Source organism: Tursiops truncatus, chromosome 3 (assembly GCF_011762595.2).
Source record: "Tursiops truncatus isolate mTurTru1 chromosome 3, mTurTru1.mat.Y, whole genome shotgun sequence".
NCBI classification, from domain to species: domain Eukaryota; kingdom Metazoa; phylum Chordata; class Mammalia; order Artiodactyla; family Delphinidae; genus Tursiops; species Tursiops truncatus.
Genome location: NC_047036.1, coordinates 41,962,036 through 42,034,124, shown reverse-complemented (window position 1 = coordinate 42,034,124; position 72,089 = coordinate 41,962,036). Strand labels below are relative to the sequence as shown.

The 72,089-nt window shown below is 40.5% G+C and overlaps 1 protein-coding gene across 1 annotated transcript; it reads left to right on the top strand.

Annotated features, from left to right (window-relative positions):
* The first annotated feature begins 18,309 nt into the window (after positions 1–18,309).
* Positions 18,310–27,328, top strand: ESM1 (endothelial cell specific molecule 1). The gene is made up of 3 exons (XM_004318070.4): positions 18,310–18,885; positions 22,019–22,171; positions 25,797–27,328. Exons 1-3 carry the CDS (start codon positions 18,585–18,587, stop codon positions 25,895–25,897), a joined length of 555 nt encoding a protein of 184 aa, XP_004318118.1. The 5' UTR covers positions 18,310–18,584; the 3' UTR covers positions 25,898–27,328.
* Positions 27,329–72,089: the final 44,761 nt, after the last annotated feature.

Genomic DNA, 72,089 nt, shown 5'->3' with positions numbered 1-72,089 from the left:
CGGTGCTCTGAGCAGGACCGGTTCACAGGTCAGGGGCCTTGAGGTTCTCCTTTGCTGTGTTGTGTTCAGCTGTCCCTATTAGCTGTTCTTGGCGATGCTGATTTTGAGCTCCGGGTTTTTGTTTTCCTTCATCCCTACTCTCTCTCGACCCTTCTGTGTTTCAAGAGACCCATACAGAGCAGTTGTCTGGAAGCTCCAAAGGCCACATGTGGTTCTCTCCTTTGGGCTTCCATCACATTCATTAGCCACGCCCTCTAAAGCCTTGTCACTCAAAGGATGGCTACCAGACCTGTTTCCGGTGTGTGACCTGTTTATTACCCATCTAGGGCAAGATGAGGACAGAAGTTGAGAGACAGAGTTTAGAGGCTGTTACAGTCATTTATCATGACTCTGTACTAATTTACTTTATTTAATGAAATGTAATTTAATGTCTGTCCAACCTAATCATATAATAAGGCATGCATTTTGTATGCCTTTTAAAATTTTCAATTTAATTTTCCTACTCATCTGTGTTTTATTGTATAAAAGTATCAGTCCACAATGAATTGAAACAAAAACCAAACAAATGAACAAACAAACAAAATTTCAAAACATACCTGGTCTACCCCATGGGTAGTTTGAGTACTGCTCTGTAGACACAAATGCAAAGCATGTCTATTTCAAGCCCTTCCCATTTCTTCCCTTTTGACCTCCTTTGGAAAGTTTTCCAACACCAAGGTTTCCAAGACTCCCATGGCTGTCCTGCACCAGGCACTTGAGATCAAGATTTGGCAGAATTCTACTGGGTCCTTCCTTTATGACCACCACCCTCTGGGCCTTGGTTTCTGTCCAGTAATGACTTAGCTAAACGCATCTGCTAAGAATTATGATGAAACTATGGCAGTTTTGAAAATTGGAGTAGGGAGGGTTATTGGGGTGCTGTATGATGACATTATGTCCAAAGGTGCCCAGAAGACAAATCCTACTTCAGATTACAGCCATTCCTTCCATGAGATTCCACCAAATGGATGAGCTTGAGAACAGCCGCAAGGGAAAGCGAAGTATCCCTTGACTCATACCTGAAGCTTTGGACTTAATGTCAGTGTAGAGAAACTGGGTAAGCTGCGTTGGAGCGTAAGGAGCCCTGTCTTTTCCTAAGCTACTTCATTGTAAATACTTCAGAGAACTGCTCCATGATCTCCCTTTGGTGGAATGATGATGGTGATTAAAGTAGGATGGAGGGAAATTTGTTTTATATTTCTCTGCCTTTTAATCAGAACATATTTTGCGTATTGATCATCTTCCTTTATTAAATATGAGTATGTTTCCTACTCACCACTATTGAGTTAAGTAACACAATAGTCCTTTAACCTCCTCCTCCTTTACTCCTCTCCAAGTCAACTATGAAATAACTGCAGTGGATGAGAGGTACAATGGGTAAGTACGGACGGTATCTTGGCATAAGGAATAACCACACGAAAACAGCTTGATAATCTGGCAGATGGGGATTTTCCAGTATACCTGGAGCTGGCTGCCTGGCCAGATACTGTCCTAATCTCAGCTTTTTCTCCAGGCCTCAAGCTGCCCTTTTGTGACACCTCTTCTTTTTCTTTTCTTCTTCAGGGTGGCTTTTGATGTTCATTTTCACTGAGTTGAAATGTTAAGGGAGGGAAAGTCCCACATGGTGTGGTCCTGTGATGTCACTGGACATAATCACTCACACTGTCTGCAGTGTTTGTCCTAAAAGATTTACACATGTGAAAATCCTTTCAACAGGGATGACTGCCAAAGGAAGGTTTGTAGCCCTGATCTCTCTCCCAGCAGCAGACTTGTAGGGCCACTGGCCTTGCACAGAGGAATTGAGGACTTGCATGAACCTGGTGGGGCTTTGGGAAGAAAACTGGGGTCCATATGTAGTCAAGGGAAAGATGTCAGGGAAAGAACTTGGTGATAGAAACCAGAAGAAATGTGGAAGCAGGAAGGGAAAGGAAGGAAATAAATATTGCAGAGGAAAGAAGAAAACAATCAATGGAGGATGGGAGGCCTTACAATGAAACACTTCCATTTATAGTTGAACATCTCAGATACTGTGATGTGTCCCAAGCCAAATATATCATCTTTTTTTACAATAGAAACACATCTGTTAAAAGGAATAATCTTATCGCATTGAAAGCAATTAAGCTGTTTAAATGAATCAGATTGGTTTCATAAAATAAAGCAGGAAAACTAGTAGTTGTTTCAGAGAGGATGGTCAGATTCATTCATAAGGGAAACACAGTAAATGCTGTAGCCAAGCTGGAACTCAATAAATCAATTGATTCAGTATTCCTTAATTTTTCACTTACAATGAATTCAAGTAGAAATTGTCACACAGTTCTAAGTGTGATAGAAATACTTTTCCCAAAGGCGAATGATTAACCAAACAACACACACACACACATACACATACACACATTTGCACATTCCCCTGCCCCACACCCACTGATACCTAAATCCCTAGCGTACTCTTTATCACAAATAAATTCCAGGTGGATCAAAGATTTTCTATGAAAAAAGTGAAACCATTATAAACATTAAATGAAATTGTAAGTTAAAAGCAATGTTTGAGAGAGGAAGGCATAAAGGAAACCAATACATAAGAGTATATAAAACTTTGACTTTTGTAAGGCAAAAAACACCAGAGGCAATATCCAAAGACATATGATAAAACATTCCCCCCAAAGATAATATCTTTAGTATGTGAAGAGCTCTTACAACTACATCAAAGAAAATAGGAGTAATAATAAATGAGCTTGATAATGAACAAATCAGTATAAGTATAAACAAAATAATGCTTTAGTTAAATTTCCTTTTAAGGAACCTAGCATATACATAATATTTTTTAAAAATATTGATGATTTTAGGATAGAAAATAAAGCACATTTCACATTTTTGCAAGTCTTAGTAAGTAAAAGTTTGATGCACTAATGGCAAAACTATAGCAAGTGCTGATAAAAAGACCACCAAGCTGAGAAGATATAAATCAACCAAAGTATAATCTACTACATTCACATTGTTGGTTGACAAGTCAGTGAATGGGTTTTGGCAACAATGTAATGATCGTGCTTTTTTCTTTTAGATCTTGAACTCTGTAAATCCTCTTTCCTTTCACAACTTCCTTAATTCATCTCTACTTCTCTCCAAAATCCAAAGCACATATTTTCTCTTCTCACCAGAATTTCAGATCATTGGCCTTCTTGCAATTTACCCATGTCCACTAGCTTTCTTCTGGACGCATCTGACCTCTTTTCAGTCTGAACAAGATGGTCATGTTAACAAGGCCCACCTATCTGGAATTCCCTGGCGGTCCAGTGGTTAGGACTCTGTACTTCCACTGCAGGGGTTTGATCCCTGGTTGCAGAACTAAGATCCCGCATGCCTCAGGGCATGACCAAAACAAACAAACAAACAAAAAAACCCAAACAAGGCCCACCTATCAACTCCAGGTATCATGCCTCCTTAACCTTCTACTGTGGAACTGCCCAACCATACATCTCCCTTCCCGTTTGCTTTCTCAGATTCTAGGTTAAAGAATTCTGCTGCAGAAAATCACAGTACCCTAGTGGGCTAGCCCACCAGCTCAAGAGTAGAGAGTTCACTGTACTCTAGAAATCCTCTCACTTATCTCCTTCATTCTCTAGATCACTGGCCACAATAGCCTTTCCAGACTCTATCTTTCCCAAGCCCCCCTTTCCCTCCATCACTTCACCTTCTACTTCAGACATTGAAGGTGAACACTCTCTTTTTATTTAACTACTCATCTTTTCTTCCTGGCCAAGCGAACACCTTCATAGAGGGACACCTCTATTCTCCTCATCTCCCAGGTCTTTATTTCTTTATAAAGCAACTTAAATTTCTACATCTCCACTAGCTCAATCCTTCAATATCCATCCATCCATCCATCCATCCATCCATCCATCCATCTATCCATCCATCCATCCATCTCTACATTAATTTTGTATGCAAGCACACAGACCTATCTATTCATGAAAGATATTCACTTGAACATGTTTGATCCTCAGTTTATCCTTCCTTTCCTTTCCTAATCAGAGTTTTTTCTTTCATAATCAATTTCTTGCTCTCTTGTCATCCCAACAAATTGTTTTCATTTCTCACTGCTAAAACACGCTATCAGTGAAACTTGTGGGCTGTTCTCAATACTCATTCTTGTTGATTTATCTGCATCTTTTCTTTCTGCTGACGAGTTTTTCCTTGAAGCATCCTCTGCCCCTGACTCCTGTCATACTCTCTGTTCTGACATTTTTTACCGCTTCAATCACTATTTGTCTCTTTACTGCCACATCCTCTTTCTGTTCTCCAAATTCTCTCTATGAATCTCTTCTATTCTCTTAAGCCCAGCCTGTCCCAAAGCAATTAAACAAAGTTAAATGTAGCTCTAGTCTTCAGGACTTCTCAGAGCCTTTAAATGCTAATGTGTATTGTTAATATCCCAGAGGATACGTAGGGATATAGTATGCTCAGTGTCTCAGACTTGTTGGACTAAAGAACATTTATTTTCACAGAGCATATCAAGGGACATGGATTCCTTAGACCTCATGGTGGGAAACCTGTGTACAGTTTCCGATTTTCCACCTTGACCTCTCTTCATAATATTGCTCCAACAACTTTTTCTTCTACTCTCTAGCCTCCTTACTCTCAAGAGGGAATAGATTATTTTCTATTCACCACCTCTAGGCCATCCAAGCACTTACCTTATTATTCAAGTGCTATAGGGGGTGCCACCTTCTCCATGAAGTATCTCCTAATCATTGCAGGTGGAGGTGCTTGTTCCCTCTTCCCAAAGCAAGAGGAACCCTTAGAAGTAATAGTTAACACCTTCATACATGTTATTATGGTGTTTATTTTATTCAGTCTATTCATCTCCGAGATTGTCAACTTCTTGAGGACTGTGTTTATGCACTTTGTACCTGCAAGGAATGCTTTCAGCTGTGAGTAATAGAAAACTCAACCCAGAGGGATTTAAACAACAAGGACATTCACTTTCTCATGTGACAAGAAGCTCAGGGGTAGCGGGGCACCAGGGCTGATGAATCCAGTGGCTCAGTGTTACTATCAGGACTCAGGTGTGCATCCTCGGTCCTCATGTTCACTAACCTCATGGTCCCAGGTGTCACATGTGGCTTCTACAAGGTTAAAGGACACAGCTCTTCCTGTAAGTGTATTTTACGATCTCACATCTTTTCTAGAAGTATGATGACACCTCTCCACTCCCACATGTATTTAGACAGAACAAGATCACATGCCTTCCTCAAACCAAGGGACTTTCCATCGGACTGGCTTAGACACATCTCCTAAGCTGGGATTTGGATCATCTTTGATGAAGAATAGAGACTTGAAAAAATAGGGGTTCCATTAGCAAGGTGGGAATGGGCAGAAGTAAATTTCTACCTTAATATCCTGTTCAGTTCCCCACAGATTGCACTGCACATTCTGTAGATTTGCTGAGTGAGTAAAAGGATGGACAGTGGGGTATGCCAAATAATGTGTTTAGTCAAGATTTTAGACCTCATTACCCATCTTCTACCTTTCCTGACTCTCTAGGAGGAAGATTCAAAATTTGATTTATAAGGAGGAATATTCATAGGTGAACACTTATAGTTGTTAATTCTATATTTGAAATATTAAAGCTTTTGCACCCTCCTCCCACCTCCCGTACTCTTCACACCAGTAGTATCAGGAAAAAGGAATATAATAGAACCATTTTGAGTAAATGTCTCCAAGGGAATTCACAATGATAAAATCAAAACGTAAACATAAAATAGATTTTAAATTAAGATTTTCATTGTCTCCATCAACAAAATTATAATGTTGGGAAGCTTCTCTTTCTTTTTCCTCATATTCAAGATAGCAACCATATTTCATTGTAAGTGATATGATGCCAGTAGTTGAATCAGTCTGTCTTTTAATTTAGTATTTCCTCCAGACATTCTTTGAACATGTGTCAACAGGAAAGAACATGTTTCAAAATCCTCTTCTGCTCATTTCTCCCTTAATAAACAAAATGAAGTTTGAAAATGTGTCTTTTGGTTCTCTCTATGCTTTCTAAAATTTGGCAAAAACCAGAATTATCAGAACTGGTCAAGACCACACTCTGAAGCAGGTAAAACTGACCGTGGGGACTCTTTCATCTCCACTCTCAGAATTCCTACTTCTCTTAACAGTCCTCATCTGCAAGCATTTATTGTCAGCAAATACCCACCAACATCTCATAGCTCAAGAATATTTTAAGGTGTTGCTACTTTACAGTGTATTCTCATTTTATTTAATGTTTCTTAAATAATTTTTTAAAAACCTCTAAATATTCAGAAGAAGCATCTCTAATGATGAACTGTCAGGTATGGATTCAGGGATGGAGACAGTTTGGGTAGAGAATATTCCTTGTTCCGATTAAGTCACATCACATAGGCATCACCTACTCTGGGTACATAACAGGCTGGCTCCAGGAATGACTTTTTTTTTTTTTTTTTTTTTTTTTTTTTTTGCATATTGTTGGGTAATTGAAAAGCCAGAAGTTCCTGAACTGCTGCTGCCAGGGGGATGTTTAAAACAGTCACACTACAAATGCTAAGGCACATGTATTTCTGCCCATGTGGGTAAGTGGGAAGAGAAATATTCGTGTGGGAAGTGGCAAGAGAAATATTTTAAAGTTTGGACTTCAATCAGAGAGTGCTTTACTCACTTAAATATCCCTATGAAGGAGCAAAGAACACAAAGGGTGAGGGCTCCAGGAACAGCGTGGGCTTCTGGTTCACAGATGGCACCAACACACACACATACACACACACACACACACACACACACACACACACACACACACACAAGCCATTTCCAGGTCCTATGTACCAAGGGTATAGGAAGCTGGGCAGTGGGGTAGCCTGGTGTTAGGAAAGAAGGTCCTTCTCTAAGTGGTGCTTCCCTTGTGTTACTCTCAGACACCTGCTGTAAGAACAAAGTCTCATACATTCAGAAGTCTTAGAAAAGTGACAGGATCCAAGCCAGCAGGTTGCAGCCCCAGCTGACAGCATGCAAAGAAACCAACCCAAACCAAAGTCAAGGATGCTTGTTGTGGGATCTAAATCAAAGTGCAAGGTGTTCTATATGATGAGGAGACTTTTAATAATTCATAGTTCAGGGAAGAAGGAAAACTCTCCTAGTAGACCTACCAGCTTTCCATCCCAGACATCAAGAACACTGTTCACTGTTCATTCTTCAGGCTTTTATTCTCACATTGTTGTTCTGTGAAAGTGTCAGAAGAGATACAGAGAGAGAAGAGACGGGTGATGAGAAAGATTGTGTGCATCCAAGTGGCCAGTCCTCTTGGGGAAAATGGTCAGGAAAATTGATGTAACATCTCTGGGTCAAAAACCAACATATGGTAAACCTGTATTTTATTTAAAAATCATTTCCTGGGTAAAGTCTCTTCATTCTCAAGTTTTAAAGTAGTAATAATAACCATTGGCAATAGTTGGCATCTTGAGCTATATTTTAAGCTTATTAAATAAAGGTTACTCTTCCGATGGGAAAACAAGGAATAAAAGAAGTAGGCAGCCAGCATTTTGCCAAGTGTGTCAGAGCGAAGCCAAGACTCCATAGCAATTTAGCAGTGAAGGATTAGTCCCTGCTGAAATTCGCTTTACAGACCGCGAACCAAGCCCTGGACGCAAAACAAAATCAACATGGAACGTACACACAAGGGTCATCAGAATGCGGACAGTGCAAGTAAGAGACAAGGGACAATTCAGACAAGTCTCCAACAGGGATTATTCTGTTTTATCCAGTTCATTAGCAAACACAAAGTTTTTACCTGAACTCTTACCAGTAATACTATTTTAGTATGTATATATATGTTCATATATATATATATATATATATATATATATATATATTATATATGCTTTTAAAGGTAACTGTTTAGTAAACTTGATATAATGAGATACATCCTTTTATAGCCTGAAGTCTAAAGGTAAAGAAATAGCCAGGTAGGGTTACTTACTCATGGGGCAGAACAAAACCCACCTGAGTTGCAAGTCATAATTCTGATGCCCACAATGTACTTCTTTCAGGATGTTGTTTCAACAAAGCGTCTGCTTGGGCTACAAGTGTTAGAATCACAGGATATTATTGCTGAAAGATACCTGTTTCAATCAGGTTCTGTCAGGGAATAGAATCTGACCCAAGTGATTCAAATGAAGAGACTTTAATGAAAGGACGACTCACAGAGGTGCGGGCAAGGTAAAGGGCCCCAGAGAAATGCAAGCTCAGGAGCCATTGCTGCTGAGTATATTTTGAGAGCTCACTACTTACCATGCGCTGGCTGGGTGTGTCAGTTTAACCCTAGGAAGTAGGTATTCTCATGTGTGTTTGCATCTGGGGAAATCAAGACTTAGAGATTTCAAATGTGCTCAGTTTGCTCTGTTAAAAAGTTGTGGACTCAGGATTCAAATTCAAGTGATCTGACCCCAAATCATACTTTTTTAGGCACTGCTCTATATAGCGAAATAAATCTGCTGCTTCTACCTCCCTTTAATTCCTAACAGTGGAGCTAGGAGTCACGGGGAGTGGTAGGCGTGCAGCAGGAGGGGTTGGTGGGGGCAGAAAGGAAAGTGATCTGATAAACTCTTTCTCACTACTGTGCTCGTGATGTAATGCTGGAGCTGTTTCTAGCGTTTTAACTTCAGAAGAGGGTGAAGTGAAAAGAGCATGCCTGCAACCACGGCTGCCTGAGAACTCGGCAGGGTGGGAGGATGCTGGGGGCTGGGGACGGCTGTCTCAGTCACTGTTACGTGAGGGTTGGAATTTGTGAGGCTGTCCCTGAAGTTTGCTTATTTCTTTTTAGAGCCTATGCCATTTCTCGAGCCCCTTGGATGTTCAGGACCTGAGGGAAGCATCGTGAAGATCACAATGATCATAAAATGGTTCCTGCTCACCGGAACTAGAGGGCCCCCTGCACGTCAAGAATTGTGTTCGGAGTGCCGAGATGCGATGTTGGGTGAGGGGTCCATTCTGGCCTGGAGGAGCTCAGCGGGGGCATCATACAAACCCTGACATTTCTGCCTTGAGGGGCGAAGTGTTTTGATGGATGGAGAAAAGAGGGGGAGCAGACTCAGCCCAGGTCACATTTGTCATCAACTGTGGACGCATCTGCCTACAATCTGGTCATTTTTTTTTTTTTTTTTTTTTTTTTTTTGTGGTACGCGGGCCTCTCACTGTTGTGGCCTCTCCCGTTGCGGAGCACAGGCTCCGGACGCGCAGGCTCAGCGGCCATGGCTCACGGGCCCAGCCGCTCCGCGGCATGTGGGATCCTCCCAGACCGGGGCACGAACCCGTGTCCCCTGCATCGGCAGGCAGACTCTCAACCACTGCGCCACCAGGGAAGCCCCAATTTGGTCATTTTTGTTTTCAATGACGAGAAATACTTACTCAACTGTAAATACTAGTGTTGTATAATTACAACAGGTCAAGATTAAAAACAGAAGTTTAAAAAAATATTTAGTTAAAAATAAAGTATAAAACCCCAAGTTATTAACTGTTTCTTAACTCTGACTTCTTTGGCAGTTGAATAAACAACTTACCTGGAAACACTTCTTAATTCAGACTTTCTCTAGCTCTAAGTTCTGGTGTATTTAGGTCTTGAGACACTTTCTGGGGTCACATTTATTGCTTCAACCCCTTTCTCCTCTTTTCAGGTACTAAAGGTCTTTGATTACCTGTTTATTCTAGTTGCCCTGGCAGTGGGACTGTATGTGGAGGGAAGCTGTACTTTGCGTTTTGAGGTTTTGAACGCTCCTAACTGAATGTGAAGCACTCTGATGATGTATCCACCCCTCAAAGGAGAAGCCTGTCTTCCTACAGCAGGTTTCTGTGGCTTTCCAATTGCAGGTGAACAGTTTTGAAAGCTCACCACGTAGGATTGTTTGACAGAGTGAACCCCTAACTGTTTTTGTTGCTGCTGCTGTTGCGTTTATGAGGTGTGTGTGCGCGCATGTGTGTCTGTGTGCTTGTGTTTTAACCAACTAGGAAGAGCTTATCAAGGCAAGCGTGCAACATGTGTTTTCCCTTTCTCAACAGTTTTACTAACTGGTTCCTCTCAGGTCCCTTCAACAGTGCCTGCCAGATATTCCCTGGTAGGATCAGGTACCCTACATTTTCTTGCTTTCAGTATAAGCTCTTGTCTGGATGTGGGATGCTTAAAAGGTGATCATTCGTGACCTTATTTGAAGTCCCATTATTTAAATTTATAAAATGAAGGCATTAATGCTAAAAAAAACCCAGCGTGGGTCAATGCTCCAAAATTATCCATTTGTTATACTCTTGGTCCTTCCTAGACTAGACCACATGAAGGTTGAAATTTTGATCTTGAGAACACTTTGAATGCTGAAAGCCCAAAGTACATTGGATTCCTTTCATTCTTGGAGACATTGTTTGGTGTTTTATTCAGTGACGACTTCCTAAATATATTTACAAAGGAGACAGGCTCAGCGTGCTGTCTGGAAGTGGTGATGTGTACACAGGCTCATGATCCACTGTTAGAAATGTAAGCTGTGTGTGTGTGTGTGTGTGTGTGTGTGTGTGTGTGTGTGTGTGTGCGTGCGCATGCGCACACGCGTGCACTTTTGAACTGAGAGTGGGATATTAAACTTGGGCTTTACAGCACATATATCGAACCCTGAAATACCTGATCAGGTTAGGATGATGTTTATCAGGCAGCTTGCAAGAGCTGGGTCTTCGATTTCATCATATAAGGTTCTAGTGGAAGATTAAAGACTGATGAAACACTTCATTCTGCTGCTAAGTAAACTATTGATGGTGGATCAATAAAAATAAAAGCAGGTCTATTTTTATTTAGACAAATACTGTATTTTATTAAATCTAAAATTTTATCAGTATATTATGTGCCATTATTTTATATACCATTGAGAAAGAAAAAAATTCTTCCAATTAGAAGAATTCGTGAAATTCTTCCAGTACTTTTTTATCACTAGTATTTTTATTTATACTTATTGAAAGTACTCTTGTAGGCTTTTTTGGACATAGATTTCTATCATTTAGAACTTTTGAACATTCATAGGAGGAAAAAATATAAATTCAGTAAATTGGTTAGAATATTCCTAAATGACTCCACATTCATATCTGGTCCTTCTGAATCACAAGTCAATGTCATATCTTTTTGATAGATTATAGGCCCCTGGGCCACAGAGATGATTAGTAATGCAGCATTTCTGAACAACTAGCTCCACTATTTGTCTTTGAGATTCTTTTCCAAGTGACTGGCACTCATCCTGCACGTTCTGATGTGCATATGTAAGCAATGATAATTACATCGTAATGGCTGTATCCCAACTTCAATCATTTTAATGTGTGAAGATGTATGTCTTAGAATCAGTAAAATATGCTAAAAAATTTGAAGTGCATAATATAGTTAAAAATTCTAGGTCAATCCCTCAAAGATGGGCTTTTCCTTTCAGAAATCTCCAGAGTAAATATCATGTACTAATTCTGCTAATGTGAAGAGATGTGATTGAGAGAAACCAGTAGTTTAGAAGTTTCTCAAATTTTTGAGTTTGTCAGAATCAAGTGGCTTACTTGTTAAAAATGTTGATTCCTAGGCCCACCCCTGACCCATCAAACTGGACTCCCTGGTAGTGGCATTTTGACTAGCTCCCCTGAACATTCGGATGCTGGTGGTCTGGGGAACAGTGCCTTGAAGCACGTTGCACCAAGCCCTGCCTGAGGCACCATTGGTGTACATTAAGCTCTCAGATTGTAAGCTTGGAAACTTCATGAACTCCATGGCAGCCAAAAGAAAGCACTTAAAACAAGATCACAATGTGGCCTTTCATTGAGAACATCCTAGGAATAAAGGAGCCAACATATTTCAACACCAGATTAGAGAGTGTGTCTGAAATTGCTATTTCCTTAAAAAGTTCTAAATAAGAGGCTTGGAAGGTATGCTTCATGTTTCTCCCCGTCTAGTGCTTACCTTTATATTTTTTCAAAAACAATAGATCATTTATTCAACCCGCATATCATGTAAAGGCTAAGGCTCTTCATCACTAGACAAACTGATGAGTCTGGTGAGGGTGGTCCTGATTAATATTTTATTACATTATAAAAGGGGTCAGTTTAAGGTTAGGCAAAGGAAGTGCCACGTTATTTGAGAAACAAAGTAGCAGAATCATTTCCTATGATCTTGTGTTAATCAGAACCCCTAGTCTTTCCAAAATTCCTAGTGAAAATGCCAAGTGGCTTAGCAATAACTTCCAACATGACTTTTTAAACCTATGTTCTCTCATGTCAGATAGTTCTAATGTCTAAATGACTTCCAATGCCTAAGCTAATTCTTCAGTCATTTAGAAACTAGTAATTAAAAACAACTCTTTGGGCCCACAAGAGCAGTTTGTGGGCTGTTAATCATCTCACTCCAGATGGGGCGAGGCTGCAGGGAGAGGTGGTGGAGTCCTCTTAAGCCAGAATATGGACGTTTAGCCATCATTCTGTGAGCTGAGTGAATGAAAAATTGCACCTTGAAGAAGGTGAGGGGAATGAGGCCTGGTATGTAATTTGTCTTATAGAATAAGTAACAGTGTTTCACACCTGGTAACTTAGAGATGACAACATGTTTTCACATTTACCTTATCTTTGATCTTCACAACATCTCTTTAAGAAAGGGCTGACAGTGTTTCTATCCCTTTATTTTGCTGGAAAAAAAAATGACATCATGTTAATCAGGAAAGCGGGCTGGTGTCTTGTACCAAGACCGATGGTGGAGCTGGGCTCAAACTCAGGTCTCCTGTTTCCAAGTTCAGAGCTGCTTTTGGTACTCAACATTGCCTCTCGTCTGGTATCCAGGAAGTGCCCAGTGCTTCTGGATGTGGGTTCATATTTGGAGGCAGAAGAACACTGTATGACATCTTGCAGATAGGTTCATAGACTCAGAACCCTGATTTGAGAAAGAGCTAGCTGTTAGCAAAACTCGCCTGACTCCTCACATTAGCACCTGCCGGGACTCGGGGTAAAGAGGAGACGCAGGCAGCCGGGAAGTGAGAGCTCCTCACATGTCCCCAAGTCTAGACTTTCTCACTCTAAAAGAGTTCCTGCCAGTCTGAGCCCACGGTGGAAGTTTCTAGATTTGGCCAGGGTTACAAAAACAACCTGATTCTGTGGCTGCTTTCTCAGGGGACTCCATTGGAATCAGAGCTATGGATATGGTGTTCAAGTTCTTTGGGGGCTGCCCAGAGATTCAGGGTCAAGGTTTGTCAGAGATGCTGTGGGTGTCCTGTGCTTATCTTCTCAGACTTTGCCACACTCACGGTTCTTGCAGGGCTGTTTGCTGCGAGCAACTGTGGTTGTCCCCCACCTGCCTACAGCCTTGACCTTCTCGTTAAGACAAATCAGAGAACCCCATGCAGGCAAGAAGCCCAATTTAAAAAGTCCACTTCTCTGTACTCTTCTAAGCAGGTGTAGTTTTTGAAAATTTCCTGTGACATCAAATCCCTCTCTGCTATTAGAATTGTCTTCACTAAGAACTGAAACTTAGAGAACTGGAGAGATATTTCTTTTGGGAAAATGTTTACTCCAAGACATAAGATCATTTTTAAGGAATGAAGCAAAGCTTTAGAAATTTAGACTCTTCATAATGATAGTCATGATGCCCCTTTTGGTCTTCTTAAATCATTACTGAGGTAGAGAGGAGAGATGAGGGGTTTAAGGTGACTTTCTTAAGGTCACATAGCTTGGTAGTGGCAGGGTTGTTTCTAGAACTCCTGCAAGCTATTTCCAGGGCCTGTGACAGCTGACCTGTGACTGCTGTAAAAGTTGGTTTGGCAGAGATATATTTCATCAGGGTCTATCGGCCATGAGGAGCTCCATGAACTCCTTCTCAGGGTGGATGTGGTGCTGCCACACCCAAGGCTGGAAGGTCAAGAGGACAAAGCTGGTTAGCTGTGCAGGAGCTGACATGATGGGACCAATGTCTCTGTTCAGACCCCACTCCACCCTCAGCTGCTTCTGTTGTCTCTGAAACTTCTACCTCATTCCAACCCGTCCAAGAACCTGGGTCTCGCTTTGCTTGCCCTGGGGAACACAGTGGTGCCCGCTGTAACTCACTATTCCCTGAAAATGGTTCTGGGAAACAGTTGATTATGCTTACATATTTATTAAGTATAAGCTCTTATTATATGCCAAACCTTGCCCTGGACCCATGCAAAATTGCCATCAGCTGGTGTCAAACAGGAAGACTTTCAGATGGTGCCAAAAGCAAAAACTAAAACTAAACTAAAAACAATGTCTCATACACCTAAACCTCTCTGCTTGTCCCTTGGAAATTTTCACCTTCAAGGCTGCCTTCGTAATTCAATTGAAATCAAACCTATCTGGTAAAGAAATTTCTGAGGAAGGCACAATACGCATGGTACCATTTGAATTGACCGTGAGGGTTTGGAACCTTCTCAGAGCCTTTCCCATTTTCCCTATCTGGAAAAGAGGCTTGATATTTGGTTACAAGCAATTATAATGTGCACAATGAAATACAAAATACCAGTGCACATTACCTAGGCTTATTTTCTTGCTTGGCACAATATCAGGTTTAAGAAAAAAAATTACAATGATATTTTAAATGTGCAAGGTATACTGGGTTGAATTGTTATGTGGTTTTATCGTGTCTCTGGCCCCCGCTGCAGGAGGCCACGTGTTGTCCTTTGGATCCTGGGATGGTCTGTTTGACCCACCATAGCTTGAACTTGCATTTGCAGAGCTGTGAAAGCTTATGTGATTCCCCCTGGCCTCACTGACAACCGATGTACAGAACAGGTTAGAGATTTGTCAGTCCCAGCTCAAAGCAAGCCCGCCAAGGGGGACCTCAAGTTCTCATCATCACCAGCTCTGCCTTCACATCATTTTTTTTCTGTGCAGATTAAAGTTGGCTGCTTGTTTACTCATGCTCTGATTTCCTAACTCCTTGTGGTCATAGCTAGCTTTCTTCATAAGATAGGTTGATCTAAGCTCAAAGTTGGGAAAGATAAAAATACAACTAGACAAGAATCCATTAGGGACTGTGTGGGGACCAAGTCTTTGTTGGGTCTTGGAAGGAATTGAAGGAGTCCCCAGAATGAGCTGTTAGGTACTATGTATTGAGATAGTTCCACCATTTATGAGCTCTGCTGAGCATAGTTTCTTCACCCCTCTGTGTACTGTGTTTTGGTTTACTATTACTGTGGATTTGGTATCCTCAACTTATATCTTCTCTCTATGTCATTGTCATTTACCAGAGGTATTATCAATTTTGAGAAATGCAGAAGATGGTGCCCACAAGCTCCTCTTCTTCTTCCCCTTAACACTTGGGATTTTGACATTCAAAGGGCTTTATTAGGGGCTTCCCTGGTGGCACAGTGGTTGGGAGTCCTCCTGCCGACGTAGGGGACACAGGTTCGTGCCCCGGTCTGGGAAGATCCCACATGCCACGGAGTGGCTGGGCCCGTGAGCCATGACCGCTGAGCCTGTGCGTCCGGAGCCTGTGCTCTGCAACGGGAGAGGCCACAACAGTGAGAGGCCCGCGTACCGCAAAAAAAAAAAAAAAAAAAAAAAAAAAAAAAGGCCTTTATTGTTTCTTCCTTAAATTCCTTTAAAAATCAGAAGGTTCTTACTTTTTATTATTTTTCTTTATTCATTGCCAATTCTAAGGTGACTATATTTTTAAAATGAAGAATAGCCATCATTTATTGAATGCATATTGCTTGACACTTCCCATCCCGTATCTTAACAATAACCCTATTAAGAAGGTATTATTGGCCCCATTGTACACCACGAGGAAATGGAGGCTTAGAGACATTAAACTAAGTTCCCTTAGGGAGTAAGTGGCAGAGCGGAGATCAGATCCAGCTCTGACAGAATCCAAAATTTATAGCAAGTCCAAACTAGTGTGCAGACTGGATCCAGTCTAAAACAAATGAAGGCACAGATAATGTTTTCTAATTTGAATGAAATGCTGGTCAACATTTAAAAATTAGGAGATTACTTTCAAAAGTCTGGATTCTAACTTCTCTTTGAAGAAATTAGAAGATTGGGCACAGTGTGCTCATATTCCTGTATGGTAGCAGTCAGCCAGCCCTACGGAGTGGCTACTTCCCTTAGAGAAGGCGTGTACTCTCAGGTGGACAAAATCCTCTCCTTCCTATTGCATGACACCTTGTGTAGCTCACCACCTCACCCAACTGGGTCACCTGCATGCCTTTGATTTTGCAGTCCTTATTCTAGTCTCTGGAGGTGGTCTGTCTTTGGGTTGGAGTCCTGGCTTTATCATTTGCTAACTCTGTGACCTTGGACAAGTTGCTTAACTCCTTTAGTCCTCAGTTTTCTCATCTCTAAGATGGGGATAAGAACAGTACCTAGCTCTTGAGGTTGTTTTGAAAGTATGGTAATCCACATAAAGTGCTTAGCATTGTGTCTAGTACCTCATAAGCTTTCTATAATAGTTAGGTGTTATTATTGACCACTATTCCAATTAACCACTCTCCTCAGAAAGTGGGGTTCAGCAAAGTTTGAACAAGAAACCTTTCCCAGGGTCGGCCTAAATTGTGAACTAGGCCATCAGAGCATTGGCCATGGAAGCATGATTATGTTGTAATAGGCAATAGAGAGTGTGGCTTTGACACAAGACTGACATGGTTCAAGTTTATCCTCTGACATTTTGGGGATCTTGGACAAATTATTTAACCTCTTTCTGACACATTTTCCTCATTCGTAAAATGGGTATGAGAATAATGCCTACTTCATAAGGTTGGGTGAGGATCAAGTGAGTTAATACATGTAAAATGCTTTGGAACAGTGCTTGGTACATACCATGCACTCAGTGGATGTTACCTACTATTGAAAACAATTAATCAGAGTGTGCTGTTTGCTTCTGGGGAGATGAAGATAGAATATTTTAAATTGGATTGTCATGAAAAATTTGGGAAATTTGGAGGCTAAGTTGCTGGCCTTCACTTCCCATCTCCTTAGTTCCCTGCAGTTCGGTTTCCATTCCCTCCATCCTCCTAAAATTGCATATTTGAAGGCTAATCATCAAGTCACATCCAATGAACTCGACCTCATCTTCTAGAAGGGACAAGAACTTTAGAGATCAGCTAGCCTAATACTGTCAGTTCTCCAAAGGGAAGCAGAGGCTGAGAGAAGCCCTGTGGCTTGCCCATCACTAACTTGTGACTGACCAAGAGCGATCGACTTCGTTGGTTGTATATTTACTAGATGACAGTGGGAATATGTCTATTTTCATAGGTGGTGGGGCTTGGACTCCAACATGTAGCTAGTGTAAGAACTCTCTTCTCTCTTTCAAACTTGCTCTTTCTGCCCCACAAACCTTGCTTAATGAGGCCGAGATCCAGTTAATATATTAAGAGGACTGCTCTGTCTTCCCCAGTGGGACCTAGGCCCTGTGACCCTCCATAGCTTGAAGACCTTGTTTCCTGATGGGTAATGTTTTCCCTTCCCTGTGACTTGCCTCTCTGGGCCACGGTCTGATTTGCCTGCTGGCTCATTTGTTTCCTTGGGCTGCCTGCCTTGTTTGGCGGTTTTTAGTGAGCGTTCCGATCGATGCCAGGAGGTGAGGGGAAGGGCTCTGAATGGGCTCAATCATTGGACAAGCAGACTTGGTGATGGATGAGTCTTCTCCCCAGTGAGTTTTGGGTCAGGACAAGTCCAACTGATAAGTTTTTCCAGAACTGAGTAAGCCAGAAACAGTGTCAGCAGCATCGTACCACTTTTGTGGGTTTTGTATTGATTTTAAAGGAAATTCTCAGCGGCCGTTCCACATCTTACTAGAAATATAGCTACATCCCTGATAAACTTAGATATATGCCATGTGAATTGTTTTAGAAATAACATTGGATGAGGGGTGAGAGGAAGGAAGAGAGGGTCTTTAAAAAAATCCCTTTCAAAATATTTTCTTTCTTCTAAGTATTGAAAAGGCCCACCATAACCCTTTCTTCTTCCAAATGATCTCATAGCTATTTATTGAAAGGAAATACCAAATGTTTATTTATTTTTTTAAAAGGAGCTTCTTCGGTCCTGATGATTCATGTCGATATAATTTTCCTCATGACTGCAGAGGTTCGTAGACAAAGCTATGCCTCAACTGATGTGCTGGTGTCCGAACAATTCCTGTCCTGGAGGAGGGTGTGCAGCCTTCTTTATTCCCCTTTCACAGACGTCCTTGAGCCCTTGAGACGGATGTGAGCGAGTGTTTTAGTCCTCATGCAAAACAACCATCTAAACATAACAGATGACATCAGCTCGGGCTTTTCAATTCCTGGATGGCAGCAGCATGTTAATCCAGCCTTCATCCTGGATTTCATAAACTAAAACAAGAGAGCCTGGCAGGAGGACAGCGCTGCTGCTGGGTTGAGGAAATTGATGACGGGGAAGCATGCGGGCAACCCAGTGTATAAAACTCATAAACGTGTAGGCAGAGGCTCAGCTACCACTTTGGACGGCTTCTTCCCGCCAGCAAAGACCCCGCCGCGGGAAGCGGAGCCCGAGCCGCCGCGGGAAACATGAAGAGCCTCCTGCTGCTGGCCACGCTCCTGGTCCCCGCGCACCTGGCGGCGGCCTGGAGCACCAAGTACGCGGTCGATTGCCCGGAGCGCTGTGACACTAACGAGTGCAAAAGCAGCCTGCGCTGTAAGAGGACGGTGCTGGACGACTGTGGCTGCTGCCGGGTGTGCGCCGCTGGTCCGGGAGAAACTTGCTACCGCACGGTCTCAGGCATGGATGGCGTGAAGTGTGGCCCCGGGCTGAGGTGTCAGTTTTACAGTGAGGAGGATGATTTTGGTGACGAGTTTGGTATCTGCAAAGGTAAAGAGTGACCCCTTTCTTCTCCCCGCCCAGGGCACACTGAGGGCTTTTAGCCAGCGCGAGAGATGAGGAGCCTTTTCTCAAAATGCAAAGAGGGAAAATGCAGGTGGGTTAGGGACCAGGTCCCACACTGATGCTGTCATAGAGAGAGAGAAAGATAACTCTGCAGATTGCAACTGAACCCAGTGTGCAAGAAAGCCCAGAAAGGAATACAGCATTTCACTCATTATGCCTGGGAGATTTTTTTTTCAAGTTCCCATTGAAGACTGTGTTTGCCTCCTTTTCTGGAAAACTTCAGGAACTTGACAGGTAATCTGTTATGGATGGTTTAGGTGTTCTCTCTTCTGCAGTCAGTGATTACAGAGGTCTGCACTGGATAACCTCTTGGAGTGGTGGCTAGCCCTGCGGTTTAGTGATTCTTTGATCTTAAAAGGGTCCACGGGATGGAGGGCACCTCTCAAGATCAAATATTTCTGATGAACACTAATGCACTTTGTGAAATAGGGCAGCTTAAGTCATCTAGCAAAATGACTCACATTCCTGGAGGAAGATACCCTGAAGTATAAAACAAACCTCATTCCACTCTATAAAAGGTTTTGGTCATCTAGAAAAATGAGTGTAAGACCAGGAAAAATAACACCTAAAGAAAAACTAAAATTGGAACTCTGTAAAGAAAGAGGTTAGCACTCTTACAGACTTAAAGAAAAACTTTATTAGGTTGAAATTATAGTTAAACAATGTAGTTAAACATTTGTAAAATTTATTTCAAACTTAGTGACTGTAGTTTACAATGTTTAACATGTTTAGAAACGAAAGAACGGTGATTTTAAAATACTCTGTGTATGGATACCTCATGATCTCATGTTAAGAACTATTATTAAGATTCAACACATATGTTATAGCCCCATTCATCAGTTTTACAGTACAAAGAAGCTTTTATTTTTATTTTTTATACATCTTTATTGGAGTATAATTACTTTACAATGCTGTGTTAGTTACTGCTGTACAGTAAAGTGAATCAGCTATAAAGAAGCTTTTAAAATTAAAGGGACTGAGAAGTTTCTAAATCATTCTTATTTTATGTGTTTAATACAACTGTAAGCTTTTATGAATGGTAATCATCCAGTATTGAGCTAATCCCATTAATTCTTTTAGAAAAATATTTTATAAATCAATTACCTTTTAGGCCACAAAACATACTAAAGGTTAGGAAATAAATGCTTGAACTTTTAGGAGAATTTTATTTTTTGCTTAGCTTATTTTTGTTTATAACCAATAAAAAGTAGAATAGTGAGGAAACATTTTCTCTGGTGGACATTCACATACATTTCTTTCAGCTGAGTAGGATCTCTATTTTCTGTAAATTATAGGGCTTATCAGCCAAGAAAAAAGTACTTCACACAGGGAAATTAGGGAGGAAGTGGTTAACACAATCATACTTGTGATATAACAAGTATACGCCGTGGATTGCTTTTTCTCTTGGCATAAAAATTGACTCTGTATGTGTGATTGTAAATGTCCAATTACATATGGGTAAAGAAACAAGCTGTAAGGCATCTGGAGTCTTTAGCACTCCAATATTCACTGAATGATTGAGGTAGCTGTTAATAAGATACATTTTTAAAAGCTGTTTAGGATAGCTCTTGGACATCCTTCAGATTGCAAGTGAGTCTGGTTTCGAACATTTACTCTCTGCTGGAAATAGTGAGGCTGTGTGAACCTCAGCAGTTAGATACATTATATTTTGCTATAGGCAAACTCTCTACTTTAGCTTTTTTTTTAAAAGAACACCCCTATGAAAACTGTATACTTTAGCTGCATATCTGGATGTTTTTTAAATATTCAGATGTTTGGTGTCGCGTTGCCCAGATAACAATATTTATTGAACACCTACTATCTGCCCAGCATTTTTCAGTACATTGAGGGATACAATAGAAGCATAACTGAGAATCTGGCTAAAGTTTTAGTTTTCAATATCACTGGAGACACAGTCAGATCCCAATGCTGTGTGCTTTTCTGCCAGATACTTTTTTCAGGACCCCTTTTAAGAACTATTCTTCCCAACAGAGAGGCCAATGTTAAAAACCAGGTGCTTCTCTAATCTGTAGGATGCAGAGTACAGCAGTCCTAAATCTCTTTAAAAAATATAGTTCATTAATATCTCTCTTGATCATTCTGTGGAATATTAGATTGCTAAAGACTTAGATGCCTCACAACTTGTTTCTTCACCCATGTGGGATTGTACATTTACAAGGATATTCTTATGCCATGAGAATAAATATTCTGCTTGGCTGTTCAAGCCTGGCTAGTCTATTGAGATGCTATTTACATCATAAAACCCATGCATTTTTACTAAATGAGTTTGTTCTCTTTTGCTCAATATAGTATGTTTTAGTCTAAGTATGAAAACATTGAAGCTCTAAAAGCTTCCAGATTTGGTTAGGTATACGAATACATTCTCAGCTTCCTTTTCATTTAGCATATTGGATCTTAGCTCTGCAGAGGGTTTTAGTAGTGAATCCTCTTAACATCTGGAGGAGTTAGGTACATTTGTACCACCATTTTGATAGATAAGGAAGTTGATAAGAGTTGGAGCAGATTGAGGTTTAGCCACTTCGTGAAGAGCTAGGATGATCGCCCTCTTAGCCCCTGGTTAGTTTAAGCCCTTTCCTGTACCTTTACAACAGTAAATTGTCTGTGATTACAGGGAATTCAAATACAGCATCATATCTCTTAAGCTCTGTGAGGAGCTGATGCACATGTCTATTCAATTGCCCACCTTCACTGAGCTGTCACAGAGGTAGCCCATGAGACCTTGTCTTTTGGTATCTAAGCAGAAAGTAGACAGAATTAAGACTGGTTCAAGGATATTGGTTACGTGTATCTGTCTTCAGTTAAACTTCACAGCAAGACACTACAAGTGAGGCATCCACTATCTGGTCTTAGTGTGTGATTTCACATTTGTGACAAGGTTTCAATTTTCAAAGCCTGGGATTTTTGGAGAATTGGGTTTTATCTGATAGTCAATATTCATGAGATTTGTCCAATTCCTGAGGCTGTGCACACGGGCTGTGAGGATGGACGCTTATGTACAACAAGCAGCTCCCTCTCTCAACCTTCCCTTTATCCTTAGACTGTCCGTATGGCACCTTCGGGATGGAATGCAAGCAGACCTGCAGCTGTCAGTCGGGCATATGTGACAGGGTGACCGGCAAATGTCTGAAGTTTCCCTTCTTCCAATATTCAGTAGCCAAGGCTGCCAACCAGAGATTTGTTTCTCACACAGGTAAGAATTGATTCCTGTATAAACATTGAAACATAGCCTCATTTTCAGTTTGAATAAGAAAAAATATGGATGAGTAGAATAAGACGTTGGTTTAAATGATTTAGTTTCTTTTATTTAATTTAAAGGAAAGGTGGGAGGTTGTTGAAATTTGTTGCTTTTTTTTCAAAGAAACCTCATTAATAATTTTGAAGATTATATAATTTTTGTAAAGTTTATCCAGTTTATATGGAGGATAAATATTGATTACAGAAAAAACCTGTAATAAAAAATAACTGAGATATACAAAGTTATTTAAATTCTTCAGTGATCTGTTTTACATACATACTAGACAAAGCTGCTTCTCTCCCAACTTCACATAGAAAGAGTACTCTGAGGAATTTATTGGATAAGACTTAAGAGCCAACATAGAAAATAGAAAACATTTCTTTTTTTAAACCAAATGGAAGTGTTTAAATGGAATAATTCCAAGCATGCCTTTTTGTGGCTTTTGGAGAGAATAAGAGATAGTATCTGTGATTAAAATTTGGGAATCATCTCTAAACCTTTGAATGAAAGTGTGTAATGTTCACATACTGCTTGTTAGTGCTTCTGTATTTCTTACACAGGTTGTTAGAATGTGAGAAATACAGCCTATAAGACTATACTATTAACCTATTTGGTTATCTTGTTGAATAAATTGTTAGTACAGTAAAGCTTTATTAAATTGGAAGTAGCTACATGTTTAAAATAACATGTAGCCAGAGTAACTGCTAGTATCAACAAACTGTATACTTTTCCCCCTCAGATACAAATAGTTGACAGTCCAAATCTATTTCAGTTTTTGTTTCTGGTTCTTTGCACTTCAAATTAAATAAGATTTGAAATATTGACAAATGTGCTTATTTCCCAGCTTTACCTCCTTCTTACATGTGGGTTCAGTTAAGTACATCAAGATAAAGGGGAAATACTGTGTTTTTCAGTGAATTATTATTTTTAAGTGTGGCTATGCCCTTAAACATTAATTTAAATTGAAAACCTGTTTTTAACCTATTAGGTGAATATCTACGTGAATACTTGATCTGGATATTGAGATCAGTATTAACATTATAAATACTTATGACTTGTCCCTATAGTTCTTGAAAAGCAAAATAGAAGAAAATTGAATTTTAAGTTTGGAAAAATTTTTTTGTTGAGGTGAAATTCACCTAACATAAAATTAACCTTTTTCAAGTGAACAATTCAGTGGCATTTGGTACATTCACAGTGTTGGGAAGCCACCACCTCTATCTAGTTCCAGAACACTTTTCTCAGCTCCAAATAAAACCAGTACCCATCAAGCGGTTACTCCCACTCTTCAACCCCTAGCAACCACCAATCTACTTTCGGAAATGAGGAATTTTTTTGTTTGTTTGTTTGTTTTGCGGTACGCGGGCCTCTCACTGTTGTGGCCTCTCCCGTTGCGGAGCACAGACTCCGGACGCGTAGGCTCAGCGGCCATGGCTCACGGGCCCAGCTGCTCCGCAGCATGTGGGATTTTCCCGGACGGGGGCACGAACTCGTGTTCCCTGCATCGGCAGGCAGACTCTCAACCACTGCGCCACCAGGGAAGCCCTGACACGAGGAATGTTTTGAATGGTTTGATTGTCTTTAGTGCAGGGAAACCTATTACCTCAGCACAGCTAGCTGCCTCAAACACTTGTAGCTCCTTTTGTCTTATTTTGCTTTCTTAAAACCGTAGGCTACAAAGAACATTGAAGGAGCACCTTTAGAATCCCTCTTCACTCGTTTAAGATTGCACCTGAATCTTTCCCACCAAGAGGGAGTTAAATCCCTGGTGAATCTTTGTTGCTGTTTGGGATGAAGGTCTGGGGGGCTCTCGAGCGCCTCTGGAATATTCCTCAGTGATGGAACTCTGTTGTCTCACCTCCATCCTTCCTGCTGCACACACAGGAGCACATCCTCTGCTCCTCTGGACCCTTGTGCAGTCTCTTTCCCTCGGGCCTGTCACCCTCTCTTGTTTGCTTGCAGATTCTGCAAAAATCTTGACCACTGTATAGATGCCTTGGAAACAGATACACTTGACCCTTGAACAACATGGATTTGAACTGTGTGGATCCACGTATATGCACATTTTTTCCCCAATAAACATAGCATCTGTATTGTCATGTTACAGATCTTTAGATTAACTAAGTGTGGGGAACAGTTTGTTTTCGATTAGAGATCACAATCCGTGGAGTCAAAGAACTAGGGTTTGAGTCCTGATTCTATCCAAACCGTTTCAGCTTCCCGCCCTTGGGTGAGTCATTTACCAATTCCTTTGTTTGGGGGCAGGTATAACAATAGGTGGGTTTTCTACTGCATGGGGGTTGGCATCCCTAACACCAGCGTTGTTCAAGGTCAACTGTATTTTGCTGGATGAAAGTTACATTAAGGGTTACACAAAAAATATTTCTGTGCCCAGATTAGGTATCAAGATTCTTATTAGAAATTTATGGAAAAAGCATTTTCTGACCTAAGGTGTTGCCTTTCCTGAGCTAAAGGAGCAACTAAGGATGACTATTAGTGTGACCTCGGTTATCCTTAGTCAGGTTGAGGATGGAGCACAGAATATCCTAAAGACCTCATGGGAAGGCTGCCCGGGAGCCCTTCCGTTCAGTTTTGTTTTGTCCACTTCCTGGGCTTCAGGTGCTACTGCTTACAGGAGGGGGCTTGGGGCCTCTGTCCTGTCTTGGGCTTCATATCACCTCTGCAAAGCCTTTGTAAATGGCACCAAGGTTCCTCAGCACAGGGACCTTGGAGGTGCCTTTCATACCTTGATTGCATGAGGTTGTCTTCTCTAACTTTCTACCTGTTGGTCACAACATTCTTGGCAAATGGACTTCCTGGTTTCCCTTCTTCATTTGTTGTTGTTGTTGCTGTTTAGTAGTGAGCTCTCCACCTTTCTAAGATTGGGAATTCACAAGCAGCTTTTTTTTAGGGGGGGCGGGTACGGGGTAGTGGTAAGATTTATTGAGTTTCATGAATTTACATACATTCATTTAACTACTGGGCCATGCTAATCTTCATATAGCAGAATGTGCACTGCTAAAGCAAACACACCTCATTTTTCTTAGAAGCTGAGAACTTCATTTAAAAAATTCTAAATATTACAAATTTTTATGTAGAGCAAGAACTATCTTTATAAAAGTTCTGCCCTTTGGTCTGCCTTCTGCATTCTGGAGTCACATCGATAAGCTAATTCCTTTTCCATATCAGATAGTATAAGAATCTTACTTAGAGATCTATACTTACAACATTTGCTCATTCCGAAAGTATTTATTAAGTGCCTACTATGTTCCAGGCACTGTTGCAACAGTGAACAAAACAAAGTCCCTGCCTTCATGGAGCTGATACTCTAGTGGTGGAGTGAGATAATACAGGGAACAAAAGACAAATGCATATATAGAATAATGTCAGGTGATAATAGGAGAATGAAGAGAAATAACTCAAGGAGGTGCTAATTGATAGCAGGTGAACACAGCATAGACTCTTGGAATCTATTAAAGATTTCATTGTAAATCCATTGTAATACAAAAATAAGACAAAACCGTACTTGATCTTGAAGTTACAAACATTTGGACATGATTTGTATTCCTTCTACTTTCAGAGCATGACATGGCGTCTGGAGATGGCAATGCTGTGAGAGAAGAACTCGTGAAGGAGAATGCTGCCCGGTCTCCTGTAATGAAGTGGTTAAATCCACGCTGATCCTGGGTGGGATTTCCAAGAGAAGACTCTATTTTAATGATCATTCAACACACAGCCAACACTTTAGGAATTGTCTGTATTATAGCATATGGACACGTAACTTTTGGAGAATAAGTGTGATTCAGGGTGGGTCTAGAAAAAAAAAGTAGGCTATTAACAATCCATAAAATGCATATGACTGGAGACTCTTAGATATTTGTTAAATATTTGAATGCGTATAGATTTGTTTAATATGTGTTTATAGTAATAGTGAAGAACTAAAAATGCAACTTAGATCATCTTAACCTGGAGGGAGATCAGCCAAAGGGAAAGCTAGCCAAACCTGAAGACCACAGCGAGTCCACGGTTCTTGACTTGATGTACATTAATGTTGGGATATGGGCTGGAGGAAGAGTTAGGAGCAAGAGAAGGTGGCGCTGGGGGTGGGAGAGTATGACATTTAGATGTTCCTTGTGGTAGCCTCAGTAGAATTTAATTGTGCTTTTTTTTCACTTTGGGAAAAGTGAAAACAAAACAGTCCCTGAAGGAAGTGGGATGTTGGAAACTTGCAGGAGTTTGAGTAGTAGCCTTGAATTGAAGCAGGTTTCAAAGGGCTGCTAATGTAGTTCCCAGGTTACCGCATCTGAAGGATGGTTCTGGGGCACAGGGCAAACACACACTTCCATAAATGGTTTTAAAGAATGCCACCTCAGATTGAGAGAGCAAGGAAGTATTTTGCCCACTTGGGGGAGGTGTGAAGGTAAATATTTATATATTTTTGTAAACAGTTGTTAGTACAAGTCATCCTCCATACCCATATTTATCACCCTCTTGAGAAAATAAACATAATATTGTTGTTTAAAATGGTTAGAATAAAGGTATAACTCTATAAGGTTTTCAAACACCCAAGGCATGGTAAATTTATTATTAATAATTATAGTAATATTAACAGTAATAAGTATACGAGAAACCTAGAAAAATTTAGTCACTATGGATTTATAAAAGGTCAAAAACATGAGCAACAGAGGGAATTTATTTAAAAGTAAGTGCAGTGACATAGATGAATTTTAAATTCAAAGTAGAAAAAGCTTTTTAGAAGGTTTGGAAGAGAGTCAATTTCAGCAGGAAATGTCAACTTTAAAATATAGTTCATATTAATGTATTTTTTTCTTTAAACTTGGTTGATAAGTGGAATTATGAGTACACTTGGAAGGATCTTAGCACAAACAGGACTGTTGTACTAGATTTTGTTAGGAAATATTTGCAGAAATATTTTATTTGGAGTGAAGAATTATTTAAGAATCATTTCATTATTTACCTGTATTTTATTCTCAAAGTTTGCCAACAGAGTTGTGAATGTGTGTGTGGCAGGGTCTTTGAATGTAAGCTGAATAAGCTGTTAGGATTTGTTTTAAAAGGACAAGTTTATTACTGATCAATAAAACAAACAAGACAGCCTCTCCGAGTCCATTCATGACTTCGTTAATCATTAAAATATTTAAATGATTCATTCAGTGAATAACTCTTTAATACATATCAAAGGACAGGCTCCTCATGTAAATTTTCTGAACAGATAAGCATCTTCTGTCAAAATGTGAGACCAGAATATGTATTTCTTTTGTTGCTATTTATTTATTTATTTTTTACATCTTTATTGGGGTATAATTGCTTTACAATGGTGTGTTAGTTTCTGCTTTACAACAAAGTGAATCAGTTATACATATACATATGTTCCCATATCTCTTCCCTCTTGCGTCTCCCTCCCTCCCACCCTCCCTATCCCACCCCTCCAGGCGGTCACAAAGCACCGAGCTGATCTCCCTGTGCTATGCGGCTGCTTCCCACTAGCTATCTACCTTACGTTTGGTAGTGTATATATGTCCATGCCTCTCTCTCGCTTTGTCACAGCTTTCCCTTCTCCCTCCCTATATCCTCAAGTCCACGAAATTGAGCTATTTGTAATGAGGTGGACAGAATATGTATTTCTGCCTCACGTTTTTGGTCAACCGATGCCTTAGAGCTTCCTGAAAAGTTGGTCCTTATACATTAACCTATTCCACAGAGGCAAAACAAAAACCAAAAACCAAAAAAGCTTCTATTGGTGTTTGAAAGTGGTTACAAACCTTTCAGTTTGGCAAAGACAAGCCTTTCAGTGTCCATAAAAGAGTAGTTAAAAAAAATAAAAATAAAAAAGAGAGAGTAGTAACATACAGCTTTGAAACTTGAGAGTATCATATACAAGAATAGTATTAAACCCAACATTGTAAATCAACTATACTTCAGTAAAATTTATAAAAAAGAATAGTATATGTTCACTCAGCCTTATATGCAAATTATGGAAACATTTTAAGTGAATCAATACGATACGGAAAAATAATGTTTGTATTAGGAAAAACATCCAGTTCGCATGAATTAATTCTTTTTTTTAAGAGGGGAGAAACTGGATGTGAATGAGGTAATGTTACATTAATACAAGTTATAAATATTATTATTAAATGAAACAGAAAGCACTGAAAATCTTTACTTTCACTAGTGTGCAATGAAGTTTCAGAATATACTCTCAGGGCGTGGGGTTACTTAAAGATCTGCCATCTTGACCTGAAGCCCAGGACACAGTTCAGTTGCCCCTTTGGGGTAATGTAGATGGTGGAACATGAGCTAGACTAGGGCAGGGCTTGCCTCTGCTCCTGACCATGCAGCAACCACCTGTGTGACCATGGGCAATAAAGTCAAACAAAGGTGAGCGCATCCACTCTCAGCTGCAGGCATGTTTTCTAGCTTCCCAGCTTCATGCTACTGGGGGCCTTTTGTTTTCTTCATTCCAAACACTAGTACCTGTCTATCCTGAATTGCTCTGTCATCTTCTCACTTATTCTTCATAGCAGTGGTCTCCAAAACCTTTGGATTCTGCATGCTTTTTGATTGCAATTTTTTGAGCATGCAATTTTAAACTATATACATAGTATGGTATTTGTACATTATGCTCATTATAAAACATACACTAAAACTAAAAATTTTTAAAAGGATAAGAAGTAAATAGAAGTTCTGAGATTTTCTTCCTACATCCCAAGGGACCATCCTCGGAAACACCTGAGAAGCAAAAGAAAATGCCATAGGTCAGTGGTCTGGAATGAGGCCCAACCTCATGTGATATTAAAGAGAAACCAAGTTGACACATATTCCATACAATAAATATTTCTGGAATGAATGGATGGATGGATGAGTGGATGAGTGAAAGGATGGATGGGTAGCTAGGAGGATGGAAGGATAGATGGGAAGAGAGATGGATGAGTAGATAGATGAGTGGATGATTGGAGGGATGAATGAATGAAGCTGGTGATAGGCCTTCTGTCTCCAGCAGAGCTGCAGCTACTGAGGGAGTAGGTAGCCTCTCATTTCCCTTCATCCGCCAGCTCCTCTCTTTCCTTAATGGCTAACTTATTGTGCCTATTGGGATTGAAAAAAGCAGGGGCGGATGTTAGAGTCAACGAGTATGACAACTAGGGATGCCCAGAGCAACAGAGACAGGGAGTGCATCTCCTGCAGGCATTGCAGACATCACCGTTGTAGCAAAAATAAAGTAATTTCCTTGGTAGCCAGACTGGGTGGTCATTTTCGGTGAGAGGCAATCTGGGAAGACTGTTGTTTCCATCCTACACTTTATTCCTTCCCTTTACCTTGAGCTCCCTAGGAGAAAAGAATCCATAGATTTAATTCAACATCACACATATTTAGAGGGTGAATTGATTATTTCTGATTACCCATCAGTTAACGTCAGTCATTAAACTAAGGCTCATCTTTAAAAGGGTATGTATTATAGAGCAGCGGTTCTCAAATTTTAATGTTAATCAGAACCCTTGATAAAACACAAATTACTGATTCAGTATGTCTGAGGTGAGGCTCAAGGATTTTCCATTTTAACAAGTTTCCAGGTGATGCAGGTGCTGCTGGTCCAGGGACTGCACTTTGATAATCACTGATACAGGGAAATCTAGACTTGCCTAGAAGGGAGATAATCTAAGGGGTATCAAAAGCAATCATTGTTGGCCTTATGAAAGAATGCACTGCAATATTTCTTAGCCACTTGGTTCATTTAATTTTTTGTTTGAAGATACTTTTTTAAAAAAATTTATTCATTTTTGGCTGTGTTGGGTCTTTGTTTCTGTGCGAGGGCTTTCTCTAGTTGTGGCGAGCGGGGGCCACTCTTCATCCCGGTGCGCGGGCCTCTCACTGTCGCGACCTCTCTTGTTGCGGAGCACAGGTTCCAGACGTGCAGGCTCAGTAGTTGTGGCTCACGGTCCAGTTGCTCCGCGGCATGTGGGATCCCCCCAGACCAGGGCTCTAACCCGTGTCCCCCGCATTAGCAGGCAGATTCTCAACCACTGCGCCACCAGGGAAGCCCCTGTTTGAAGATACTTAACTTTTTTTTTTTAAAGGGTGTATGCGGTTTTTTTTGTTTGTTTTGTTTTGTTTTTAAAGCAGATGTTGGGGGTAGGGGTTTATTAATTAATTTATTTATTTTTGCTGTGTTGGGTCTTCGTTTCTGTGCGAGGGCTTTCTCTAGTTGTGGAAAGCGGGGGCCACTCTTCATCGCGTTGCACAGGCCTCTCACTATCACCGTCTCTCTTGTTGCAGAGCACAGGCTCCAGATGCGCAGGCTCAGTAGTTGTGGCTCATGGCCCTAGTTGCTCCGCGGCATGTGGGATCCTCCCAGACCAGGGCTCGAACCCGTGTCCCCTGCATTGGCAGGCAGATTCTCAACCACTGCGCCACCAGGGAAGCCCTACTTAACTATTTAAGTAGCTGAGAAGATTGAAATGTCAGAAATGTTAAGCTAAACCGTGGAGACTTGTGAGGTACAAGTAGAAGATTATAGGAGGAGGATAGAGGTGGGAGAACCAAAGATTTAGGAAATAATCAAGGAGCCTGTGGCCTCAAGAAGAGTGACGAGTGGTACCATGCGTCATGGAGTGATCAGGCAGACCTGAAGAGTCCCGGTGGCCAGAGTCGAGCAGTGTCCATGAAGAGGTCAGGGTGGAAGTGTGAATGAAGGGCATTGCATGCAGGTGAGCACTGTTCCAGAAGGTCATCTGGGAAGGACAGCACAGCAGTTAGTCTGCAACTGGAGAGGAGAAACCCTAGTTACTAGCAGAGTATTTCTTTCTTTCTCTCCCCCTCACCCCCAAGATTAGAGAGACACCGTTCTAAGCTAACGGTTATCAGTCAGAAATGGAGATAAAGGCTTTCTGAAGCGATGGTATAGTTTGATGTGATTACATGAATCCAGTTTAGAAAATTCCACTTATATAGATTTTTGAGACATAACTTTTACATAGTAGCTATATTTATACACTTTTCAACCCCCTAGAAAATACAGCAGTGCATAGAAATCTGAGATCCTGGGGTTGAGAAGAGGGGCCTAAAGAATTAGTCTAAATCTTTTATTTAACAGATAAAAACACCCCTAGGTCCAAATAATTTCAGTGATAAAATGTTACGCTTGGTGGTGAAAACTCTGCTACTTATCATTGTACCACTTTTAGCCATTGATAGTTAGAAATGAAAACATTAAAGTCTTTAGTTTACCTACCCCATATTTAGAAATATGCACACGCACACACAAACACGCATACACCTATATATATATGAAAGTTTAAAAAAGTATACACCTTTTCATGCAAAAAATGTACTTTTATAAGTTTATTCTAAGGAAATAATTTTTTAAAGTGTTCAAAAATGTTTTTACAACTAATTTTCCATCTTTTACAGCATTGAAAAATTATAAATGATGTGAAAAGGTCGTGGATAGGGTATTGGTTAAAGAAAAGACAGTTGAGCCAAGAACAGACTCTGATTTAAACATTGAACATGATGATTGACGTGTTCACTGCAAAGCAGAGGGCGACAACGTATTTAGTGCTAGGATTTGGTCAGGTAGTGTGGCGGATGGTGGAGCACACAGGGTCTTCCTTGCCGAAACCACAATCAGGATGCAGAATCCTTTTAGATTTCCATGGCTCCCTCGCCCCAGCTGTTTTTTTTTTTTTTTTTAAACATCTCTATTGGAGTATAATTGCTTTACAATGGTGTGTTAGTTTCTGCTGTATAACAAAGTGAATCAGCTATACGTATTCATATATCCCCATATCCCTTCCCTCCTGCGTCTCCCTCCCACCCTCCCTATCCCACCCCCCCAGGCCGTCACAAAGCACAAAGCACCAAGCTGATCTCCCTGTGCTATGTGGCTGCTTCCCCCTAGCTATCTATTTTACGTTTGGTAGCGTATATATGTCCATGCCACTCTCTCACTTCGTCCCAGCTTACTCTTCCCCCTCCCTGTGTCCTCAAGTCCATTCCCCAGCTGTTTTTTAAAGTGATACCTTTACCAGGTTTGCCTGAAACATTCACCTTAGTTTTCATAGAAACAACAATCCTCTTTTTGTGCTGCTAGCTTATTGATCTTTTCATATTTAAATTACGTAAAAGTGATAACTGGCACAAACAATTTTGGGAAAAAATGCAACGGGCTCTTGGTATGTTTTTATTTCAACTGGTGGAAGTGCAAGTGTGCGTATGCATCCTAGAGGGAGACCTGCCTGCCTGCATTCTTCAGTGGACACGAGGGATGTCAATAGTCCTATGTTATCCAGAGAGAATGGAGTTGCATGTGATTTCTCTGAGAATATTAATTGAAGGTTGCTTGAGAGTACCTCGACTGTATATTAAGTGAAAAAAGTACACTACAATGCTATATGAATAATATTATCTTTGTGAAAAAAATATAAATGGATAAAAATTGAGATATTAACAGTGATGCTTATTTTATTCTTTACATCTTTAGGTATTTTCTAGAATTTTGCAGTTAGTTTTATAATTGAGAAAAAGAAAAAATTTCTTTCCATTTTTGAAAATTTAAATTGTAGCAAATTTAAACAAGTGAAAACAAATTAGTGGTTTATTACATGCATGGTGAACTAAGAACATGATCCTATATTTCAGTTGTTTTAGATGTACTTTGTTGTCCTGACACTTTGTTAAATATAGAGATAGGGTTTCAAAGCAAGTAAATGTAGAGAATTGTAGTTTTCTTGCAAATACTAGAAAGGCTACAACACACATTAGCATACGTTGCACCTCTCTTGTGGAACAAATCTTGGTCCAACAGAAGCAAAGCCAGTGAATACTTAGAAAGTGTAGATAAAGGTCTCTGGATTATAAGTACACATTTTAAATTACAATATACCTTCCGCACCTATGCACAGAAATGCTATCTGCTTAAGCGGGTGGTCAGGCCACCAGGGTTTTTAAAGTATTTCCTGACACCTGTGAAGTTGGTAAATATTTCCTGTTTTTGTTGTGTCTAGAGAAAACAGGAATTAACAACTTGGAAGTGATTATTAAACAAACATTGTGAATGACTTCTACATAGGCAGTTCCCAGTATGAGATTTCATTTTCTTAAAATCTATCATAACATATTTCTCTTAAGGGAAAAAGTAATTGTCATAATAATCTGACAACTGACTGAATGGTGGAAGATAAACCTTATACCCAGGAGGAATGGCACCTATATTAGTGGCGGATGTGTACTATGCACTTTCAGAATTTAAATAGAAATCCAATTTGTAAGTCTTCAAAAGTAAGCAAAATTGAGAAAGTAAGCAATGACTATCTTTTCGATGGCTTTGTGCTAACTATACATAGTTAACCTTTTTGAAAACTATTTTTGATTATCTTAAGTACTATGGAAGGACCCTAGAGTTTTTGATCAGACAGAGCCACGATTAATTCACTGCAATACTCACTAGTTATTGACTTCAGTTGTGTTCTTTAACCGCACTGTTCCTTAGTGTCCTCTGTGTAAAGTGTAGGTAATGGCTTATGTGCAAAATTATAAGGACGTTTGCACACCTTCTATGTATGTCATTTTATCCTATCCCCGTGTCTGCATATTCTAAGCTTATGAAATAATGCAGATAATTTAAGTGTTATTATATAAGCCACCCTCATTTTTCTTTTGGTATTTCAGATGTACCTTAAGTGCAGCAAGACTGAAATATTTAAAATATTTCACATGTTCTGTTGAAGACGAATAAATAAAGAGACTGAAGAAAATCAACTGACTTCTTAACAAACTTGAAGATGTCTGTAAAGGGTAAATAGCAATGAATAAAATTCAAGTAATATCGTTTGAAACTCTCTCACAATTCTACAAAAGAAGTGACTATTTTTAAACAACAAATAATAGTGTTCTATTTAAATCTCCAAACAATTATTAGTATGCTCCTGAAAAAAAAAAAAAAGATACAATGCTTCAGGAGAATGCAAGGGAGCCCTACAGATGTGGTACACTTCCCTGTGTATTATTTTTAGTTTTCTATTCCTGCCTTTTATTTTGGGACTTGGCCCGCTTCCTTTGTAGTTTCCCCTTAACTTGTTCATACCTTTCTTTCTTATATAATGCATTTTAAGCTGCATTATTTTTCACCTCTCAAAGGAAACTCAAGGAATGTTGACCAGTTCAGAAACCCCTGCTAGTCTTGGCAACAACATATTTCTTGGTTTGGAAACAACCTTGGACATCCAGGGTCATAGTTGACTTTCTAGTTATTTAATGAATCAGAGCTACAGAGGGATTGGAGACCAGAGCTTTGTAGATTTTGAACACCATTTCCATGAAATTATTTCATGCCTTGCAGAAATTGGAGGAATCTGAAAATGGACTCTGTTTTCAATAGATTTATACAAAAGCAAAATCCAGTTTAAAAAGTAAGGAGAAAGTCCAGGAAGTCTAGTTTAGGGCTAGTTCACCTTTTGTCTATGAGAAGTTAGGCAATGTGGTTGGAGCAGCATTCATCCTGCACAATGTCAACGGAAGCAGAGTGAGGAGATGGAAAGTAATGGTCCCCGTCTTTAAAGAGCCCTATAGAGAAACTGTGGAGATGGGACAGACAAAACTGAAACACACAGGTGCACAATGGAATCCTGCATGGTAGTTTATGGTTCTTGGGTGGCAAGCAAAACAAAACAAAACTGAAAAAACTGACTTTGGCCAACTTCAACAAAAGTATAATTGGTAGGTTATGGGGTGTCTCACGAGATGGAAAAACAAAACACCTACTGAATCAATCAATTTGGAGGATGCAGGGCAGCTTGGGAGGTGCAGGTGACAGGAGTGAATAGACATCCTTGCTGGAGCACTGCTGCTGGGACAGAGAGCTACAGTGGTTTTGTTCCTATTCTAGTGCTGCTTCTTTTTGGAATTCCTTTTAGGGGTATTACCCTCAGGCTTTGCGGCCTGTTTTAATGAAGAGCTCAGTGGTGACAAACATTCTTCCTTTGTAGGTGGATTTCATTTCTGGATATAGTCAAAGCCATTCAAAGCCCAGTCTGGCCAATGAAGTGTTGATTAATTTGGGCAGAACTGTTGTGGTAAAAAAAATCCCAGTTATGTAAGATAACAGGATAAAATAACAAGTAGGAATAGGATTGGGGCAGGAAAGAGTGTCTTGGGGAATCAAGATACTCACCCTGTGGTCTTAGGGTGTTAGGAAGTAGGTCCCCACCCTAGGTCATTTGTGTTATTGGCGCCCTTGGGAGAATTGGTGCACCAAGTGTTTTTGTGGGTTGTGTTTCTCAAGTGTCTTTGTGGGTCGGTTGAAGCTTCTCAATGAATGGAGCAGAGGCATGACCCGGTTCAGATGGGACCGGCATGGGGACAAGGGCTGTGGTGTCAGTGGCGGGAAGCAGTCACCCTTTGACCTGTCTCATAGTCTGACCATTAATTTCTTTCTTTTTTTTTTCTTAAATGACTTTATTTGCTGTCAAAGACAAAAACATTATTACTCACAATTGCATTAAGGTTAAATTGTCTTTTTAAAAAATTCAGTTATTTAACATCAATGACTTTTTGTTCTTCATCTTGAAGTATATTTTTAAAAACCTCTTCCTGTCAATCCTACCTAAAGAGCTACAACTTATGCTCAAACAGGAAAAACATATAATAAGTATACATATTGAAAGTGGGAATGATAAAGTAAATGTGATAAAATGTTAGCCTTTGAGGAATCTGGATGAAGGGTATATGGAAACATTTTTTCTATTCTTGAAACTTTTCTGTAAATCTGAAATTAGGTCAAAGTAAAGGTTAAAAAAGTGATCACTGATATTTTGATCAGCCTTCCCATGTTGTTTCCTTTACTGTCTTTTCCTCATTGTCTTTACAACAATTAGGTCAACATAACACCTATTAAAAACCTTGAAAAGCTGCTACTCTTAGGAAATGTGCTCAGGATGGTGACCACCCCCTTGCTTCTGAGGCCCTGAAAAGCACTACTTGTCCATCTCTGAGTTTGCATGGGGGCCTTGACACCCAGAAGTAACAGGAAAAGCCAGGGCTGCATCATCGAGGGACCAGAACACCTGCTTTTTGCAGGTGGAAGTGCAGCAGGGCTACGTCAAGACTGACTCTGACACCTGCAGTGAGTAAAGGCAATGACTGGCGGGAAGTGTCCACGCCTAAGGGAGATGATGTATCTGAGGCTGAGGAAGAGTTTCCCAGGGCAGATGCAAGATTCCTCTCAACCCTATGATCATTATCATTGTAAAGTACCACATCTGGTCAACATTATCTTCTCTTGTTTGTGCAATTATTTTTCAGGTGATAAAGGATTCATGGATCCAGCTATTCCACTTGGGTGTCTATCTGCAGAAAATGAAAACACTAACTTGAAAAACTGTCTGCAACCCCAAGCTCATTGCAGCATTATTTACACTAGCCAGGACATGGAAGCAACTTAAATGTCTGTTAATGAATGAATGGATAAAGAAGTGTGGTATATATGCAATGGAATATTATTCAGTCATGAAAAAGAAATAAATCTCGCCATTTGTGAGAACATGGATTAACCATGAGGGCATTATGTTAAGTGAAATAAGTCAGACAGAGGAATACTCTATGAGCTCACTTACATGTGGGAATCTAAAAAATAACAAGAGAAAACCAAGCTCATAGACACAAAGAATGGATTGGCAGTTGCCAGAGGCAGAGGTGGGAGGGGGAGGGGGCAAAATTGGTGAAAGTGGTCAAAAGGTACAAACTTCCTGTTATAAAATAATGGGGATTAACGTACAGCATCGTGACTATAGTTAATGCTATTATTTGTATTTGAAAGTTGCTGAGAGAGTAAAAGTTCTCATCACAAGAAAAAAATGTGTAACTATGTATGGTGATGGACATTCATTAGACTTGTGATCGTTTCTCAATGTATACAAATATTGAATCATTATGCTGTACACCTGAAACTAATATCATGTTATATGCCAATTATGCCTCAATTAAAAAAGAATTAATGAACTATGGTTAGTTGTTCCTATTCAAGCAAGATTAATGTTCCATTTTCAGAGAAACACTCTAATGGATGGGGAAATGATTATATTTATGTATTTCCATCTTCATAGGTTGGCGGCAGTCACTGAGACTGCTCTGGTATGTCAGGGTTGTAATTCTGAAATTCAGGATCAATGTGAATTTTGACTGCTTGATGGATGTAAACTCAGATGGGAAAAACTGGGCCAGATGTTTTCACCTCTTCTAAGTGTCTGTTTTCTTTCCTTTAAGTGCTGGCTCTGCTGCCCTCATTTAGTTTTCTATGTGTTTTGAAGTAAGGAGAAAGGGTCTGAGAGGGAGTCGGTTTCCTGGGGAAGAATGCATGTGAGGGCATTGGGGTAAATCTTCTCAGACAAGTTGTTTACTCACTGACAAGGGAGCTGAAGTGTGTGTGGCTTTGGGGGACATTTTATTTGTGTCTTTTGGAATGACACACCTTGGGGGTGTTAAAGTGAACTCTACTCATTATGCTGTGGGAAAAGGTTTTTCCTTAATGACTCGAAAACATGGGCTTGTTATTCTGAAAAAGCAGAGTACATCCTCATTCCACACAAACAATGTGACATGGACCTGGAGCCCGGCCAAGGTTTTCTATGAATAGAACTTAGCAAAGAGAGTGTTAGAAACACTTCGGATTCGGATTCGCAGGGCAATCCTGGATGCTTGATCCCAACAAAGGAGATGATTTACCTGCTCTTCAAAGGTAGAAGTTAAGAGGATTCCCTCTTGCCCTTCTACACAGCATGGGACCAGGGCTTCCTGGTGAGCATAGTAAGCTGAGATAATGTTGGCGCCTGCCATCTGAGAGACATTTGCTTTCGAATTGTTCTTCCAGAAGTAACATGGATTTCGATGGAGAGAGTATACATAAATGATCTGCTCGGGGAGCGGTCGATGTTGTTGAACAGGGAAGTACCAGCTGGTCTGGCCTGCACTGAGCTCTGCTAATGCTGGGCTTTGGTCTAGGCTTGTTTGATGACAAGGAAAAGAGATCCAATCAAAGGGGTTCAAGTTCAAGTTAAAAAAAAAAATGTGGGTGAGTGGGTGGCTTTTTTTGGGGGGGGGTTTTGGCCATGCCTTGAGGCATGCGGGACCTTAGTTTCCTGAAACAGGGATCTAACCCGTGCCCTCTGCAGTGAAAGCGTGGAGTCCTAACCACTGGACCACCAGGGAAGTCCGGGGGGCTATTTTAAGGATACAGAAATCTTATAAAGTATGTCTGGCCCTATGGCACGGGAGAGGCATCTGGAATAGAGACAACTCCTCTCTCTCCCTCTGTGGTCACTTTGTTCCTCATCTTGTTTCACTGTTTATGCCTGGTGCACTCTCCTCTCTAAGTGGCTTCTTCTGTATCATATCAATAATATCAATGGTAGCTTACACTTTTTTTTTTTTTGCCATATGCGGGCCTCTCACTTTTGTGGCCTCCCCCGTTGCGGAACACAGGCTCCGGATGCGCAGGCTCAGTGGCCATGGCTTCCGGGCCCAGCCGCTCCGCGGCGTGTGGGATCTTCCCGGAGCGGGGCACGAACCTGCGTCCCCTGCATTGGCAGGTGGACTCTCAACCACTGCGCCACCAGGGAAGCCCCGGTAGCTTACACTTTTGAGTGTTTATTCTGCACAAGCCTTGTTCTAAGAGTTTTATATATATTAATTTGTTTAGGCTTCACAACAACCCCATGAGGCAGGTACTATTTTTATACCCACTTATTAGATGAGTACTCTGAGGCATAGTGAGGTAGGGTAGCTTGCCCAGGGTTAGCAGCTAATATGTGGCAGAGCTGGGTCTCAAACTCAGTCATTTTGGCTCCGTTTTGGCTCCAGCTCTACTTTGACTTGCACAAGGTATTGCCATGTTTTGGCAGTAATTTTTTCCCCCAACTCTACATAACCTCTTATTTCTAGAGCTCAAACTCATTGGTTGACTATAGAGCAGTCTCTGGGTACATAAGCACAGATTTTTGAAAGAAAAATTCTGCTTGGTCAACAGGCCAATTAATTCATCGTTTTGAAAAAATATTATCTATTGTAGCTCTTTCACTATGCATTCAAACTCTTTTTTGACGGTAAGTGACAGAAACCCAGTATAAAATCATTTAACTAAAAAAGGGAATTTATTAGTTCTCCTAACTGAGAAGCCCAGAAAGTAGGTCTTGCTACTTTCAGGTCTGGCTTAATCCAGGCGCTACACTTATGTCATCAGGGTTCTGTCTCACTCCCCATCTCTCAGAAGCAGGGGTCACCGATTGCTGGTCTAATGTAGTGACTACAGAACTTCCCAATAGCCTGACCTTAGGAGAAACACTTAGGTGCCAGGAGACGTGAATCTGGTCCGTTTTGCACACCCAGTGAGGGGTGTGAAATTGGGCAAGTCACTCAATCTCTCTGGACCACAGTTTCCTCGTCTGGAAAATGAGGATCTTGGTTCACTGACCTCTAGAGACCCCTTTCACTTTTAAAAGTCTACTATTCTATCTTAAAGATCTTAAATTATACTTTGTTCCTCTGAGCCACAATGATTGTCTTATTACTCAAACTGATTGAGAGCAGAAGACTGAATCCAGCGAGGACGTGTGTGAGCAGGGAGACTCACGGGCATACTGCAGCGTTGGCTTCCCATACAACGCAATTCGATAACAGAGCTCTCACCTGCCCTCCATTTTCTCCCACTGTCTAGCACAGTGCCTGAAACTCCAGTATTGATACAATTTAGGTTTTAGGTCAGAGACCCAAGTTATTTTGCACTATGCTTGCCCAGTTCTCTCTAATCACACTGATTTTAGTGCATCTTGTTCTCTTGTCTATAATGCTCCCCTGAACCCCCTCCTTTGCTGATTTAACTCAGTCGTTCTTTAAATTTCATTCTAATTGTCCACTTTTTTACGGAAACTTTCCCTAGATTCCTAGACTTGGCTAAATTACTCTCTGGTATGCTCTCCAAGCATCATGCAGTTTCTCTGCAGGCATCTATGAGAGATGCAATTATCTAGCAATTAGGCACACTAAGTCTTTTCTTGAGACCATAAGCTCCATGATGGTACAAACTGCATCTAATTATTTTTTCTCACCAGTTATCTCTAGGAAGTAGCACAGTGCTTGGCATATAGTAAGGAGTCAATAAATGTGTGTTAAATTTTTAGTTTTAAGCTGGTTTGCTTCATCAGGAAAAATTGTAGAGAGTGAAGTTTCCCTTCTGTGCATTTCTCTTCAACTTACATTCTACAGGTGTGGTCTGTGGTTGACTAAGAAAGTGATAGGTGAGGGGAAAAGGACCCGGAACTCCCACCCTCTCACTTAGTCAGGAGATAGCAGGTGTGATCAGGCTTTTCTTCCTTGGCATTTACCCTCTCCATGTAAACCCTTAACACCAAGCACCATGAAGAACCAAAGACTCTCTTAGGAGACGCTATGTCCAACCCTCACTTGGCAGGATGTGAAAACCACCCTGCCTCTGAATTCACATACCCAGGGCATGCTTCTGAGTTAGCTAGTGTTCAGTGATCAAAGATAGAGCCTGGTTGTTGCTAACAGTGGCCATAAGAGGGGAAGCAGATCCATCTTTCAATCCACACCTCCTTTCACTATGTAAGGAAGAACTGCAACCTCCATGGGTCCTTGACACCTGGGCTGTGCCAGCTCAAGGACAGACCCCAAAGCAGAATAGGATGGTGACATTTGGCTTTACCTCGTTTCCTTCCATTCTCCTCAAGATCTTGGAGGACTGCCTATGGTACTGACAAATCTGCTGAGAGAGTCAAGAGAGGGGGGAGCTCGCTAATGTGGAGAGTGCGGACAGGACGAAAGGACGAATACAGCTGTGCAGGTCTGCGCTGGAAACTCCAGCACGCTGCCCAGAGACTCCTTCAGGAATGAAGGACTGCCTCATCATTTGCTGGGAGTGCTGCCAGCAGGCAGATGCCCTCAGCTGCCAGCTTCCTTTCAGAATTGCCTCTGCTAAGGAGAGTCTTTCTGTGGGGGGCTGCCTGCATACACAGACTAGCCAACATGGGGGTCTAAAGTCCCAGTCCCCTTGCCCCAGCATGAGACAGCTCTGAATGGTCTTCCCAGCTTCAAAACTCCCAGCAGGCTCCCCTGAGTTTTCTGTGGAGACAGCATCACAGGTCAGCTTTTCCCTATGTCTAATCCTGTTCCCTTGGCCTCCCCCACCCCTCCCTCCCTTCCCTCCCACAGGTGTTGCTCCAAGGTTGCTCCCTAATAAACCACTGGCACATTCATCTCCATCTCAGAGTTAGCTTCCCAGGGAACTCAACCTGTGAAAAGCACCCAGCCTAGAGGGTACTGGGGGTTTCCACACAACCTGCATTCGCTCACCAAGTTGTAGCCAGTGTGGTGCAACGGCTGCTTTTTTTGTGACCATTTGCCGTGAGTGGGTGCGTTTTTTTGGTAACTCTTCTGCCTGCAGGGGGCGCCTTTGTGTAGTTCATCAGCTGGGAGTAACCACTTTTGTAACTTATCTGCCTAGTGGGTGTTCTTTTGCAATCTGCATTAAGCCACTAGAAAGTGTCTTTTGCCAACCCAAGCTTTCCGTATTGCCAGTGTGCAGGCCTGTTGCTTAAGTTTGGATAAACTACAAAAAAGATAAAAATATTTCTGGGAAAAAAATCAAGGAGGAAGTGAAATAAAGTGTCTTGAATTTGAGGTAAAAAATAAACTAAAAGGAAATTCCATAGGTAGTTCATCAGAGCTCAGGTCCTTGGGATTTTATTAATCTGAAGGGGAAAAATGCAAAACGGAAATCGCTCTTCAGAATTAAAGGCGACTCTTGAGGTGGCAGGAAAATGGCTGTGGAGTCCATTGCTATTTGCTATTTAGGCACAATCAAAAAATATTTTTCAGTGTTGTGTGGCACCTCCTGGGTATTGCAATAGCTCACCACAATACCATGGGCTCTTGGTAAACAATAGGCAGGAACCAGAGAAAAGGCACCACAATTCCATCAGGACTACTTAAATTTAATTTTAGGCCAAGTAAAAGAAACTCTAGATGGAATATCCAAAGTGTTCACAGAGTAAAAATAGAAAAATTCCTTTGTAAAGAGGACTTGAGAGAGTGAGATAGGTTTGAAGATTTGCTTTGAATTATTTGGATGTGTTACCTCCCTGGAGAGAATGTAAGCTCTTTAAAGACAGGGTAAGTCATTGTGTATCCTTGATAAATGTGGTGCAACATTTCACACGTACTAGTACAACAAAAGCAATAGTTAGGAATGAATGAATGAATGAATGAATCCAGCCCCTACTGATCAACCCTGGTCTTTTCACTAGATGCCTTTTCACTGATTTAGTCATTCAATAAATTTACTAGCTTCCCTCCATGAACCAGATCCTAGATCGACAGAGGGAGAGGACAGACTGTTATAGAGAGAGGATAATACAGTGGGCTAACCTCTGAAGTGAGGTGTTTCCAGGTCTACAAGGGACTCAAGGAAGCATCTCAGAGAAGGAGAACTGAGATATGTAGAGGGCTGATGAGGCACAATGTAGGTCAATGAAATTTGAGGCAGAGGGAAGAGCATATGCAAAGGCATAGAGATTTGTGAGATCACAGCACATCTGGGGAATATTAAGTAATTCCATATGGTTAATGGATGGAAGGGATGGAGGAATTTAAGACAAAGTTGTAGAAGCAGGTTCAAGGCAGATTATGCAAGGTCTTCAGTGCTGTATACAGGAGGTTGATTTTTCTCCTGTAGCAAACAAGTACAAACTGTACACAATTTTGTGCTCAATTGTATAATGATGAATTCAATTGTATACTGGTGTAATGGACACAGAATGAAGGTGAAGAAGTGTTCTCTTAGCTTTGTCAAGGTAGATATAGCCCAGTGATGAAACAATGAGAATGATGCGTACCAGCGTCAGGAAGTTTGAGCTGTCAGGCTGTTTATTATGTGATGGGATGACCTCATATCCAGACCTGGAGAAACACAGATAGTACCCTTACATGTATAGAGAACTTTCAGTCCTCAAAGCTCCTCTAAATATGACACCATTTCGATCCTTACATGAGGCTGTGAGATGCGCAGGGGCAGAGATGTCCTAGACTCTCCAGTGGGGAGTTAAACAGTATATCTAAAATCACACAACAGTTTATGGCAGATACCTCCTCTCTGTAGAAATTTACGGTTGCCAGAAGTGATCCATCTACTGGGAAGGCAGAAGACTGTAGGTGGGCCTTTCCACACTATTAGTTAATAATCTCTGTGGAAATGTGGCCCTGGACGAGCAGACCCACTGGGGAACACACCTAAACGGGAGATGTGTCAGGGTAAGGTGACCCGAAATTCAGAGTGCCGAAGATGTATGGGTTCGGGGTGCTTCATGACCCCAGATTTGCCTGTTACTGGTACTCTAGCTACTCATCTGCAGCCCATGTTAAATTTTACTGGATCTGAGCAAAGTAATACAGAGTCTTCTTTAGCAAGATTCCCTAATAGGGAAACAGAGAGTGTGTAGCCAGCCATAGTAAAGAAAGAAGTAATTCTGGGGAGGAATAAAATGCTTCATGAAAAAGGAAGCAGGTGTCATTGGCTCCAAAGTCTGTAGTTAGAGTTCTTTTGCTTGTTTGTTTTAGCACTTTGCACAAATATGAGGGTAAGCAAAGTGAAAAAAACCTAAAAATTTTAAATATGTTTGGAATCAAATATTAAGATGAAGATTTTTGCATTACTTTTGAGTGTGTTTTATTTTTATTTTTCAAATGGAGTATTTGCCAAAGGAATGATTGCAGTTTTAAAAGTTTGGACCAAAGATCCATAGATAGGCATATTTCAAATTTCCTATCCTACAGTTTAAATGGAGAATCCTGGCATATGTTTTTGCGGCTCTCCAAACCAGTCATTAACTTTACATTTATTATGTTCAGCCTAGTATTTAGTCCATACAGAATATATTGCCAGGACAGTTTTTTATTTTATCTTGGATGTTTATTTTTTTTGAAAATAGAGTATACTTATAACTTAATAGTCAAGAACCAAAATTACAATGTGGTTACATTGCCACCACCATCTTAAAAATGTCTCCAGAGAGAGCAAAAACTTTTAACAGAATAAAAACACATTAAAATTTTAAAATTATGGTTATCTTTCACAATTTAAAATGAGTTCCCTTTTTTTTTTTTTTGCGGTACGCCGGCCTCTCACCGCTGTGGCCTCTCCCATTGTGGAGCACAGGCTCCGGACGCGCAGGCTCAGCGGCCATGGCTCACGGGCCCAGACGCTCCGCGGCACGTGGGATCCTCCCAGACCGGGGCACGAACCCGTGTCCCCTGCATCGGCAGGCGGACTCTCAACCACTGCGCCACCAGGGAAGCCCTGAGTTCCCATTTTATATGGTTTTTTTCAATAGAGGTAAAATTTAAAAGGAATATGTTACTTTAAAACTAAAGTAAATGTGGTTTTTTTTGTTCTTGAATATAAAAGTAATAAAAGACTTCTGTCAAAATGGCTCAATAAGTTCACGTTTGAGTAATCCCTTCTGTACCAAACACGTATACTGAGAAAATAAAAAAGACATAGCCAGATTAGAAAACAAGATAAATACCCTCATGAACGATCCTCATGAAACGGAAGACGCTTGAATGCGGTGAGCAGGGCTAAAGCTATGAGCTTGCTGAGCTCTGGGTTGGAGCCGGAGATTTAGCTTCTGCAGGACAATGGGGACAAAAAAGCAATTTGAAAGACAGGGGACAGAATTCAGACTCCCTTGAAATGAAAAGATAGGGTGGGCCTCAGCAGATATGAAAGGGGGTTGAAACCTCTGCCAGAAGCTGTGATTTAAGGAAGTTTCTGAACTAGGGAAATCCTGCTGATGTAGTCCTATGAACCGAGATGCCCTTTGGCTGGCTGGCTGGATCTGCAGTCTCTCCAAAACCGTCTCCGTGCAAGCTCTGTGCCTGGCGAGGTTCAGTGGAGGGCCAGTGGCACCTGAGGGAGTCAGCTACAAAACCACTAAATAGGGAAAGGAGCATGGAGAAGGAAGAGAGAGAGAAAAATCCACAAAAACAGATTCCTAAAACTTTTCACTCAAAATTATGCCTGCACACCAGAGTTCCAAAATACATGCTAAGAAAAACATCTAATAAAAATCAACAGTTGGAGCATGAATTTTCTAAAAATGGAGTTAATTTTATAAAACCTGAGGACTTCAACAGACATTTAAAATTTTTACACAGAAATACATACATGAATGTAAGTAGAACAGAAAGAAATGTGTTAAGAATAGATGGTTATGGGCTTCCCTGGTGATGCAGTGGTTGAGAGTCCGCCTGCCGATGCAGGGGACGCGGGTTCGTGCCATGGTCCGGGAAGATCCCACATGCCGCGGAGTGGCTAGGCCCGTGAGCCATGGCTGCTGAGCCTGTGCGTCCGGAGCCTGTGCTCCGCAACGGGAGAGGCCACAACAGTGAGAGGCCCACGTACAGCAAAAAAAAAAAAAAAAGAATAGATGGTTAAGAGAACCAGTTAGAAATCTTGGAAATATAAAATATAATTATTAAATAAAATATTTAGCAAGTGAAGTAAACCCCCTGGACTGGATACAGAGACAGAATTATGAATTAGTAGGTGGTACTGAGAAATTCAGTCAATGGAACATACGGAGACAAATAAAAACCTTAATGAGCCATGAAGCGCCCATATTGGAGACTCTGAGCCTCTCCTTCATTGGTATTCTAGAAGAAGAGATCAAGAATTGTACAGAGGCAGTAAATAGTTAAAAACCAAATTGAAAAAGAACATGAGTTCTCATATTGAAAATGTACTCCAAAGGGTAAAAATAAATTACATAAATCTACATTGAGATACATTACAATGAAACTGTGGAACAGTAGGAATAAAGAAAAAAATTAACTTTCCAGCGTGAAAAGGCAGATTACTCTCAAAAGAATAGCCACTGGTCTAACAGCAGATTTCTTATTGGCAGCGATAGATACAACGAGAAATTGGAATAATATCATCAATGTTCTAGGAAAAATGATTATCAGCAAGACTTTCTACATCCAAATAAACACTTGTTCAAGGCTGAGGATGAAGTTATGGCAGTTTCTGACATACAAACTAAAGGAATTTACCATCTATCGGTCCTCAGCGGAAAAAAATGCTATTGTATGTACTTCAACAAAAGGAAGAGCAAACCCAAATAAAATGTATGGAATTAAAGACACAACTGTGAACACAGGAATCAATTTTTTTATGTTGGTAAATTTTATTAAAAACTGACATACAAATAAATGATCATTGTATGTGTGTGAGTATGGGCGTCTGTGTACATGTGTTTAAAAATGGGTAAAACTAAATTTTGACAATATTACAATAGGAAATAATGTTTAAAGAGTAAAGTATGTTGAGATCTTTCATTTGTTCAGAAGGAGGATAGAATAACTTCAGGAAGAAATATTCAATTAGTTTTAAAAATATACATACTTAAGAATAACCACAAAAAGTAAAAATACAGCCAATAACTTCAAACCTTACTGAGGAAAAAAGAGAATGAATGAAGGAAACTTTACCATCCTTTTAAAGAATTATTTCTGCCCTCTGTTAAATTTATGAGTAGAAAAACGTTTAAAAGGTAATAGAAGAAATAAATTCAGATAGACCAGTAAGTTTAATAAATGTGAGTGGATTCCCTCCCTCTCCATTAAAAAAATAGAGGTTATTAGATTGGATGCCAAAAACTCAAAATCTATCTGCTTTCAAAAGCCATCCTCTAAAATAAAAAGATATTAAAAAGACTGAAAATAAAGGAATGGAGAAAAGATATCTTGGGCAAATATGGAAATTAATACTTGTACATTCATATACTTTAAGATTATTTTAAAACTTTAATGTGAAAATGAAAGTATTTCTGTAATCCCCTCTCTCCATATCACCAAGGATAGTTTTATGTATAAAATAATATGTTCTTCAATTCACCAAAAAACTGTACATACCATACCATACCATATATCATCCCATGCAATAAGGAAGATGCAATTTATTCATATTGTCTCTGAATTATTCAGCTCTTAATGGGCTGTTTCCTAGTGACTCAGACTTTGAGGGCTAAGTTGGCCCCAGCAGTACTGGGACCTGAGGACATGTCAATGCACCATCATACATCCATTCATTGAGGAGAACATCATACATATGAAATCATAATATTAGGGAAGACAAAATTCTTATCGTAAAAACAAATAGTTATGGGGTGTAGTGAATGCCTTACAACAGGTGTGTTTCCCCCAAAGTGGAGCCTAAGATAAAGTCTTGCATGTGGATATTTTTAAGTATTCTCAGGGAGCAGGAGAGAGGTGTAGAGAAGAAAACAGGGAAGCAGGAAAAGGCATTGTTAGAATGTGTTATCAAGTTGACAGGTTTGGGGCAATTGGTCCTCCATCCACAGGCCTTGTTAGAAAACTTACTCAATATATCTCAGAATGGTACTCTTGTAAGATGACACGGTGAAGCATTTATCCATTAGCTTCCATTCTCCACTAGTCATGGGAAACCCCAGGGGGTAACCTCTCCTACATTTCTAGGCTGTGTTCATTCCTGTCTACATCCAACTTCGAAATGATGGAGAAGCCCCAGGCTGTGATGCGAGAGGTACTTAGCATGGGTCTGAGGGGAAAGTGCTAAAAGTTATACCTCGAGAAGCTTGTCAGAGTCCCTGTGGAACTAGCTGCCCCTTCAGTGGCTGAAATAAAGGAGGGCAGAGAGGATCTGAGATGGTTCACAATGTGCTGGGTACAGACCTTAACTTTGCATTTTCAGAGAAGACATCTTCAAACAGTCTACGCAGCAGCTACAAGTTACCTGAGTTAAAATAGAGGACCGCTTTGATAGAGTTGATCATTGGATTACCCACCCAACTTATACACTTAGACCTTTTTGCCCTCTATGTGAATAATGAGAACCTACAGCAACTTACACCCTGTAAGTAGACAGAAAAAGCAATTTAGGAGGAGGATGGAGAATTCAAGTTGGTGGTGAGAAAGGAAGGTAATCAGTGTGAACAGAAGCTGCTAAAATTACATTAAAACCATTTCAGAACTTTTGCTTTCTCTTGGCTGATTGCCTGAAGAAAGGATTTGATTGGGATAGTGTGCCACCACCCAATATGCAGCAGGCAGAGTTAGTGACATCACGCCTAGGAGACTGGCTTCCTCCTGCCCAGCCCATTCATGCTGGCCTTTCATCTGTCTCAGGCACTGGCCTCTGGCCACATAAGCTGTGGCCATAGTAATTGGCTTGGTTTCACTCAGGGGCAGGGGTAAAAATTATAGCCACTTGGACAGAAAAATGCCATTTGGAGTCTCTTTTCCTAAAAGAGATTGTGTAACTGATAGGCATGTTAATGCTTTGTGACCTTTCTAGTACAATCTGGCTTTTCTCTCTAGTTCTTGATGTGGCTGGAGCACACTGTGGAGCACACCTGCACTGGAGGATTACCCCCTACTAGCCCTGAAGTACATCTGACTAGGATGGAAGAGTGGTAAGAGGTAGTAAATAGGAGTGACGATGTAGAACAAAATATTACCATTGTAACATCTGACACCAGAATTTCCCTTGGGGAAGAATCAATCTGCAAAACGTGGCCTCTCCATGTAGGCTGGAAGGGCTGATAGCTTTAGGGAAAATAATCCCTCTGCATGCAGAAGGAAAGGGATTTTCTTATTTCTCTAGGTGAGGAGAGAGAGGGTCATCTGATTTCAGCTCTGTGATACTGGGCTACTTCTCCACCTGTCAATGAAACCTGCTGCCTCCCTTCTGGGAAATGGAGATGTTAGTAAGTTGATGTAAGCAATTAAAATAGTATTTCGTGCTTTAGACTGGATAGGGTTGGAGACGTGAGAGAACAGAGGAGAGAGAGGAACCAATGAGGCTGAGAGAGGTTGAGGCCAGGTAAGGTGAAGGGGCATGAAGCTCAAACTCACAGCTGGATTGGTTGGGGGGCATTTCAAAGACAGCGATACCTAGGATTTAATTTGCAAGTGTTTTTGCTGCTTCTTTGTAAATGTGTTCTCCATCACTTCCAAACAAACCCAAAATCTTTAGAAAACTCTACCATGCTCTCAAATCCCTAGGGAGAGTGAAATTTTACCAGGTGGAACACAGAGAAGGAGCTAATATTATGGCTGGGTTAATTCAAGTAGAAGCAGAATCAGTATCTTAAAAGGCAGGGAGATCACAAAACATCACAAAACATTTTACTACCTGCAAAATCAAAGCCATCTTAGAATTATATAGGCTAGGAAATTTAGAGGCTCTAGCCCCTCCTAATCTTGGCAACCTGATGCCCTGGAGCATTCCTCTTCTGGTTATGAAAATGAGGCTTAAACGCTGTGCCTTTCAAGATCATGCCTTTCAACTATGACACCATTTCTCCCTCCTACTGGTCACCTACCAGCCTCTGGCTCACTTCCCTTCAATTGTTGATGACCTGGGCTCTTGGCTCATAGGCTTCCTTTAAATTGTCACCCTGGACCACTTTACAGCCATCTGGACGAGCCATCCGGACAAGCCATCCAACACCAGGGCCTCTCAGGTCTACCACCTCCTCATCTACAATGCCTTCTCCCCTTCTCTTTACCCACCACCTCAGACTGTAATCACTCATAACTCCTCTACCTTCAAAATCACTAATTCAAACATCTTGCTTTCTGACTAGTCTCCCTCCTTTCAATCCGTGCGTCCAGTTACTCACATCATTAATACTCTTAAGATGTACTGGGAATTTCAGTCTCCAATATATCAGCTTTCCATGTCTTTTACATTCAGTCCCCAAGAAACCTTTCCAGACTGACCGCCTACTTTTTTCTTCCTCACATTTTTCACTCTGACCGAAACGCAAGATTCTGTGTTCCTGGAATACACACTGTGCTTTGCCACCTCCTTGTCACTGCTCACTTGTTTTCCTGATAATGAAGCCTTTTCTCTTACATCCTCTCATCTGTTCTTATACTACTTAATCTTCAAGACTTATATATGTCTACGGGTATATATATACATATACATGTTTTTGTGCATAAACACACGCATATACATATATACTCAATGTATGCTGATAAATGTTTAATAACAGGCTTTCTGGGGATGAGGGAAGACTTCAATTTGTAGTGTTTTCTGATTTCCATGATATAAATATTTCACCACAGCTGATTTCATGCTACCGGCATGTCAGGGGACTAGGAGTTGGGAAGAGATACATACTCTCAGCTTTCTTGAGCCAGTGGGAGCTGCCTACAGCACAGCACTATTAGATACATTTATATATACACATATGTACACACACACACACACGTTTATATCTATGTATTTTTATCGTATATATTACTAGTATATTTGTTTAAACAGTCTGGCAACTCATAATAACTCTTTTTCTAGCAATTCAAACCCACTAAAAATTATCTTTGACCTCTGAGATAAAATAAGGAAAGACAGCATCATCTAAGTAGGAATTTAACTTCCTTCCCCAAGAATGAAAGCAAGAGCTAGAGCAAGAGTGAGTGAGAGAGAAGAGATTGTCATATATTATCTACCTTTCTGCATTAAAAATTTTAATTTAGTTTTCACCATCTTCATTAAAGACAACATACAGACAAAAATAAAATATGACTGCCTGCTTTACTTTGGGAGTTCAACTCTGTTTTCCATCTTTGATTCATTAGATTTGTGTATGTCAGGCTTTCCTATAAGATGCCAGTGGAGCACGACATAAAGAAAAGAAAAGGGAAAATGACTGAATATTCATAGGAATACTGGACTACCTTCCAATAGCCTAACCAGACACAAGAGTTACTTAACACTTAATAGTTGAAAAAGCAAAGCTTGGATAATTCTTTCAGGCTGGATACAAAGTTTTTTCCTTTGTAATTTCCTTTATAGTTTTGTGTACATGTTTAAAGTTTCTCCAAGGAGAAATGTCCGAAAAATTGAGAATGTATGTTACAGCCAAAGAATCAAATTTAAGCAAAGGTTTGTAGTTAGGAAAAACAATTACCAAGTTTATTTGTGTAACCTTCCTATTTTGGAAGGCTGATGTGTTGATTTAGGCCATTCAGACATGAACATGTTTTAATTTCATAAGTCTTGCATTTCCCATCAGGAAGCTGGCTATAAATGGTACTCCTAAGTATTAAGATATTTATTAATCAGGTACCCTTATTTAAAGAAATCAGCTTTGTAAACAGAAAGTGAAACAGAAGTTCAATGTAGAATGATTTTTTTTCCCCTGCAGACATTCACTACTTTCTGGACTTCAGCCAGGACATATGTACCTATGGCTTGGAATGTTGACTATTTAATAGGAAGCTCTGGTGCTGTAATCTCTCTGTTCAGAAAGCCTCCCTAATTTGAACCCCCAAATTAAAGTTCCCACTGATTCTAGCAGAGATCACCTACCCACTTCCTGCCCAGGTGCCATGGGATCCAGCTGTGCCACAAGTCAATTATAAATGTGCTGAGATATTGATCCCCTTGTCCTTTGGGGAGCTCCAGGCTGTGGCCTCCAGCCAAAGACAGTCTCATCCACTTACTCCAGTGTGCTGTACAAACGTGGTTATTTTCTATGTGTGCCACGACAGGGAATGGGCAGATGCCCTGGTCACAAGATCCAAACTCTTTGCATGGCATTCAAGGCCTTGCAATCTTGTCTTCCCGTCGAGCCTGACCTCGCACAGCTCCCCACACGTACAGCCCTTTTCGTGCTCCCTGAACTACCCATCATTTCCTAAAACCCTTCATTTTTGCCTCCCATGATTTGCTCTTTCCACTTTCTCCACTTAGAATGTCCTTCTTCCTCATCTGTGCAGTGGATCCCTTACGATCCTTTAAAAGATAGAGCCCATGCCATCTCCTCTATGAAATCATAAGAAATCTCCCCAGCTTGAATCCCTTTCTCCTTCCTCTGTGCTTCCTTAGACGTTTGCTTGTTACCTTCCTATTCACGTGTCATATTTTACCTTGTGCTACAGTTATTTGCGTGCTTGTTTCATCACCCCTCCTACAGTGTAAATAACTCAAAAGGGGAGACCATTTTGTTATCATTGCTTCCCTCACAGTGCTGGCTGGGTCTTGCACATTCAGTAAATGCTGGTTAAATTGAATTGACGACGCAAATACAGGAGGGAGGAGAAGATCCACTCATATTTCTTGCGTCTCTGCCATGCGCCAGCACCGCGCTGGTTTGTGAAATGGAATAATGTGCATAGTCTTCACGATACCCCTTGTAAGGCAGGCAATTTGCAGATGAAGAAACTGAGGAACGGCAAGGTTAATTGCCTCCAAATGATCAATTTTACACTGGAAAAGAGTAACTGTTGAAACTGCAAAGCACTGCCCCGTTCAAGTGTCCAACAGAGAACTTGGCTCTGTGATGGTTTCAGGGCTTTCACATCCCACTGACCAAGTAAATCCCCAAACAGTGGGGGGAACAGCAGGGGTTTGCTGGAAGCCTGCTCAGAGGTTTGTTGCATGAACTGCCTTGGCTGGTAGGGTCCCGGCATGAGTTCCATTTCATGAACTTAAAAATCAATCATTCTTTCATCAACAAGGAAATCCTTCTCCCTAGAATCAAATCTGAGATGACTAGGACAAAAGGGGTAGAACAAAGTGATTTTTTCTCTTTGCTTGGAAAAGAATCTTCTAGTGAAGCTTAAGTGAAAAAAATAGAACCAACTATTTATGTTATAAATACTCTATTTGGGTAGATGTTTCCCCTCTGTTCTTTCTGGTTACACTGTGATTTTACTTATTCTGTTATGTTTACATTTATATTACTTCTTACTGAATAGAGTTTTGGAAACAATGCCCAGATTAGATGACTTAATTAATTAGATTATATAAATTCAATTACATTCGTTCCTGATAAGGAACTTCAGTGTGCAACGTCCAGTGGCCCTGACTGGCCAAAACTTGTGCGGTTCTGGACTAGCATTTTAATGTTGAACGTTGACTTTCTCATCTCTAAAGCAAGGTGGAAAATGCTGACATAGGATCCTAGAGTTGACAATGAGTCGACACGTGAAGATTTCTCGGGCTTTCAATACCCTGAAAGAATCAATGATTCAGTTTCTCCTTTCACGTGACTCCCAGGTGCTGTGGCCTTCAAAGCCTCCCATAGGGCCAACAATGTAACCAGTGATAACAGACACTGGCTCTACCTCTCATGTGGTGTCTTCACATCTATCATCCCTTGGGGCCTTCACAGCAACCTTGTGCAGCAGAGATTCTTAGCAGCATCTCTCATTTTGTAGGAGTGAGAAGTTCATCACTCAGAAAGAAATCGCTTGCCCAAGGTCATATGGTTCAAGATAAGTGGCAGATGCAGAACTCAAAATCTGAGCGGAAGACTTTCTCCCTGTTCATCTCTTTAGCATATTTAAATGATCAACAGGCTAGAGGTGAGCCTCGGGGTGGGGAGATGGGTAATAAAATTTGAGAAACGGGGCTCAATACTAAGGACAAAGAGATCATAAAGGGAATTTTCAAACAACTGACTTCTATATTTTCATGCTTTGATGTCTGCCTAACCCTGCACTTTAGTTTGGCATTTACAGGGGTGGAGGGAAAGGAAAGTGAACGAGCATCCGGCAAATTGTCAGCTGGCCACAGTAAAGCACTATTGCCCCAGGATACAACATCACTTCACAATCCTTTTTATATTCCTGATTCATTTTTCAGGTTACCGGACCTATATACTATATTAACTTGTTTCTGAAATGAACAGAAACTGATGGGGCTAGAGAAATATAAAGGAGATGTTAGATTTAAGAGGGCTACTTTCATTAGAGGAAATAAAAAAGTGGAACATAAGGAAAACCAAGGAAAGTTTAGCTGCAATTTCCATTAGTAAATGTTCATCTTGAAAAGTAGTAAATTTCTATTTATTGGATTTTAATGCAATCTGAATCTTATCTTAGAACATCACTGTCCAATAGAACTTCGTTTAATGACAGAAATGTTCAACAGTCCGTGCTGTGCATGCAATAACCTCTAGCTACACATGCCCATTGAGTGGTTGATATATGACTAGTGTGACAGAGAAACTGCATTTTTACTGATATTAAATTTTAATTAATTTAAGTTTAAATAGTGGCATGTGGCTCATGGTCACCGTATTGAACAGCACAGCTCCAGAAACTCACTTGCTGATGTCAGCCCTCAGCTCATGTTTTATAAGTATATTGGCATAGAGAAGAGGATTTATAAAACTAGCTCTGTTTTCCTGAATGTTTTCAAGGATAAAGATTCTTGTTTTTCAATTCAAATAGACATTAAAAATCATGATAAATGATCTGGACAAAACTATAATTCAAAAAGATACATGCACTCCTATGTTCATAGCAGCATAGCACAGTAGCCAAGACATGGAAACAACCTAAATGTCCATCAACAGATGAACAGATAAAGAAGATGTGGTACATATATACAATGGAATATTACTCAGCCATAAAAAGAATGAAACAATGCCATTTGCAGCAACATGGATGGACCTAGAGATTGTCATACTGAGTTAAGTAAGTCAGAAAGAGAAAGACAAATACCATATGGTATCACTTATATGTGGAATCTAAAATATGACACAAATGAACTTACCTACGAAAGAGAAACAGATTCACAGACATAGAGAACAGACTTGTGCTTGCCAAGGAGAAGGGGCCCATGGGGGAGGGATGGAGTGGGAGTTTGGGGTTAGCAGGTGCAAACTATTATATATATAATGGATAAACAACAAGGTCCTACTGTATAGCACAGACAACTATATTCGATATCTTGTGATAAACCATAATGGAAAAGAATATGAAAAAGTATGTATGTATATGTATAACTGAATCACTTTGCTGTATAGCAGAAATTAAGACAACATTGCAAATCAACTATATTTTAATTAAAAAAAATGATAAATGTGTATTTAAGTAATAAGACCGAAAAACTCGGGTACATGTCATATCTTTCCAAGTTTTGCAGTCTCAATTCAGTAATTAAATAATACAGGTTTCCACTTTAATTGGCACAAATACTCCAGCTCACAGGAGTTCTCTTCTCTATTGATGAGACTGACTATATTGTTATTTGGCAGATGAAAAAATCAAACTGGATTCCTATATTTCAGAGCTCAGAAAAATTGATTGTTTCTCATTGATAAATCTCTCGTATTGTTTTCTATTTTTGTACAGGCTCTTTCTAGACTTGGAAGTTCTCCTACGTAATGTAATGCACATTCACCAAGATTGCTATCTGAAGCACATGGGAAAACCAAGAGAACAAATGAATGATAACCAATTGTCTGTCTAGACAATTCCACAGTGTTTGGCCTTGCCAGAGGGCCCAGTCCCTGATGAAAACACATTTGTGAGGTCCCCAGATGATATCCCACGACTGTGATAATTGTCACGTGCCTGTTTATTTTTCCCTTGAGAAACTGAATGAGTAAAAAAAAAAAAGATCACAACTAAACAAAAGCATATCAATAACAGGAAACTGTTGGTGAGAAATACCCTGACGTTCCTGTAAATTCACGTCACCAGATTCCCCAGGGACAAAGGTGCATGAACTGCATGGGTAAATAATTATGATTTAATACAGAGACCTTGCAATGCTGTTTACAATAAAGCAACAAAAAAGTATTGTTTCTGGAGGCACAAATAAGCAAATTATAGAAACATATCAATATAATCAGGAAGTGATGATGCTATGTCTAGGTCAGCTACTGAAAACAATCTGTAATCTATCAAAGTATCTCCTTTGCAACTGCAAGCAGTACAAGGTGGGACCTTAAGAGGAAGAGAATCCCTCATCCCCTGGGTGATTAGAAATGGCGGAGAAAATGGAATATTCATCTTGGAGAATTTCTGAAAAGGTTTCTGCATCATGACACCTATCTGTTTTCAGGGTTTTATTTCCACGGATGATAAGAGAGAGAATAACAGGGTCTCCTTCCTTCTTTAAAAAGATTTCCAACTGGAGAGCAGTGTCAGCTTGTAAATGCATGCCCATGGGTGCATGCATGTTGCAGCTAAGAAAAGAAATGTGTGGCCAGGCTTCAACTGCTCAACATCGTTCCCATACTTAGGGCCTTTCCCTCTCTTTTTATTATAAATGATGCTTTTTTTGACAAAAGTGATGAGAACATAATTTTCTATTTTTTTCAGAGCCTACTTACTATAGCAATCACTAAGGACTTTGTCTAGTAGCCTGCAGAGAAATCTAAAGTTTTGTTGGGGAGTTTGGTGGGAGGCAAGAATGGAAAGAGTGAGCAGTAGTGAGAGTCAGCACAAAGTTCTCATCTGAAATCTCTCTGCTTTTTTCTGGGTGTTAGGATAATTCTGGAAGTCTCATTCTCAGGGCCTAAGCAGCTTTTAAAACTTACCCAGATATGCAGCCAAAGGTAACCTCTCTTTGATTATCCCTACGACCATTTCTCCATTCTTAAAAGATGCTATGGTAGGCAGAATTATGAACCCCCAAAGATGTCCAACTCCTAATCCCAGGAACATGAGAATATATCACTTTACCTGACAAGATAGACTTTGCAGATGAGATTAAATTGATTAAATTAAAGACCTTGAGATGGAGATATTATTCTAGATTATCCAGATGGGATCAATGTAATTACAAGGGTCCTTACAAGCAACAGAGGAGTAAATGTGACAATGGAAGCAGAGAGAAAAGAGATTTGAAGATCCTATGAGCTGCTGGCTTTGAAGATGGAGGAAGGAACCACGAACCATGGAATTCAGGAGGTTTCTAGAGTTGCTAGAGAAAACAAAATACAAACGGCTACCCCCGGAACCTCCAGAAGAAATGCAGCCTTGCCAACACCTTGATTTTAGTTCAGTAAGACCCATTTTAGCCCTCTGATCTCCAGAACTGTAAGATAATACATTAGCTATTTTTTTTTTAAAGGGAATTCCTTTATTTTTATTATTTATTTATTTATTTATTTGGCTGTGTTGGGTCTTCGTTTCTGTGCGAGGGCTTTCTCTAGTTGCGGCAAGCAGGGGCCACTCTTCATCGCGGTGCGTGGGCCTCTCACTATCTGCGGCCTCTCTTGTTGTGGAGCAAAGGCTCCAGATGCGCAGGCTCAGTAGTTGTGGCTCACGGGCCTAGTTGCTCCGCGGCATGTGGGATCCTCCCAGACCAGGGCTCGAACCCGTGTCCCCTGCATTGGCAGGCAGATTCTCAACCACTGCGCCACCAGGGAAGCCCAAGATAATACATTTGTGTTATTTTAAGCTACTAAATATTTGATCATTTGTTACAGCAGCAACAAGAAACTAAGATAGATCTCAAATGTGCTTTTACATTCAATGGCAATAGTAGGCCTGTAAAATTGTTTCTCTATTTTATGTCCTAATATTAGACTATTTTATGTTCTAATGTTAGGCTGCACATTAGAATCACCTAGAACACTTAAAAAATACCGAGGCCAGGGCTCCATCCCCAGTGATTTAGATTTAGGAAGTCCGAAGTGGAGGCAGTACACTGGTATTTTTACAAAGCTGCCAGATGATTCTAATGTTCATCTGAGGATGAGAACCCCATTGTTAAAGGACTACCTCCTTTGTATGTTCCCTTGCTGTTTGAACTCAGGAAACATGCTTTGGATCAATAAAAATGAAAGGATCATTTCACTGCTGCCGGGGCAGTAAAAAGCACAGTCTAATTTCTTTGGTCTTTAATGCTGCGTTTGATTTTTGTCTCCATCTGAACAAGGTTCATCCCCTGGGAGTGGATGCCTGGGAAGCAAAGCCTCCTCTGGGTCTCAGTTTCTATTCAGATGCAGCCGAGGATGACTCCCCCAGCCAGGACCCTTTATGACAACAGTTCTGGCACTTGTGTAAAAGAGGTGTGGAGTGACATACAGTATATAGCAGGGATGGTGTCACAGAATCAAGGGAGCGATGCACAGAAAAGACCCCACTCCCCCCTGAGCCTGTGTAATTCTTGAGAGAAAGATGGAATTACTGCTTGTAAATCCCCGCTGGCCCTGTTTCTAGTGACTCTCATAGTAGAAAGAGACTTGTACCGGTGCCAGGCAAACTGTGCTCTAATCCTGGCTCAGCCACTCATTTTAATAGTAACAGCTCCCCTTCCCTGTCTACTAGGCACTAGGCTGAGTATTTCACATAATGATGATCTCACGTAATCATCTCAACAACCTTGGGAAAAGGGTGCCATTATGATCAATTTTACACTGATTAATTTTAGATTTTACAGATGTTAAAGCTGAAGTCTAGAGAGGTTTGAGGAAATTAACCCATGGGAACATAACTCGAAAATGGTGAAACCAGATGTTAAGTCGCAGCTTGTATGATCCAAAGGCCATGCTCCCTGAAAATTGGAGGAGACAGTAGGGTGTGGTGTTTGAGTGATCCTGGACAAGCCACTTTGCCTTTCAGAACCCAGTTTCCTCCTGTCAATGTGGGAAGCTTGTGAAATACTCACAATCATGCCCTAAGGTTTCTCCACCTTGGACCTCCTGCAAATCCATGCACCATGTGTTCAGCCTCTTCTCTGTGGCCAGACTCAGAGATAGGAGAAAACATTCTCCTCCTCCCCAGGCAGCATTTCCAGGAGCACATTTGCAGGTAATCTTTCTGCTCAGGGGAAGGTTAACTTCAGGTGTCCCTGTGTCCATCTGGAAATGCAGTTCTGGAGGAAAGGCTCTTTGCTACAAAGCTTCCACGTGGGCCATGTTAGGGGCTGTGTAACTCAACCACATACTGTGACAAGATCACCAGAGTCATTTGCGCAGAAGCCACTCAGCCAGCCAGCCCTTCGTAGATTGCAATCACATAGAACTGAGCTCTTTTCCAGATGCTAGAACATTATTTTGGTCTCTTTATCACTGTTAAAAAGCAGCTAGAGAAGGAGAATTTGCATTTTTCCAGAACTACCAACTGGAACAATATACAATAGAGTTTTTTTTCTATAACCTTTGAATTCGATTTGTATTCTTAAGGAACTCTCCATCCTGTATTTATCAAGAATAAAAATGAGTCCTTTAGTTATTAACAAGAACAGTAGTGGTATTAATGAAAGATCCATAATGAGAATGTTCTGGTTCACATCTTTTAGAAAATCCTGATTCTCGGTGACAGGAATTTAATACTTTAAAAGACGTTCCAAAAATCTTGTGCTGGAATAATGTCTGATCCCTGCAAACAAATTACATCAAGAATTGGAGATTCTTAGTTTTTGTTGTTTTGTGATATTTGCTTAATTTACATAATGTGCCCAAATTCTTCTTGGGAGTAAACTAGGAAACAACTAGTATTTCCTTGTAGACCTTTGAGTTCTGAGTTCTAGTTAGTGAAATTGGATCAAAAGTGCCACTTTTAGGCCTGGCTACCTGTACGCCTTCTTTCTTTTTCCCCATATGAATGTAAACAGCTCTGAGACACTAGAGGAGAGAAATACAGATGGAAGGTGTCTGGATCTTTGAAGGACCATGTGGAGGCCACCTGCTGACCATGAACTTCTAATGTGTTAACTGAGATTTGGGGGTTAACTGGTATGGCAGCTAGAATTACCTTAAACAGTACCACACTGCATGAACTAGGTGTCCGTTTGGGGGAAAGGTTGAGTAACCTCTTTTAAGGAGTTGATATGGAGAGATTGAAAAGACAACAAAGTGAGGTGATATATAGGTTTTATGGCCATGTGTCCAAGACAATACCAACTCCTCCCCTGGTCAAGGCAGGTCAAGGAAGAAAACCCTTTGGGAGAAGGAGTGTGTGATGGTCGAGACACAAAGGCCACTTTCTTAGTTACCCTCAGTGTTCTGGTTTTGGTTTCTAGACTCTGGGCTTGTTCGCTCTTGCTGTCTCTCTTTCCATTCCCCATCTGGCAACTGCAAGATAAGTTCAAGGATGCAGCATATTTCACTCCATTATTTTAATAGAAAGTGCTGAATGCTCTGTTGAAAGTGTCCCAGTCACTATCTAGCCACTAATGGTGATCACATCAGAGGGTAATTCCCAGGTTCCACTGGTGAACTCCAGCTATTAATCAATCGATAGCTCTTGATTCCATGAGGAGGGCCTTGGATGAGGAGACATGTGTCCCAACCTAGCGGAGAAGTAGCTTTTACCCTGAGAGTATATATCTATCAATAAGCATATGACTGAGTAATATTCCATTGTATATATGTACCATTCATGTGGTACATATATACAATGGAATATTACTCAGCCATAAAAAGAAACAAAATTGAGTTATTTGTAGTGAGGTGGATGGACCTAGAGTCTGTCATACAGAGTGAAGTAAGTCAGAAAGAGAAAAACAAATACCGTATGCTAACACATATATATGGAATCTAAGAAAAAAAAAAGGTCATGAAAACGTAGGGGCAAGACGGGAATAAAGACACACACCTACTAGAGAATGGACTTGAGGATATGGGGAGGGGGAAGGGTAAGCTGTGACAAAGTGAGAGAGTGGCATGGACATATATACACTACCAAACGTAAAATAGATAGCTAGTGGGAAGCAGTCACATAGCACAGGGAAATCAGCTCAGTGATTTATGACCACCTAGAGGGGTAGGATAGGGAGGGTGGGAGGGAGACGCAAGAGGGAAGAGATATGGGAACATATGTATATGTATAACTGATTCACTTTGTTGTAAAGCAGAAACTAACACACCATTGTAAAGCAATTATACTCCAAAAAAGATGTTAAAAAAAAAAAGCATTATGGAACAGACGTGACGAAATAAAAGAAAACCATTAAAATAAAAAATAAAAAAAAATAAAAAAGTAAGCATATGACAATCAATAAGCCCAGGAGGAACAGAGGGTTGTGTGTGAGCCAGCTCATGTCATCCTCATAAGAATACGTGGTTCTGAGATCTCCACCATTCATACGGCAGCACACTCCTTCTGGACTCCTACAGTCTTATCTTTTGGGCACCCCTTTTTGCTTCTTCCTGTTAGCCACGTAATATCTTAAAGGTCTAAATGAAATTCTGTTTCCTAAGTTTCTAAGTCAGCTCTTGTTATGGGTTGAACTGCGTCCCAAAATACATATGTTGAAGCTCTAACCCAATAACTCAGAATGTGACTATATTTAGAGACAGGGCTTTTAAAGAGGTAACTAAGTAGAAATGAGGACAATAAGGTGGGCTCTAATCCAATTTGACTGGTGTCCTTATAAGAAGAAGAAATTGGGATACACAGAGACAGCAGGGATGTGTGCAGAAGAAAGACCATGTGAAGACACAGGGAAAAGGCAGCCGACGACAACCAAGGAGAGAGGCCTCAGGAGAAACCAAACCTGCCCACACCTTGATCTTGGACTTTTAGGCTCCAGGACTGTGAGACAATAAGTTTCTCTTGTTTAAGCCACCCAGTTTGTGTTACTTTGTTACGACAGCCCTAGCAAACAAATACAGCCCTCCTGCACTGCCCCATACTTACAACAGAGGCATCAGCAACAAAGTTTAAGCTGCTCGGCTGTGACCTTACACAGAGCAACAGGTTCCAGCTCCCTCAGGACCCAGGAAACCCCTGGGCTCATTGTCGCCAACAAAATTTGAAGCAGGTTAAGAGTAGGTTTGCCAGGTTGAGTCAAAGAAAGTGTGATGCCTCCAAAAATAACCTGAGCCCAATGAGCCAAAGATAACTCTGAAAGACAACGGGCATGCAGAGAGGAAAGCATGGTGTGGATCCATCCAGTCAGTTGAAATGTGTCAATCAGATCACGAACAATGAAACAAACAAAGCAGTGTAACCAATGCTATCTCTTTGCCTAACCTTTGAACCTGCTGGTTAGGCACGACCTGGGTCAAGTTTAACAGACAAATTGAGGTTCTGGTTGTTCTAGCGTTCACTTCCTTAGAACATTGTTTATAACTTCATGGCTCGCTGCCTTATCAAGTTAAAATAATTCAGGCTTTTCATTATTTTTATATTTTTAGAAACCATTTGATGTTAAAATATGATCATTTGCCTACTGGATTTCTAAGAACTTGGGGTAGGGGGTAGAATTAACTTTTTTTTGTAGTTTACTGCATGTCAGGGACTTCACAAATGCATGATTTTATCCTCCTGGACATTCTGCTGTCAGTGTTATTATTTGCTTGCTACAGATAAGGAAAATGAGATTCAGGAAGATTACTTACTTCAATGAGGTCATTATATGGTGAATGATAATACCGGGCTCCTTCTTGTCCTCCTTTACTAGATCTTCATCTTCTCTTAATGTTGGAGTGTCCATGGCTCACTCCTTGGATGTCTTCTCCATCTACACTCACTCCCTGGTCATCTAATCCAGTCTCATGACTGCAAATATCATTAATATGCAATGAAAGTATATTTCCAACCCAGATTTCTTTCCCAAGAAAAGAGGGCAATCTCACCTCTTCCAGACTTATATATCCAACTGCCTACCTGCCACCTGTCATCAGCTATTGGATATCTGCTAGACTTCTTGAACTTACCATGTCCAAAACAGAATTCCTGGTCTTCCCCCTGTGTCAATCAGGTCCAGCCAGGAAAACAAAGACACTGTGCACTTTTTCATACAGGGAACTCTCATAGGTGTTGGAAGGGCTGGAAATGCAAAATGTGGTTGGAAGGGGTCCGGAGGCAATAAAGGAAGAAGAGGTGACATGCAGAAGTCAGAAGCTGCCTGCTCTCCCATCCCAGAGCCACAAGCCTGCACTGCTGAAGATGCTATTGTGTCAGGGCTGCTGGGTCGGTGCTGAAGTTGCCAGAAATCTGCTGCCCCTGAGTGGGCTGCTGGCTTCTGGAATCACCCGTTCTCATTTCAGCAACTAGCATATTGTGTCAGAAGCAGGAAGATTCTCTCTTCCTCCCACCTTGTGATCTCCTACCTGTACCTTCTAAGAGGAAGCCAAACAGCAAGGGAGCCTGGAAAATGTAGTCTGCAGACTCCTAGTCCCCAGAAGTACAGAGCAGAGTATACACAGGCAGGTATGGGGCTGAGAGACAATGGTTAATAACCAAGGCACACTTCAAAGCTGCTTTATTCCCTATCTTCTCTACTTCAGTTGAGGGTAATTCCAAACTTCAAGTTGCTCACACCCCAAATTTTGATGATACCTTTGACTTCTTTTTCTCTGACATACTATATCCAGTCCATGAGGAAATCTTGTTGGTTCCATCTTTGATGAAATATTACTTCTCATCACCTCTATTGCTGCCACCACCCTCATCTCCTGTCTGGATTGTTGCAAGTCTTTTAACTGGTATCCCTGCTTCTCCTGACCCCCACAGTCTTCTCAATATGGCAGACACAAATCAGATTACAGAATTACTCTGTCCCAAACCCTCTAATGACTCCTCTTTTCTCTCTGAAGAAAAGCCAAGGTTTTCAAAATGCTCTGTAAGGTTTTATCATCTGCCCCTCTCCCTCACCCCATTATTCCTCTACTTGCAGGATGAATACTCGACTTAAAATTTCAGCCTGCTCCCTCTCAGCATTCCTATTCCTCTTTCCTTTCTCTATAGTACTTATGATTTTCTAACAAACTATATAGGTTACTTATTAATTATGTGTATTTCTTGCTATCTCTACCTTGCTGATAGGGTGTAAGCTCCACATGGAAGGGCTTTTGTTTATTTTGTGTTTGGATGTATCACAAGCACCAGGAATAGTGCCTGGCACCACACAGGGGGCATTCAATAAGTATTTGCTATAATCAATATCAACTGTTATATAGAAACACACACGTCTGTGCATATATAATTTAGAGATTATTTATATTATAAGAAATAGATTTAAAATATTTTTATAATATGATATAAAATATATTTATGCCTACCGCTACCTCTACTGAATTAAAGAGGGAGAAGGAGAAGAGGAGGAGGGGAGAAGAAAAGCAGAGAGAGGGAGAGAGTAAGAGAGTGAGAGAGAAGGGGAGATGGAGAGGAGGAACAACCCTCTTAAAAGTGTTACCTAAGGTATGTCACAATCTAACAGCACTTGCCTTTCAAACCAGAGCTTTCAACCCCTTAACTACTCATCCCAGTCTCCTGTCCTTGAATATTTTAGACTTTCATATCTCCATTTTGTTGGTTCAGATCTTCCAATATTGGACACAACTGGTCTCTGGGGCTCCCTGGATATACATGTCATAAGTAGGAGGCATGATTTCAGATACTTTAAAATGTACATGATGAACTCTCATAGACAGTAGAGTTTTCAATGCTCTACTATCCTCTGAATTCTATACCCATCACTGCCTGATTCCTTATAACAGTAACTGATTTCTGTTGGGTCTATAGTTGTTTGGGCATATGTCCCTCTCTCCCTGGGGAGGAAGGAGTTGAAGCAGCTGGTCTGTGATGCATTTTTCTCTCCCTGTTACTAGGGGATGCTCCCAAGGGAAGGAAAAGGAGGCACGTGACCTGGTTGAATCTCCTTGTCAACATAGTAACTAGGTCTCTGGAAAATTAACTAATGTCTTTGGTTTGCTTGGGGAAACATATCTGTGATCTATGGGCTTATGAAGCATGGTTCTCTGGAAAATGTCTTATGAACTATACAGCTTTCTTGGGTATAAAATGAAGATATATCATAACACCTATGCTCCCTGCTATGTAAGGTGAACCACAGCTCTCACTTAGAAACTTTATCTGTGCTGGGCCAGAAAGCACATGTCTGATGTGAGAGGATGGACGAGGGCCACGTGGGAGAGGTCAGACCTCTCTCTGTTTCATCTGTGCTTCCTGAATGTTGTATCCTTGAATTATAAATAAAGCTTGATATTGCATAAGATCTCTGACTCGTGTAAATTTGATTTGAAAATCTAATCCTTTGTGTTAACTCAATTCCCTATTAGACCATAAGCTTGTGGAAGGCCAGAACTATATCCAACGCATCTCTGTGGGTCTGGCATTGTGTTTTTAATATGCTAGCTGCTCAGCATATAAATATAACACAATATTCTAAAGGATTGATGGATTATAAGAAATCCAGAAGATGAAAAACTGACGTAAAATGTAGGAATATAAATTAACACAAAGAAAAATGACACTCTTGCTAATACTCGGACCATTACTGTACCATTCTCCCTATGCTGGGTATAATGTATTTTAAAGGTAACTGCAGTTTATTTCTACATTATACTCAAGATTTCTTTATATGCTCAACATCACTAATTATTAGAGAAATGCAAATCAAAACTACAATGAGGTATCACCTCACACCAGGCAGAATGGCCATCATCAAAAAATCAACAAACAATAAATGCTGGAGAGGGTGTGGAGAAAAGGGAACCCTCCTACACTGTTGGTAGGAATATAAATTGGTACAATCACTATGGAGAACAGTATGGAGGTTCCTCAAAAAACTAAAAATAGAACTACCATGCGATCCAGCAATCCCACTACTGGGCATATACCTGGAGAAAACCATAATTCGAAAAGATACATGCACCCCAATGTTCATTGCAGCACTATTCACAATTGCCAGGACATGGAATTAACCTAAATGTCCATCAACAGAGGAATAGATAAAGAAGATGTGATACATATATCCAATGGGATACTACTCCGCCATTAAAAGGAATGGAATCGTGCCATTTGCAGAGATGTGGACGGACCTAGACACTGTCATAGAGAGTGAAGTAAGTCAGAAAGAGAGAAACAAATATCGTAAATATCACTTGTATGTGGAATCTGGAAAAATAGTACAGATGAACTTAGCTGCAAAGCAGAAATACAGACACAGATGTAGAGAACAGACTTATGGATACCAAGGGGGGAAGCGTGGGTGGGATGAACTGGGTGATTGGGATTGACATATATACACTATTATGTATAAAATAGATAACTAATGAGAACCTACTGTATAGCACAAGGAACTCTACTCAGTGCTCTGTGGTGACCTAAATGGGAAGGAAATCTAAAAATGATGGGATATATGTATACATACAACTGATTCACTTTGCTGTACAGCAGAAATTAACACAACATTGTAAAGCAACTATACTCCAATAAAAATTAATTTTAAAAGATTTCTTTATAGAGGGAAGACATATGGGAACATATGTTTATGTATGACTGATTCACTTTGTTATAAAGCAGAAACTAACACACCATTGTAAAGCAATTATACCTCAATAAAGATGTTAAAAAAAAGATTTCTTTATATAAATACAATGAAAACTATAAGATGGTTAGGGCTTTTAAAAGTTTTTCCATTTAAATTAAATTATGGCGCTTGTAAACATACTTCGAATGCTGCCTGACCATTTTCGTTCACAGAAGGTCATCAATCAATGGTTGTATTTAATGGTGCCAATATTTACTTCCCTCAGCCTTACCACATTCAACATTTGCAGATCAAATTGATCCTCATGGAAAAAAGAAGCTTATCTCTTTAATGAACAATACAGCTTGTTTAGGCATGGAATCTCAATTTGTTCCACTGTGTTTGTTGATGTAAGTAGGGAAGGGCATGTTCTCATCTTCATATGGGGCAAAAAGCTCATAAGTAAGAGTTTAGGTGGTATGTTTGGGGGTATTTACAGGTGCCATGTACCTCAAAGTGTCTCCTCTATGGTATACAATTTTGCCCCAAATCACCAACTCAAGTGTCACACCTTTCTATTAAGAGATTATTCTTTTATTTCTCTAGAGAAGGCATCTGTAAGCACTCAAGTGTAATCTAAACGGGGCAACCTAATAACACAATGACCTGTTGACAGATAGAATATGTAATGTCTCTTTTGGGTTTTCCCCCAAAGCAGACCCTTAGAAAAGGGTTCTGATGCAGGCAGTTTATTTGGGGCTTGATTCCAGGAAGGTGGGAGAAGGTAGAGGAGCAAGTCCAACAGTGAAGGGAGAAAAGCCAATAAAAGTTCTGTTAAAGAGAGAATTACTGCTGTTGGCAACCGGGCCTCCCTCTAGCTGAAGATTCTCTAAGGAAATGTGAGAAATGCACATCAGGACTATTTGAAAACCAAATACTTCCTCTTACATCCATCCCCTGGTGGTGAGGGTTGCTCTGGGGGTGTTTAATCTCTGGATCACCCAGGACACTGTGTGCAAGGGCTGAGCAAGCTTCTAACGCACAGGAGAAAGCCCCAGTCAGAAGACAGCAGGATGTGTGTACCTAATGTGGGCACAATGGACAGGACTGCTCACTGCAGATGCAGGTGAACTCAGGGGTGGGGTGAGAGAGCATGGGCATCACCAGTGTCTGCATCGGTTGGTTTATCCTGTGATCTAGAATAAAAGTATGAAAGAACAGAGCAGAGATCAGGTGAGTCGCTTTGGAGAGAGAGACTAGGATGAGGAAGAGGAAAGTGAAAGAGGGTTGAGATGACATTCCTTGAAGACAGAGAATTGAAGCGAGGCTTCAAAGTTGGAAGCTCTGGGTCTGGAAACCCTGAGATATGGAAACTAGAGGACACGCTTCATAGCTAGTCTGGAACCTTCCCTGACTCTTTGGGTCCTTCTGAACTTGGGAGATTCTGTCAACATAATGAGAGAGTAGAGTTATGTGTGAGGCAGAGTTTTATGAAGTCTCTCTCCCAGCCCCATCAAGACTGATTTCTCACTTAGGGGGATCACCCTTGGGCATGACTCATCATTAGCTTGCTTGGTTCCTTAGAGCTCTTTTCCATGGGCTGTTTGGTACACCTGTGTGGGTGTGGGGTTAAGTCTGTGAAACCCGCCTTTCCACAATATGGCTGGGCAGGGGGCACAGCTCCAAAGCTGCTTAGCATTCACAACCCACTTGCTTTTCTCATTCAGCTCTTAAACTTTCAGGGTGACTTGGGCCCTATGTATGTTTTTTTCCCCAAAAGGAGTAGAGTGTTTTTTTTGTACTGATGCATCTGCATTTTATTGTCCCTTGTGCCTCCTTGCTATTGAATGCCCGTTTGAAGCTTCTACCCAAATCCTGCACGTGATTTCCTACCTAAAATAGAGCTGTAGACTTGTAAGTTGTCTGCCTGCCCTCCACTCCCCCTACCCGAGCCTTTCCTATCTATTTTCCACTCCATCTCCAGATTAATCTTTTTCTAGCAGAACTCAGATCACTCCACTTTTCTGCTCAAAAATATTCAGTGGTTTTCCAATGTACACCAATTTAAGCACACCTTTCCAAGCCTAGAAATCAAGTTGTTTTTTTTTTCATAACAAGGCCCTAACTCAACCTTATTAAATGTTTCCCACTATGTCCCACTGTTACACCACACTAGAAATTATAACCTGCCTCCGGGCTGTTTATTCCCAATTTGTAGACTTTGTTCAGTTAGCAGACTGCTTTTCTTAAATTATTAATTTGTTGGTAGCATTTAGATATTGTCTTCATAGTTTTGACTTTTCTAGAATGTTATATAGTTGGAATAACATACTATGTAGTCTTTTTAGATTGGCTTCTTTCACTTAGTAATAATGCATTTACAGTTTCTTCACATCTATTCATGGCCTGATAGCTCATTTCCTTTTAGTGCTGAATAGTATTTTGTTGTCTGGATGTACCACAGTTTATTTATCCATTCACCTACTGAAGGACATCTTGGCTGCTTCCAAGTTTCTGTAGTTACGTATAAAGTTGCTATAAACATCTGTGTGCAGGTTTTGTGTGGACATAATTTTCAGTTCCTTTGGATAAATACCAGGGAGCATGCTTGCTGAATCATATGGTAAGAGTACAGTAGTACTCCCTTATCTATGCAGGATACATTCCCAGACCCGCAATGTATGCCTGAAACCTTGGATAGTACCAAACCCTGTGTATACTATGTTTTTTCCTATACAAACACACCTATGATAAAGTTTAATTTATAGATTAGGCACAGTAAGAGATTAACAACAGTAGCTAATAATAAGCTAGAACAATTTTTTATAACAATATACCGTAATAAAATTTATGTGAATGTGGTCTCTCTCTCTTTCTCCCAAAATATCTTAAAACTTAATGCTTTTTCCAAGCATTGTGGCCATTAACTTTTGCAGTCTGAGGTTCAGCAGCAAAACTAGCATAAATTTCTTTTTCCTTCTTCACCATTTAACTGATAGAAGATTCATTCTTACCATAGATCTTAGCAACCTCAGCATACAATTTTTTTTTCTTAAATTGAGCACTTACACCTCTTCACTTAAAAAAAAAAGCACTTTACTTTTTCACTTAAAGGAAGCACTTTATGGATTCTCTTTGGCATATCCAAATTGCCAGCATCACTACTCTTGTGCCTTGCGGCCATTATTAAGTAAAATAACACAATCACAGCGCTAGAGCAGCTGAGAGAACTGAGAAGGCTACTAAATGACTAATGTATGGGGTACACTGGACAAAGGGATGATTCACGTCCTGGGTGGGACAGAGCAGGATGGCATGAGATTTCAGAATGACCTGAAATTTTAAATATTAGGAATTGTTTATTTTGGGAATTTTCTGTTTAATATTTTCAGACCATGGTTGACCACGAGTAACTGAAATGATGGAAAGAGAAACTCCAGAGAGGGGGCACTACCGTATGTCTAGTTTTGTAAGAAACCTCTAAAGACAAAACCACTGTGTCTTACAAAGTGGCCGTACCTTTTTCCATTCCAACCGGCAATGTATGAGAGTTCCCGTTGCTCTACCTCCTCACCAGCATTTGGTGTTGTCAGTGTTCTGGATCTGACCATTCTAATAGGTGTGTAGTGGTATCTCATTGTTTTACTTTGCATTTCCCCATGACATAGGATCTGGAGTATCTTTTCATATGCTTATTTGCCATGTGTACGTTTTCTTTGGTGAGGTGTCTGTTAAGATATTTGGCCCATTTTTTAATCCGTTTATTTTTTTTCTTATTGTTGCGTTTTAAGAGTTCTTTGTATATTTTGGATAACAGTCCTTTATCAGATGTGTCTTTTGCAAATATCTTCTTCTAGTCTGTGGCTTGTTTCTAATTCTCTTGATACTGTCTTTCACAGAGCAGAAGTTTTTAATCTTAACGAAGTCCAGCTTGTCAATTATTTCTTTCATGTATTGTGTCTTTTGTGTTGTATCTAAAAAGGCATCAACATACCCAAAGTCATTTAGGTTTTCTTCTATTATTTTCTAGGAGTTTTATAGTTTGCATTTTACATTTAGGTTTATGATCCATTTTGAGTTAATTTTTGTAAAGGATGTAAGGTCTGTGTCTAGATATCCAGTTGTTCTAGTACCATTTGTTGAAGAGACTGTCTTTGCTCCACTGTACGGCCTTTGCTCCTTTGTCAAAGATCAATTGACTATGTTCACATAGGTCTATTTCTGGGTTCTCTACTCCATTCCATTGATCTATTTGTCTGTTCTTTTGCCAATACAGCACTGTCTTGGTAGCTTGATAGTAAGTCCTGAAGTCAGGTAGCATCAGTCCTCCAACTTTGCTCTTCTCATTCAATAATTTGTCAGCTGTTCTGGGTCTTTTGTTTCTTTATGTAAACTTTAGAATCAGCTTGTGGACATCCATAAGGTAACTTGCTGGAATTTGATTGGAATAAAATAAACTTTTTCAGAAATCTAGACGTTAACCAAAAGCTTGCAGAAAACTGTGGATCATTTAGTAGAGAAAAATGACTGAATCTCAGTAAGAAAACTGACATTTGTGGCATTTAATGTGCCCTATTCTCATCCGTTGCTCCCCAGCTCAGTGGTAGCCTTGAAAAATCAGGGTCTGCATGCTTGGTATTAGAGACAGCAGAATGGAGTTTGAGCTCTTTCAAAACCTCATCCCCAGAGAACTGTTATTATTTGCTTTGGCTGGTGGTTACCCAGAAGACCTCAACAAGAAGACTTTTCTTTTCTTTTTTATTTTTAACATCTTTATTGGGGTATAATTTAATTGCTTTACAATGGTGTGTTAGCTTCTGCTTTATAAAAAGGGAATCAGCTATACATATACATGTATCCCCATATCTCCACCCTCTTGGGTCTCCCTCCCATCTTCCCTATCCCACCCCTCTAGGTGGTCACAAAGCACCGAGCTGATCTCCCTGTGCTGTGCAGCTGAGAAGACTTTTCTTTATTTGACTTGAGCTCACCCAAGGCTAAAACCCTTTCCCTGCGTCATTTGTTGAAAACATTTATAAGCAAGTACAGGTACCTCACAGCTGCCTCAGGCGACAGATAACAATTAAAGCAAACAATAGATTAAACACAAGCTTGAAATGAAACACTGAATAATGAATTATCCATAGGTGCTTTGAAAAGCTCTAACGTATTTCTGAAAATCTAGACAACCATATGCACACGCAGGGCTGCCTGCAGGCTTATGAATGATGCTAGAAGGCCCTGTGTCCTCACCTTTGGTTGACCTTGAGGCTCTGTATAAGTAAGAAGTAAAGGTTAAGGCAGAGTTATAAACTGCCTGGTTGAATGTGGAAGACAAGCTTCAACCTGCACACAGAGGCCCTTGGCAAAGACTGGAGACTTATTCATTCAGACATTTAAGAAATTCTCCATTCAGTCATTTCATTAGTTGATTATAAAGCTAACTGAGCAGCGACCTCAGTGGTAAGACATGACAAAGAATACATATTCTATGGAATAAGTTCAGAAAAGTCACTGAACAAACAACAACTCCAACAAGCAACAACAACAAACCCTGGGGAGAGGGGAGAATCTGATTTCCAGAGGTGCCACATTATATTATTTGAAATGTCCAGGTTTCAACAAAATTTATGAGACATGCAGAGAAACAAGAACGTCTGATCCATACGCAGGAAAAAAGCAATTAATTGAAACTCTGCTTCTGAGAGAGGGAGAAAAGACTTTGCTCTCCTGTCATGTACAATCTTTTGAATGTAAACCAATTCTCTCGGGAAGTAAAGGGGAAAGTCCCCACCCTGGAGTGCAAGCAAGCATTTGGCT

Bases quoted from the DNA above. Each gene is read 5' to 3' on its own strand.
- ESM1 (XM_004318070.4), top strand. From the start codon at position 18,585: ATGAAGAGCCTCCTGCTGCTGGCCACGCTCCTGGTCCCCGCGCACCTG. The intron at 18,886-22,018 runs GTAAAGAGTGAC...CTTTATCCTTAG, and splicing joins CGAGTTTGGTATCTGCAAAG to ACTGTCCGTATGGCACCTTC. The intron at 22,172-25,796 runs GTAAGAATTGAT...TTCTACTTTCAG, and splicing joins GAGATTTGTTTCTCACACAG to AGCATGACATGGCGTCTGGA.